The 69,399-nt window shown below is 61.5% G+C and overlaps 1 protein-coding gene across 3 annotated transcripts; it reads right to left on the bottom strand.

Annotated features, from left to right (window-relative positions):
- Positions 1 to 36,611: 36,611 nt before the first annotated feature.
- Positions 36,612 to 48,548, bottom strand: Rasd2 (RASD family member 2). 3 transcript variants are annotated; one of them, XM_078052852.1, is made up of 3 exons: positions 48,525 to 48,548; positions 41,948 to 42,227; positions 36,612 to 38,986 (listed from the first exon to the last, which is right to left on the bottom strand). In XM_078052852.1, exons 1-3 carry the CDS (start codon positions 48,525 to 48,527, stop codon positions 38,457 to 38,459), a joined length of 813 nt encoding a protein of 270 aa, XP_077908978.1. In that variant the 5' UTR covers positions 48,528 to 48,548; the 3' UTR covers positions 36,612 to 38,456. The 3 variants fall into 3 exon arrangements, with proteins under 3 accessions (XP_077908978.1, XP_077908979.1, XP_005322362.1); XM_078052853.1 differs by lacking the exon at positions 48,525 to 48,548 and adding an exon at positions 47,595 to 47,635; XM_005322305.4 differs by lacking the exon at positions 48,525 to 48,548 and adding an exon at positions 46,635 to 47,066.
- Between the last annotated feature and the right edge of the window lie 20,851 nt (positions 48,549 to 69,399).

Consider the following 69,399-nt stretch of genomic DNA (forward strand, 5'->3'; position numbering starts at 1 on the left):
ACCCGGGACTGTGAGCGAGAAAGGAAAGATGGAGACCGGGCAGAGAGGCACGCGGGTATCTGTCAGAGCTGACAAATCAAGGCCACCTCTCCCCAGACGGGGAGAGGCACTGCAGGCTGGGGGCTTGGACTTCTATGGGGCAGGCTCAGGGATCAGAGCCCGGTGGGTCCTGATGCGGGTGGTTAAGGGGGGGTTGGTATGAGGGGGTGGGGAGCCTTTCTCAGAAAGGCCCTCGGGGCAGGAATCGGAACTTTCTCTTAAGATGGCATCTGTCACTTAAGAAGGCCATCCAGATGCTAAGCAGGGACCTGACAAGGATGAAGAGCTAGCTCTCACCCTGCCTGAGGGACCCCTGGTGCAGGCCGTGGAGCCAGGAGGTGGGTGGGTTTTGAGAAGTGTGGGAGGCGGGAGCGACGGCAGGGCCTTCTGTTACTGTAACAAACACCCAAAATGATCAATTTACTAAGAGGAAAGGTTTGCTTTGGCTCCGGGTTTAGGAGGTTGCAGTCCATGTCCGACTGGGGGCACTGCTTCGGGCCTGTGGGGAGGAGGAGCATGCGGCAGGGAACGCCTGTCCACCTCAGGGCCGGAACCAAAGGGGAAAGAGGAGCTGGGCGTCCACAGTCCCCTTCAGGGGCACGGGCCCCAGGACCTGGAGATCTTCCCCCAGGACCAGCTCTTCCAGGGACACTGCCTCCCAGCCCACCAGGCTGAGGGCCAAGCCAGCAACGACAGGCCTTCAGGGGACCTGTTAGCATTTTGTCACAGCCATGAAATGCCCAACAAGAGCAACTTAGAGGAGGGAAGTTCTGGGTTCAGGGTTTCGAGGTTCGGCCCCCAGTGGGCCGACTCCATTGCTCTGGGCAGGTGGCAGAGCCTCCTGGGGAAGGGCCAGGCAGAGAAGGGCCGCTCCATCAAGGTGGCCCACCTCCTCCCGCCACGCCTGACCCCCTGCCATCGCCCCAGGTCCCAAGGAGGATGGACCAACTAGGTCACGGCGCTCGCCCCCTGGCCACTTCACCTCTGAGCAATGGAGCTTTCTGGGGACACCTTACATTCAAACCGTAGCAGGATTCTCCGGAGAAAGGCACCAACAGGACACACAGGAACACACACTTTTGTTTTTATTTTATTTATTTTTTATTTTTATTTTTTTTTAAGGAGAGAGAGAGAGAATTTTAATATTTATTTCTTAGTTCTCGGTGGACACAACATCTTTGTTTGTTTGTGGTGCTGAGGATCCAACCCGGGCCGCACACATGGCAGGCGAGCAGGCTACCACTTGAGCCACACACTTTTGTTTTTAAATGTGGTTGTTTTTTTTTCCAGAATTATCAGGGCTGTAGGAATGGGCTGCTTTTCACAGTATCCAGCTGCTGTCCTTCCAGGAATGGAAATCCTCAGCCCAGTTTATAATGATGGACTTTTCTGCTTATTTGTTTATTTATTTTGTACTGGGAATTGAACCCAAGGGCACTCACCCCCTGAGCCACGTCCCCAGCCCTTTTTATATTTTATTTGGAGATGGGTCTCGCTGAGTTGCTTAGGGCCTGGCTGAGTTGCTGGGGCTGGCCTTGAACTTGTGATCTTCCTGCCTCGGCCTCCAGAGCACCTGGGCCGCACCCGGCTGCTTCACTGGTTTTTACTCAGCATTTTCTGTTCTCGCTTTGTCTCCCCCTGGTGGCCAGAATGAGCAAAGTCCCCTGCTTGCTCATCTTGTCCCTAGCCCAAGGCCAGCTCTAGTCGCTGTGTTATCTGGGAGATGCTCTAGCGTACTTCGTTCATGGACATACCATGACCTTGGGGACTACGGGTGCTTTTTAAAATTATGGCTCGGAGGGCCCCCAGGACCCTGGTTCTGAACGTCTGACTCCTGCAGCGGAGCTCCGCGCCTGTGGAGCATGCCGGTGCCCAGGGGTCCTCATGTGAGGTGACCCTGTGAGTTTGTAAAGGTAAAATTTGTAAGCTGATTCTAAACTGCAAAGCCTGAGTTAAAGTGTAAAAGACCGGGCATTGCAAAGTTCCTAAACTGCAAGGCCTAAGTTAAAAAGTGAAAGACCAGGTAGTGTCAAAATTCCTCTGCTACCCCCAGAACCTGTAATCCCTGTAGCTGTTAGGACAATACCTGAACTGCCCAGTAAATATTTCCACTGTTTCCACTGGTTGTCTAATAACCTGGGACTCTGTGTAGTATGTCACGTAGTCCTAAAACCAATCAGTTTAAATGTGTACCCCACTTAGGAGTGACCAATCACTCCTGCCCAGACTGTTCCCGCCAATGAATGTGCTAATCACGTCTCAGAGTTGTTGTTCAGTTTTCCCGAGCCTCATGATGATTTGTTCTGATGGATGCAAAGCCCCCAGCCCTCTCCAAAAAGTGAATTTAAGCTCTGCTTGACCTCTGCTCTGGGCTCTGGGCTGCTCTCCCTTCCTGAGTGAGCCCCAGCACGCTGGTTCAATAAACTCCCTTTTGCCAATTGCATGAAGCCGGTCTCTTGTGTGGTCTCTTTCTCCGACGCTTCGCCGGACCCTTACAAGTTCACCACATATGGGGACACCACGTGTGGTCAATTCAGCCCCCTGTCATGTCACCTGCCGCCCTGAAGTCCCTGTGAGCCTGTGATGGGACTGTTGGGGTGGAGCTGGCAGAGGGCTGGAGAGGACGCAAGGCCAGCCAGGAGCTGGCGCCACCCGGGCCAGCCTCGGTGACAAACGTGATAAGCCCCGGATGACTCCCCGCAGCTCCTGACTTGGCGAACCTCGCTGAGCAGAGCTGGGATTGGTGACCTCAAAACCCGACAGGCCGCCCTGATAAGCCCGCCTCTCGCGCGTCGGCACCTTCCTGGCGATTTGGACGCCGCCTCGTTCTCATTCCGTTCTCTCCATCGCTGTCTCTCTCTCACATTCCTTTGGTGCCTCCCTGACAAGAGTCTCAGAAACTGACACAAACTGCAAGAGGCCACAAAACCTTCACCTCGGATCCGCATGAAGCCAGCCGCCTTCGTGTGACCACAGTTAACCCAAACGCGAACCCTCCCAACAGAAACAGAGTCCCAGCCCTGTGCGTGCACGTTCCAAAGATCCTGCCTTGGCTGAGGACCCCTCCACTCGCAGGAGGGTCTTGTTGGAAGCAGGTCTCCAGGGGCTAGTCAGGGGGCCTTTCCCGGGGGCCACAGGGCGGTGTGTGGAAAGCTGAGCTTTAATGATTTATCAAGTCAAAGCACTTGCAGGGTAGAAGGCCACCCTTCACCACCCAGGAATGCAGAGGTGATTCTGTCGGCCTTGCGGATTATGAAGGTGGATTATTAGGAGCTTAAGGTTTTCAGCACTGGGAACTTGGCCTGGAGCCGGCGGGATGGAGGGGAGGAGGGGCTGGGCCACCCGCATCCGCTGGGGCAGATTCACTTCTGTGTGTGCCGAGGCTGAGCCTGGGATTCCCTGAGAAATCAGCCATCAGGGTGAATCTGTTGGGAAGGATTTGCTTCAACTATGGGCCTGGTGAATCTTGGGGCTCAAATTGTCCCCTGGGGGGGGTGTGGGATACTCATGGGAGAGTTGTTGCAATGATGCGAATCGGATGCTTCATGGGGGAGGGGCAGCCAGGGATGAGGAGGGCACTGTGTACCCCACACCTTTCCTGTGCTCGGACTCGCTTATTCTGTTGACAGCCCTGGTGCTGATTTAATGTGTCAGCTTGGTCAGGCTCCAACCGTGTGGTCAAACACCAAAGTAGACATGGAGACCAAAGGTACAGAATAGGGGACCCAGAGATAGACCACATAAATGTGGTTATCAGCATACTACAGTGACACAGCCACATCAGCGTTTACAGCAGCTCAATTCACAATAGCTAGACTATGGAACCAACCGAGGTGTCCCTCAATAGATGAATGGATACAGAAAATGTGGTACATATACTCAATGGAATATTACTCAGCTTTAAAGAAGAGTGAAATCATGGAATTTACCAGTAAATGGTTGGAGTTGGAGACTATCATGCTAAGTGAAATAAGCCAATCCCACGAACCAAAGGCCGAATGTTTTCTCTAATATGTGGATGTTAATTCACAATAAGTTGGTGGGCACTAGGGAAGAATATCGTTACCTTAGATTAGGTAGAGGGAAGTGATGGGAGGGGAGGGGAGGGGATGTGGGGATAGGAAAGACAGTAGAATGAAACAGACATTATTACTGTATGGATATATGTGACTGCATAACCAATGTGGTTCTACAACATGTACACTCAGAAAAATGAGAAATCATATCCCATCTATGTATGTCAAAGTACATAAATGCATTCTACTGTCATGTATAACTAATTAAAACAAATAAAAAAAATTAACAGAAAAAAAAAACCCACCAGTCTGGTTGTTGTGAAGGTATTTTTTGATCATGATTAACCTTTACATCAAGAGATTTTGGGTAAAGCGGGTTACCTCCACCTAAGGGTGGGCCCAATCTAATCAGCTGAAGGGCTTAAGAGAAACGTCTGAGGTTTCCTGAGGAGGAAGGATTTGGGTTGCCCGAGCACCTGTGAACTCAAGACTGCAACAAGATCTCTTCTGGTTTTCCAGCCTGTGACCTGCCCGGCAGATTTCGGATTCACTAGCCCGCATCACTGTGTAAGCCGAACCCTTAAAATCCATCTCTTTCTAAACACCATGGTTATGCTTCTGTGTCCCTGGCCCTGCCCAACACAACCACATCCTACTTTACAGATGAAGCAGCAGCTGGGATCTGCACCCAGAGTCTCAGCCCGTCATGGTGAGCAGGGGGAAGTGTCAGGCCACCAGACGGGGTGGGGGGGTGGGGGTGGGGGGGTGGGGGGGTGGGGGTGTGGGGGGATGGGGGTGGGGGTGGGGGGTGGGGATGGGGGGGCAGTCCCACCCCGCGCCCTCAGGCACCATGAGCCAGAGCCCACTTCACCCATGGTGTTCCCAGGGCAGGACCCGCTAATCTGCCAGCTGACTCCCAGAGGCCAAAGGCCCCGCTAAGTGCCTGTGGGCTGGGCTGGCCAGGATCTCTAGCCTGGTGGCGGCCAAAGCCTCCCAGAGTGGCCGGCTCCAAGCCAGTCACCTCTCACCTCCAGGGCAGGGCGCAGAGGGCGACTGGGAGACTGCCCCTGCAGACCCGTCCTGCAGCCGATATCCCCGACACTTCTCAGCGCGGCTCCTCTCAAACTCACGCGGCTCTCAGCAGCTCCTCCTGGTCAGGGGCCGGCCACTTCCTTCACCACAGACTTGTGAACCGCTTACTGCCCCCGTCTGGATGGCCACGTGGTGAATCACCCCGAAGCGTGGAGGCCCGCGACACGGCAGTCCACACCCCTGGTCCCGTGGTCCCCATGGCTCTGGGCACACGGCTGGGTCCCATCTCAGGGCCCCGTCACCCCCCAGCTGCACGCAGCCCCTCCAGAGGTGGCTGTGCTCCCTCGTGACATGGAGAAAGGCTTCTGTGACCTCGATGCCCAAGGCCACTGCCTCCACGGGCCACCCTCTAGGCACAAGTCACACAGGGTGGCTGTGTCCGGGGCAGGAGAGCTGGGCCCCACTTATAGATGTGAGGAGAGTGGAGGGGCTGTGGGTCGTCCCGCTGGCCCTGGGTCACACAGAACAGCGGGAAACAGCGGCCTCTTCCCCTCCGGGATCCGCTCTCCCTGCCCCTGCTTCCTGCCTGGGCAGCTGACCCCCAGGGGCCACACCCACGGGCCTTCTGCCCTCAGGCTGCCGTGGGCAAGTACTCAGAACTGGGGAGGAATTCAGCCATCGTTTATCTTCCTACCCCAGCCTCTGCTGGGGGGCTGCCCAGTGTCCCCCACTCCAGGGAAGCCAGAGCTCCCGTGGGCTCCCGTGGGCTCCCGTGGGCCAGGCTAGCTCTGCTCCAAGCAGCTCCCTGTCCCCCTCCCCACAATGTCCCGGCCCTTGCACTTGGAGGTAGAAATGGCTCCCGCTACCCTAGGCCTTGATTCTGGGCATCCTGCCAGGACCTCCGTGCCTGGTCTTTGTGCCAGGACTTAGAGTGACAGGTGCTTAAAGGGAGGGATGTGCCAGAAGGGTGGGGCCTCGCCCTGGCTGGCGGGCAGCCATGACCAGAACCGCTCGCCAGACGGAGGAGGGCCGAGGAGGAGGGCCGCGGAGGGCCAGGGCCCACACAGGACTGAAGGGAGGGGTCCAGGACACTCTGGGAAGAGCAAATGGTTGGGCACTTGTCAGCGAGCCTCAGGCCACATTGCCTGAACTTTGTCACGTGAGGGATGAGAAAGAAAGTCATCGGTAGGATTTGATAGAAGGGCAGGGTGTCCCAGGGGGTGACCTTAGAATCATCATTGCCAGGTTCCTGACGGAGGAGGTGCTTAATGTCCGTGAGCCTCAGTTTTCAGCAAGATGGACACATCACCTCCTGGGCTGGTGAGGGCTGCATTAGGAAACTTCCAGACTCAAAATACCCCACAACACAACTAAGGTCGGCTTGGAGAGTAAGGAGCTTTAACGTGTCATAAGAGTCTGGAGTCGGGAGATGAATTCACAGCTCAGAGGGGCAGGCTCTAGGTCTGGTTCTCTAATCCGTCACCTTTAAGTTCAGCCTCACACAAAGACTCAGGGCAATGGGCACAATGTAGACAAGTTGGTTGCAGAATGTGAAGTGAGTGGCCTCAGGCCGTTTCCCTGAGGGCTCATTTCCCTCTGAAACTCCGCAAGCCAGTCCTCACTGTCTGCCTTCCTACCCACACTGCAGTCTTGTGAGCTCCCAGGAGAAGTGCCGTGAAGCTCTGCTCAGGACATCCCAAGGCCTCCCCATCCTGTGTCTCCAAACCTTTCCCACCTCCTCCCGCAGACCAGCGCCAAACCCTGTGAACCACCTGGTGGGGTTCATCCCGGGAGCCCACTCGTGGCACCCATTTCTGTGTTAGCTTCTGTTGCTGCGACAAAGAACAACTTAGAAAAGGACAAGCTCACTCTGGGCTCTTGGTTTCAGAGGTTCGGTTCACGACGGGCTAACTCCACGGCTCTCGGCTGGAGAGGAGGCAGACATGATGGAAGCCGAGGACAGCTGCGGAGGACAGCTGCTCGGCTACCGGGGGCCGGGAAGCAGGGGCAGGCGGAGAAGCCTGGGACAAGACATGATCCCCAGGACACACTCCCAGGGAACCCACCTGCCTACTATACCACCCCAAGGGGGTGCACCTGGTCAGTCTGCCATCGTGGGAAGGTGGCCCTGCAGGGTGGGCCCTGGCCAGCGGGCTCTGGGCGGGGGCTCACAGGGCCCCGGCTCTGCCTGTCTTCTCCATGGTCCTCTCTGTGTCTCTGTGTCATCTGTGAGTGTGTTGGCCCCAGGCAGGAGCTTGACACTGGGACCTGGCTCTTGCTTCTGTCCCTTGACCCCTCCCTCCCTCCCTCCCCAACCTATAGCCTCTGAGATCGTGAGCAGCTCAATATAAAAACCTTCGCTGGCCAGGGGCCACGGGGTTGAGGACGGTGGGCAGCACAGGTGGGGCCAGGCCTCGGGGCAGAGGGGACAGAGGGCCCAGGAGGCCGGTAAGGGACTCGGCTGGGACTCAGGAGGGCCGGGCCAGGTGGGTTCAGCGCCTGCCTTCCCGTCAGGGCCTGACTCTAAGCCAAGACGTGTGACTGCCCATTTGTAAAAATAGACCAGCCGCCACGGCAGCCGCCCGACACTGGGCCACCCTGGTCCCTGGCAAGAGAGCCCGGTGCTTGGCCACCCGTGCACGCAGGAACTGCAGCCCAGAGCAGGCACAGGGCCTGCCCAAGGTCACAGAGCTGGGGGACCCTGACTCCCAGCAGGCACCCTGCACAGCACCTTGGATCCCCATGGGCCCTGAGCCTGGACCGAAGGTGACCCAGCCCTGGCCTCTCTAGGCCAAAGCAGACCTACTTCGTGGCCGTCTCCACACTTCAGAGAGCTCCCGCAGGCTGGGTGGGGCCTGGGCTCTGCCGGGGAAGGTCCTTAACTGTAGCGGTAATGGCAGCCGCTCCCACGTGGGCCTGGGCTCTACACACAGCACCTCCTTCACCTTTACCAGAGCCCGTGAAGCAGGAGCTAGTATTGCCTCCATTTCAGAGGCTCAGAGAGGTTGACCAACTTGCCCAAAGTTGCAGAGCGTGGAGCTTGGCGAAGCCGGCAGTGCCGGCCAGGCTGTCTGACTCCAAGTGAACTAACAGATGAAAAGTGGGTGAAGTTGTCCCCCAGCACAGCAGGCAGCTGCTGCTGGCACTTGACTCACACAGTCCCCGAGTCCCATACCCTAGAATTCCACCACCAGGGGACCGTGGTGCTGGGAGCCTAGGCCTCCCGCTCCCAGAGAGAGACCTTGGGGAAGCCTGTCTCCCCAGGTGAACGGACCCCAGGGGGTCGGGTTGGGGGTCCAAGGCAGAGAGCAGTCGGGAGGGCACCTTTTCTTAGTCAAAGGTTCCAAGATCATTCCAAGCACTGCCTGGGGCTCTCCAGGGGGGTCTCCAGGGGGGCCCTCCAGGGGGGGTCTCCAGGGGGGCTCTCCAGGGGGGTCTCCAGGGGGTTCTCCAGGGGGCTCTCCAGGGGGCTCTCCAGGGGGGTCTCCAGGGGGGTTCTCCAGGGGGCTCTCCAGGGGGTCTCCAGGGGGGCTCTCCAGGGGGCTCTCCAGGGGGGTCTCCAGGGGGCTCTCCAGGGGGGTCTCCAGGGGTGTCTCCAGGGGGGCTCTCCAGGGGGGTTCTCCAGGGGGGCTCTCCAGGGGGTCTCCAGGGGGGCTCTCCAGGGGGGTCTCCAGGGGGGTCTCCAGGGGGCTCTCCAGGGGGGTCTCCAGGGGGGCTCTCCAGGGGGGGTCTCCAGGGGGGTCTCCAGGGGGCTCTCCAGGGGGGTCTGGGGGGGTCTCCAGGGGGCCCTCCAGGGGGGGGGTCTCCAGGGGGCCCTCCAAGGGGGGGTCTCCAAGGGGCCCTCCAGGGGGGTCTCCAGGGGGGCTCTCCAGGGGGCCCTCCAGGGGGCTCTCCAGGGGGCCCTTCAGGGGGCTCTCCAGGGGGCCCTCCAGGGGGGCCCTCCAGGGGGGTCTCCAGGGGGGCTCTCCAGGGGGGTCTGGGGGGGGTCTCCAGGGGCGTCTCCAGGGGGGTCTCCAGGGGGTCTCCAGGGGGCTCTCCAGGGGGGTCTCCAGGAGGCTCTCCAGGGGGGTCTCCAGGGGGGTCTCAAGGGGGGCTCTCCAGGGGGGTCTGGGGGGGTCTCCAGGGGCGTCTCCAGAGGAGTCTCCAGGGGGTCTCCAGGGGGCTCTCCAGGGGGGGTCTCCAGGGGGCTCTCCAGGGGGCTTTCCAGGGGGGTCTCCAAGGGGACTCTCCAGGGGACTCTCCAGGGGGGTCTCCATGGGGGCTCTCCAGGGGGCTCTCCAGGGGGGTCTCCAGGGGTCTCCAGGGGGACTCTCCAGCGGGGCTCTCCAGGGGGGGGTCTCCAGGGGTCTCCAGGGGGGTCTCCAGGGGGGCTCTCCAGGGGGGGGTCTCCAGGGGGGCTCTCCAGAGGGATCTCCAGGGGGCTCTCCAGGAGGGTCTCCAGGGGGGGTCTCCAGGGGTCTCCAGGGGGACTCTCCAGGGGGCTCTCCAGGGAGGCTCTCCAGGGGGGGCCCTCCAGGGGGGGCCCTCCAGGGGAGTCTCCAGGGGGGGTCTCCAGGGGGGTCTCCAGGGGGGTCTCCAGGGGGGTCTCCAGGGGGGCTCTCCAGGGGGGGTCTCCAGGGGGGCTCTCCAGGGGGCTCTCCAGGGGGGGTCTCCAGGGGGGTCTCCAGGGGGACTCTCCAGGGGGCTCTCCAGGGGGGGTCTCCAGGGGGGCTCTCCAGGGGGGTCTCCAGGGGGGGCTCTCCAGGGGGGTCTCCAGGGGGGCTCTCCAGGGGGCTCTCCAGGGGGCTCTTCAGGGGGCTCTCCAGGGAGGCTCTCCAGGGGGGGCCCTCCAGGGGCGTCTCCAGGGGGGGGTCTTCAGGGGGGGGGTCTCCAGGGGGGGCCCTCCAGGGGGGGTCTCCAGGGGGGTCTCCAGGGGGGCTCTCCAGGGGGGGTCTCCAGGGGGGCTCTCCAGGGGGATCTCCAGGGGGCTCTCCAGGGGGGTCTCCAGGGGGGTCTCCAGGGGTCTCCAGGGGGACTCTCCAGGGGGCTCTCCAGGGGGGTCTCCAGGGGGGTCTCCAGGGGGGCTCTCCAGGGGGGGTCTCCAGGGAGCTCTCCAGGGGCTCTCCAGGGGGGTCTGGGGGGGTCTCCAGGAGGGCCCTCCAGGGGGTGGGCAGTGCCTCCAAAGGGAGGGCATGAAGGTCCAGGCCGCCTCTCAAGGACGCACTGGCTGCCCTTGGACTGGGGACCTGGCATAGCCACTTGCTGTTGGCGATAACTGTGTCCCAGGAGGCAGGTGCTGCCAGAGAGGGACAGGTGGCAGAGGGGACGAGGTTGGTTCCAGGGCTCAGGCTGAGTCATCCTTCGGGGCCAGAAGCCGGGCGCACCCAGGGGGTGAGCAGGGCGGGGAGGGGCTGGCCTCTCCTCTCTGTGGCCCTGGGGGTCTGAGGCTGGCCAAGGCCTCCCATCCTGCAGGACCCTCGAGCAAAACTCCTCACTTCTCAGCCTCCTCCCATCCCGAACCCCGGCCCCAGGTCCCCAAGCTACCACCACCCTGGGATCCAGGCCTCAGTGGGCAGACGTCCCCCTGTCCCACCCACAGTTTCTGAGCCCAGCACCTCAGGCAAGTTACATCCTTCGACCCACCCAGGACCTGGACAAGGGCCCAGCGTGAGTCATCTTTCACAGGGTGGGGGTGGGGGATGAGCCACCACAGGAAGGGCAGACAAGATGACCCAGGGGGAGAAGAGAGCCTGGTGTCCTCCACCCTCAGGAAGAAGGCCACCAAGCCCAGCTGCCTGGCCCAGCAGCCTCTGTCAGAGATGAGACCTCCATTCGATGCTGTGTGGCCTCAGGCAAGTTATTTAACCTCTCTGGTGGTGGTTTCCTCTTCTAAGGAAAGAGAGATGACCAGCTCCCAGCCCTCAGCCCTTACCTCACAGGGTGGCTGTTCCACCTAATGGTCAACCTAATGATCTTCCTCGCCACAGAGGAAGGAGCCGCTGGGGAGAGGCAGGAGAGGCCGGAGAGGCCGGAGAGGCTGGTGGGTGAAGATGGGGGGCACCTAGAATAGGGTTCAACGCACCCGCACCCGAGGGTGTAGGACGTCTTGCTGTATCACCTGCTGGATGGGCGGAGTGGCAGGGCTGGGTGAGAGCGGGAGCCCTGCACCAGCCCTGGCTCTGCCCCCGTTAATTATCCTCCACTTGGGCCGCAGCCTCCAACTTTACAACCCGCCCCCTCCCCACCCAGCGCTGCCCGTTCTCCATTGCAGCCTCCAAATCAGCCTCGAAGCACCTGCCTCCCTTGGTCCTGACTGGTTCTTCTTCCCCTGAGGGAGCCGAGGCCAGTCTCTTAGGCCGGTGCTCACCTGTGTGACGCCTGCCTTCGCCTGCCCCGCCTCGCAGGCCCCTGGGTGGCCGCCTTGGGCTCAGGCCTGCGCTGGCCTCGCCGCGGGTCCTCAGTTCCCATCTTCACCCACGGCCTCCCTGGCCTCTCCAGCCTCTCCCCAGCGCCTCCTTCCTCTGCAGCGAGGGCCTCGATGGGCGCCGACCTGGACCGAGGCCCGGCCTGGAGTCCCCGCGCCCGGCTGAGCATGACTGGCCCTGGGCCTCAGTTTCCCAAACCACCAAACGACCCTAATGACCTGGGTCCTCGTGTCCCCCGGGACGGCGCTGCACCCTCACATCCGGGGCCTTGGGCGCGCTGAGGGCACCCCAGGACAGCCTCGAGGCCCCCGCGGACTCTGCGCCTGTGGCCACCCGCCCGGCCTCCACAGCCCCTCTGGCCTTCGCAGGAGAGTCAGGCTGTGCCTCCAAAACACCGCGGCAGGCGGCAGGCGGCACGGAGGTCAGGGCGTGGTCAAGGCTCAGATCTCGGTGGCTGTGTGCGGCCGGGGGAGGACCCACCCTAGCGGAAGACTCGGTTCCTCCTGTGTCCAAGGCAGTAAGGACACGGCCGCGTGAGGTCATGGAAAGGACCACCGCGAAGCTAAGATCCGGTGCCCAGAGCGCTTGTCGCCAGGCTTGTTTACCCTTGGAGCCGAGGCACTTTCACCATCCCCCACCATCCCCGTATTTTCAGATGAATTTGCATTGGCACAGAGAGGGTAAGGAACTTTCCCGAGGTCACACAGTGAGTGAGACAGGGAAAGCCTGCCTGAACCCGGGCCCCTCAGGCCTCACAGCCCTCACAGGGGCCTGCTCCGGGCATAGGCACTAGTGCCCACGCTCCCAGGAGCCCGTCTTGGGGGTCAGAGGGATTGGGGTTTTCCGCTGCTGCCCCCAGCCCTGCTCCTGCAGCTGTCTGGTCCTGGGGCCTCCCAGTCCTCCTGCCCAGCCCTCCCCCGGTGCCCAGCCCCCGCAGGCCTGCAGGGAGCTCAGCAATGGCTGGCGCCCAGCCCCGAGCCCCGGCTGGCACCCTGCAGCCACTTGGTTCCTGTGGAGCCACCGCACAGAAGCTGTCCCGCCCTCCGTCCGTCTGACACCCACAGCAGGGGACGGGCAGTGCTTTTGGCAGCGGGACAGAGGTGCCAGCTCTGGTGGCCCTGGCACCCAGGACGCTGCAGCTCCAGGACAGCCTGGGCAAGCCCGGGGCCAGGCTGTGGCCAGTCGCTTTCTGCCCAGAGAGCTGGCCGGGAGCCGCCCAGGCCGTGAGGCGCAGCCACGGGAGCCGGTGGCCCACAGTAGCTGGGTCCCCGCAGGGTGACGTCAGCGAGTGGCTGGCCTCACCGTGGGGCCTCCTCATCTGTAGAAAGGGCACGTGCCATGGCAGCTCCGAGGCGGCCGTGGGGCTCCGCTGACTCGGCCTGAGCGGGGACAGTGTGGAGCGGGACTCGGGGAAGGGAGCGTGCCGTGGGCAGCGTGTGTGGCCTTGGCCTCGCCTGCCCAGCGCTCCCAGGACGTATCAGCAAGTGTCGGGTCACTGTCACTGCACAGCTGCAGGCCGCCGTCCAGCTTAGTGTCCCATGGTGGCCAGCGCTGGCCCTCTGCGGCAGTCCTGCGGCTCTGGACGTGGCGGTGCCAGGGCATGCCCAGGGCTGAGCTGCAGCAGGGCCACCCCGTGCCCACAGCAGGCGCAGGCTAGCTGCTGGCAGAGGCCTCGGTGCCCGGCCGTGGGAACCTCCCGTGGCTTCCCCCAGCGGGGACCTGGGAGTCCCTCACAACCAGCCTCGCTCCCCTGCTGCCACCACAGGCTCTGCCCAGTGCCCGGAGGCCAGGATCTCAGGGGACCCTCTGGGAGGTCGGCTGTGCCTGCTGAGCTCAGGTGACTCAGATAAGGCTGGGGGTCCCCTGGGCTTCGTGGGGCATTAAGAGGGCGGGAGCAGACCCAGCGTGGTGTCCAAGGGGCCCTGGAAGGGGACAGGATTACATGAGGTCGTCCGGCGGAGCCCCGCGATTGAATCCTGGTGGCTTCATGGAGGGAGAGCCATGATGCAGACAGCCGTGTCCCCCCTCAGGACGGGTAAGCAAGAAGGCCATCGCCAGACGTGGCCGCTCCACCTCGGACATCTGCACCTGGGAGCCAGAATAAACCTCCTTTCTTCACAAAGTGGCCTGCTGGGTATTTCGTGACAGTCACACCAAGCGGACCAGTGCGGGCAGTAAGGAGATTGGGCGTGACCGGGTGTCGGGGCTGTGCCCGGGCCTTGGGTGTAAGATGAAGAGAAGCAGGAAACACCCGGGACGCGCCGGAACCAGGGGGCGACACGGCGGGCGTCACGGGGCGGCTCAGGGAGGGCTCTGCCAGGAGGAGGCCCAGGGCGGCCAGGGTGGGCGGGCGGGGAGGGGGCGTCCCAGCGGGAACAGTGTCCTCGAGGTCCCCCAGCTGGCCTCCCGGGGCCCCGCTCTGCTTCTCCCCTTTGCCTTAGTCTCCTTGTCACAGCGCAGGGTCCTGGGGCGCCAGCTCCCCGGGGCTGGGGGTGAAGGGGGCCCTGGGAGTGTGGCCAAGCGGCACCTGGCACCGAGGCGCAGGCCTGAGTGTCACTGGCTGAATTTGGCAGGGGTGGGGAGGCGTCAGACTGGCCGCGTGGCCACCAGGGGCCTTAGATGGGCTGGGGCTCGGTGGCCGCGCCCCTGGCTCCACAGCGCCACCCAGTGGCGGGGGTGGACTCACCAGCCAAGCGCTAGGGTGGAGCAGGCTGGGGATCTGGACCTGTGCAGGGTGTCAGGGAGGCACGCGGGACCTGGGAGGGACGCGCCAGGCGGGCAGAGGCCTGAGGGGCAGCTGGCAGCTCATGGCCCTCCAGACAGCAGAGACCTGGGGACACAGGGGACACAGGTCTTGACTGGGTTGGATAAGCACAAGACTGAGGCCCCTTCAGCATCCCTCCCTTAGAGCAGCTGTTATGGAGTACCTACTGTATGCAGGCGCCACACGCACGCACAGCATTCAAACCTCACAGTAACCTAACAAGGTTCGTATCAAATCTTCCATTTTTCCAAGACAATCTTGGGGTTTAGTAATTTGCCTAAAGTCACACAGTAGGAGGGGGTCCCAATTTCATCAAGTTAGCTAATCTAAAGTACTTATTCCAGTGGCTGGCACATAGTAGGCACTCAATGCATGCTAGGCACCTTTGGTTTGGTTTGGTTTTGGATTCAACCAGGGCTGCTTAACCACTGAGCCACATCCCCAGCCCCTTTTATTTTTTAATTTTGAGATAGGGTCTTGCTAAGTTGCTTAGGGCCTTGGAAAGTTGCTGAGGCTAGCCTCAAACTTGCAGTCCTCCTGCCTCAGCCTCCCAAGCTGTTGGGATTACAGGCAGGAACCACTGTGCCCAGCCACACCACTGTTTTTATCACCAACTAGATCCATCTGGTAGAGCCCTGGCCCTTTGGAGATCTTTCTTATCCTCCGTCTCACTTTCTATGGTCTAAAAATATTAAGTGGAAAATTCCAGAAATGAACAGGTTTCAAAATGCACATCATTCTGAAATTTCACTGCCCGGCTTTGTCCTGCTGAGGCTGCACATCATCCCTTTTCCAATGTATCCACACTGTATGCACTACCCTCTCTTCAGCCACTTAGTAAACATCTCAGTGACTAGGTTACCTCATGGTATTGCAGTGCCGTGCTCACGTAACCCTTATTTAACTCGATCATGCTCCCAAGCACAAGAGTAGACACACTGGCAACTTTATGACAGCACATTGTTATAATTGATCTACTTTATCATTAGATATCATTGTTAATCTCTTACTTTACCCAATTTGTAGGTTAAACTTTATCCTGGGGATGTAAACCTTAGAAGAAACAATCCACATGGCGTCAGGCACTCTCCACAGTTTCCAGCCTCCTGGGACCGATCCCTGCGGATGAGGAGGTGTGTCTGTGCCAGTCCACTTCTCTGGCTGGGCTCTGGTCGGCCCGTGGCTCCCAAGCACAGGTCCCGTCCTGCGCAGGCTCCGAGCTCACTGTCAGAGGTGGTTTGTTGAATGAATGAACAACACACGGAGCTCCTGAGAGGCAGGAGCTGTAATTGTCTCTCGGAGTCAGGGGATCTCTCCCGCCAAGTGTGTCCCTTAGGATCCCAGATTTCTCTGTGGAGGACCTCGCTCCTCACTGCAGCTGGGCTGTCTGCTGCCAGCCTCCTGGTCCCTCCTGGTAACTGGCCCGTCGTCCTCCTGCTGTCCCGGCCAAGGGCCTCACCTTCAGGCGGACTCCTCGGAGAGCTCACTAGCTCTGGCCTCCGAGAGCCTGGACGGGCCCGTGGTCCTCCGCTCTGGGCCTCGTTTTCTTCAACGCCCAAAGAGGAGGGCTTTTTGGCCACTTTTAGCTCAGTGTCGTTAGTGGGCTGCAAGGACCAGCTGAAGGCAGGTGGGACTTGGTCTGGGACTCTCCAGAGTCTTTGGGCCCCAGAGACTTTCTGGGGGGGGGGGGGACTGGCGTGTCTCCTCAAGGCCACTAGATGGCGCCAGCGGGTCACCCATCTCCCTGAGGCTGCCCGGGAATCCCAGCTCTGGGGTGAGCTGACCACGCCTCCCTCCTCCTGTTGCTCCAGGCCCCTGGCAGAGGCCGGCAAAGGTGAGAACGAGATTCCAAGCCAGGCCTTGCTCCTAGGGGGTGCCCTCTGCCTCTCTGGGTGAGCCCTGGGCGTGGTTGGGGACCTCTGTGACCTCCGTAAAGCGGGGTATCCAGAGTCTTCTGCAGAGGAGTCGGGGAGACTGAACCAGATGGGGCACAAGCACCCCTCTGCTGCCTCCTGGCACTGTGAGGCTCAGGGAGCGCCATCTGTCCCTAGGGTCACCAGTGACACGCCTCGAGGGCTCCTTGGGCAAGAGTCTTGGGCAGAGTGCCCAGAGCTCTGGTTTGCCTTTGACTGTTGTGTTGCTGTGTGGCCTTTGGCAAGTTACTTGCTGTCTCTGGTCCTCTGCTTGACCTCAACCAGCTTTGGAAGTCTGCGAGCGCCTTGGAGAAACAAAGTCTTGGGAGTCAAGCGGACTCGGGCGTGACCCCTGCTCATTTCTCTTCCGAGATGTGTGACCTGGGCCTCTCTGGCTTGGAGGGGTAATCACCAAGTTCTCTGTGTGATTTTGTGTTCTAAACCTGTCTTCTTGTTTCTCTGGTGAGTGCCTCGAGGGCCGTCGTGGGCTGGTGTCCGTGGCTGCCTCGTGAACTCCACCCTCAGCCTGGGCCCAGACCTCATGCTCAGAGCCGCAGGACCCCCCTCCTGTCCACGCTGTCCCCAGAATGCCCCCGGCCTTCTCGCCCGCAGCCCTGGCCTCCATCTCTCAGGATGGACAGGGCACCTGAGGACCAGAGAAGTTGGATCCCTGCCAAGGTCACACAGCCACTAAGTGCAGAAGCTGGGACCGAAACAGCCCCCCACAGTGGGGCAGCCGCCGAGAGACCCGTAGGGGACCCCAACGTCCTGACAGCCCAGTTGCCCGTGAGTGTTGGACCTCACTACTCTGCAGATGGGAGGGGCCGAACTTGAGCCTCTCCCTCCTGTCTGCCTGGGGCCTGGGGTCATCATGCACCTTGTTTATGGCACTGGGGACTGGGCCCGGGGGCTCGGACACTGAGTCCCGGCCCTGTACACATTTTAAGAATCCTGAGACAGGCTCTCGCCTGCTGGCCTGGAGCTTGCGGTCCCCCTGCCTTGGTTTCCTGAGTCGCTGGGATGACAGGCATGTGGCACGTGCTGTGCAGGTCCCTTTAAGAGGTTCTCAGGGAGGAGAGGGAGAACAGGCCACGTGTGGGAGTGACAGCCATATCCATCTTGGAAAGGCCAGGACGACCCGGCCAGCGGGCACCTCAGCCCAGCGAGCCTGATTTTGGACTCTGGGGCTTCAGAGCTGTGGATAACGAGTACACGCTTCTTTATTATTTATTTATTTATTTGATTGAACCCAGGGCCGGTGCTCCACACCCCAGCCCTTTTTATTTTTTTTTCAATTTGAAGACAGAACCTTGCTAAGTTGCTGAGGCTGGCCTCAAACCTGCCATCCTCCTGCCTCAGCCTCCCCATCCCTGGGATCCCAGGCCCGGCAAGCGCATGCTGTTTTAAGCTACCAAGTGTGTAGCCGGGGGCTGCCGCCGCCATGGGAAACTCAGACACGGTCAGGAAGCTCCTGGCCCCATCTTCCCAGTGCGCCCCCTCCCTCCTCCCGCTAGGACAGAAGGACAGTGGAGAGCGACTTCTAGGATCTCCCAGCTCCGCTAGCCCAGGCCAGACACAGACTGCCACCTGCCTCCATCTCGCAGGGGAGTCGGGGATGGGGGCATCTTCTGGGCAGGTCCCTGGGCTGCTCGGTCTGTTCTTGTGGCCTCTAGCGCTGGGCAGCTCGGTGAAGCTGTCCAGTGGGAACCCATTTTCCAGGTGAGGAAGCTGAGGCTGCACCCCCAGGCCCCAGCCGCCGGCTGCCTTCTTGGAAAGGCGCTCCCCTCCCCCTGGCTCCCCGTGTTTGTCCAGCAGACAGGGGCCAGCGGGGTCTGGGAAAGCCACGCCGGAGCCCAGTCCAGCTGCGGCAGGGGATGGGAGGGCAGCTCCTCAGTGACCTTCAGCCTGGGAAAACTCTGAGCCCTTCCTGTCCCCGCCCGGCGGCAGCCCCATCCCCACAGCTGTGACAAATTCCCCGGGGGCAGGGGGCGGGGGGCAGCGTCCAGTGGAGCTGGGAGGGGGAGGGGCCTAGGCTGGAGGGGTGGATCCCCGACCCCACTGGTCCCTGGGGTGATCCTGGATTACCGGAAGCCCGGGCTCTGGGCTTGTCTGAGGACGGCCTGCCCAGGCTTCCCGTGGCCCCGCGCGGCCTCCTGTGAGGGTCCACCCCCAGTGGCCTCCTTGACCACACAGCAGCCCTGCAAAGACAAGACCGCTGTCGTCCCAGTTCACAGGCCAAGAAACCGAGGCCCAGAGAGAAGAGAGGACTGGCCAAGGTCAAGGTCCTGCAGAGGCCACGCTGGACTCTGCTTACTACTCGCGAGCTCCCAGGGGAGACCCTGGACCTGAGTCCGGCACGTTCTAGTCCCAGCCGTGCTGGGGGTCATGGAGCCGACCCCTCCCTGAGCCCCCACTGGCTCATCTGAAAACCAGAAGACACCTGTGTCTGTCCCATGGGGCACCACACGGAGCCAATGAGCGAGCCCTGTGCCCAGCACTGGGTCATGCCCACTTACAACGTACACCAGGGAGCATGCTAGAACCCACAGGTGCAGGGCCTGGGGTGGCAACTTAAACAGGCTGTGCAGGAGTGCAGGAGTGGCCACCGGTGTCCCTGCGGAGGAGTCAGCCAGCAAGGTGGGCGCTGCCTGGCCTGCCCAGCACCTCCGAGGAGTGTACCCTGGGTCAGGGTTAGTGGCACTGCGGTGGCATGAGGAGGGGGTGGGGTGCTGCGGCCTGGGCGGACCTCAGCGCTTACTGGAGTGGAGTGGGGGTCGCTGCAGGGGGTCCTCACCGCCAACCAAACCCTCTAGCTTGAGTAGCCCCCCAGGCCCCGGAGAGGGAACACCCTCCGCACCCCCGGCCCTGCCCCCTCCCAATGCTCCGGAAACCCGAGAATCAGATGATGTAAGGTGGCACCCAGGGACCCTTGAGGTGACTGGCCGCTTCACAGAGGAGGACAGGGCTGGAGAGGGGGCTGGGGCAGGTCCTCCTGGTGGTGACCAGGACGTTTTGTTCTTCTGGGTCACATCCAGGGAGTTCCCAGGGGAGTGCTCTGGGTGGCCCTTTGCTAAAGGCCTCTCCAACAGAGGGTCCTTCTCCACTGTGCGGGGACACTAAGTGGCACAGGCACCCCCTGGACCCGGGCTCCCTCCAGGCTGCCCTCCCACCGGCTGCGCCAGCCTCCTCCGCTGTCCTCCCTCCCGCTCCGCCCAGCCTCCTGCCAGACGCAGTCACAGCGACACCTCGGACTCAGCCTGGGAACCAGAGCCTCCGCGGGTGGGCGACACCGATGCCACCAAGTGCAGAGCGCGTTTCCGCCTGCCCCTTGCCTAGGGTCCCCCCTTATTCTCCACAGTGAACTGTCTCCGACCGACAAACGAGAAGGACGGGGGACAACTTCCAATGGACAGTGGTCAGCTGCTTAACTTTAAGAGCAACTGTCCTTGTGCAAATGTGGACGCCAGGGCTCTGCGGCCACTGCCCGGCCTGTCCCATGCTGCTCTACCCAGCACTGCTGAGCGCCTGCCCCTTCCCTGGCCCCGGCCACCGTCCAGGGCGACTGTCCGCCACGCAGGTGGTGGTCTCAGTCGTGGGCCTGGGGTCGCAGCGGCGCTGTCGCCTGCCAGGACCCAGGCTCCTTCCCTCCTCAGGGAGACTCGCGCGGAGAGCACCCTGCGCCGCTCTGACCCGGCCTTGGCCTTGGAGGCTCCGCCCAGCGCAGACCCGCTCCCGACCCTCCACTCCGGACCCGTCTGGGGTGAGAGCGTGCCTCGTGGGCGTGGCCCTGGGGACCCCGCTTCTCATTGGCGTCAGGGACAAGCAGCGCCAGGAGCCAGGAGCAGGGGGGCCTTGGGAGGAAGAGTCACGTCCAAGTGGCCAGCCTGCCCCCGACCTGGCGCCTGGGTTTGCTCCTCTGGGCGACCCGTGGACGCCCCCAGCAGCCCTCCCCTCCCCCTTCCTGGCGGGACCCACAGGGTGGGACTGAGCCCCGGTTCCAGCGGGTCGGGGTGGGGGCTCAGGAGCGGGAGCCTGGACTCTACGGAGGTCTGTGCTGACCTTCCACCAAAGGGCCCTTCGCAGCCCGCAGCCCAGGACCTTGTCACCCACACGGTAAAGGTCAGGACTGGTGGAGGCTGCCAGGCGCGGCCCACGCCTTATCTCACTTATCACTCACTCCTCGGAGGTGCTGGGCAGGCCAGGCAGCGCCCACCTTGCTGGCTTACTCCTTCGCGGGGACACATGTGGCCACTCCCACAGGGCCTGCACAGCCTGTTTAAGTTGTTATCCCTCCGCAGATAGTGTCTGAGCTCAGGAATTCTGGAACCCCGATGTATTGGCTCAAATCCGAGCTTACTACTTCCAAAGCTGTGTGACCTTGGGCAGGTAACCAACCACTCTGTGTCTTGGTTTCTAAATCAGGGTAGCAATAGTACCTGCTTCTTGGGGTTCCATGGGGGACTGAACACAGTCACAGAAGACTGTCACCCAGAACCATGCCAGTCACTGAGTCATGCTCAATAAATGCCATCTCTGAAAGTTGGTGAGGAAATGGAGGCTCAGAGAGGTAAAGGAACTCGTCTGGGGTCCACCAGCCAGGAGATTCTAACCAGGTGCTCTGGCTTGGGAGCCCTTGTGTGGAACAGACGCAATGCTGCTCTAAAGGACGGTGACCTGGCTGCGCCCTCAGCCGATCTGGCACACAAAGGTCTGGATTCCACTGTGGTCTGAGCCAGAGGACGCGGAGGCTGCTCTGGCTGACCTCTGAGGTCCGCTGCCATTGCTGAGGCTGGAGGCTTCTCCCCGGGAGCCCCTGCGTGGGGCTGCTGACCCAGGCGCTGAGGTAGCCGCACGTGCCCAGGCAGGCCCCGGAACATGTGCAGAGCCCTGCCCCCGCCTCCCAGCGGGTGCGGCTCCCAGGGCTCCCTGCACAGCCCCTGGGGGAGGCGCCCCCGCAGGCTCTGCTCCCTGAGGTGCATGTGACAGGCGGGTGGCGTGGGAGGGAGGAGGAGCCCAGCTCAGGGCTGAGTGACAGCCTTCCCTCGCGAGGAGCTGGGCTGCGCCCCAGGCACCCGCGGCCTGGAAGGCGGACACAGAGGCTGGGCCACCCTCCGGCTCGGCCAGCCTGGGCCAGCTTCATCCCCGGGCCTCGCTCCGCTGGTCCATCCAGCGTCGACCACGACCCTGACCCTGGGGCCGCCTTGGCCTGTGGGAGGTCACACAGAAAGAGCACGCTGTGCCACCTCTGGCCTCGGGACACCCTTCGTTCCCGCCCAGCCTCCATCCCCTTGGAGGCCGGTGGGACTCGGGGCTGAGAAGGGAAGGGACACCCTTGGGCATCCTGGCAGGGCGGGAGTTGAGCAGCGTCGGGGGCTGGAGGCTGCACTGGGCAGGTGAAGGGACCCCAGGTTCCCGACATCGGGACCCCTGCTCGGGACAATGTGCCGGGTGACCCTGCAGGCGAAGTGGACAGCCCCTCACCCACGCCAGGCCTCGGCCTGCCCTTGATCCTGGGTCCCCTCCCGAGCCTGCTGCTGGCTGTAGCAGCTGCCCCTGGGTGAGGTCTCCACCCCCAGGGCCGACAGGCAAAGCTGAGGCCGTGGCTGAAGCAGGGCCCCCCCTCCTCCTCAGACCCGAGGGCACCTCCCGTGTGCCAGACCTGGTGCTGGGGATGCCCCTGGACCGACCGCGCCTTGCGGGTTCCGGAGGGGACGGGCAGGCGGAGCACCCAGCCCCCATCTGAAAACGTGAAATCCAAAATGCCCCAAAGTCTGAGGCCTCCTGAGCACCGACCGAGGTCGCCTGGCTTCGGCTTCGTGTGACCGTCGAGATGCAGATGCAGGTTGAGAGCGTGGTGTGGAGTCCCTTCAGGCTCCGTGTCCAAGGTGCATGTGCCACAAAAATGAACTGAAAGCCTAGATCTGGGTCCCCTCCCTGAGATGGCTCCTCATGTGTCTGCCAATGTCCAAAATCTGGAAAAGTCTGGAATCCCAGACACCTCCGGCCTCGAGCACTTGCAGTAGGGGGTCCTCGGGCTGTGACGGGGACCCGTGGACATTCCAAGGAAATGACGATGGCGTGACGGAGGGACCCGCGGGCCGAGGGGGGTCCTCTTCCAGGGTAAGCCCTTGAGCAGGGCCCTGAGAGCACTGAGGTGGAGCCCCAGGGACCCCAGCCAGGGCACCCGGGCAGGGGGCAGGGGGCAGACCTCTTGGCGCGTGCAAGAATCTGCAAGGACTGGGGAGTCCAGTGAGCCGGGAGGTGAGGCCAGACGAGGAAAGGTGGGGTGCGGGGAGGTGACACAGAACTTGGTGAGGAATCCTGGGAGCAGGAAAGAAGGAAGCTGGGCCCAGGTTTGCCTCGCTGAGTCCCCTGTCCCCGAGGACAGCAGGCACCTCACCTCAGCCACGGACAGAACACACCTGAGATTCCCAAGCAGAGAGTCACCTGGCCCAGCCCACTGAGTCCCCACCGCCCACGTGGTGGATGGAGAAGCTGAGGCTCAGAGAGGCGAAGCGACACCACCCCACGGACCCCCGAATCCCGGGGTGACTCCCACGCTGGCACACGGCAGCGCTTTTTCAAAATGATGTTTGTGAAACTTAGTCTCAATGATAGCCAAGACAGGACGCTGGGGATGCTCGGCTGCCCGCGAGCCAGATCAAAGGCCCCGCTGCTGCCAAGGCCCTTCTCGCGGGTGCAGTGAACACGCTTCAACCCCAGAAATCAGCCGGCCTCGCTCAGGGTCCGACACGAGTGGCTCTTTGCATCTGAGCCGAGGACGGCTTTGGGGTGTGCTGCTGATGGGGGCCTACTCACATCCAACCCCGAGTGGAATACCTTAGATTTCCAGGAAACAGGGCTGGGTCCTTTCCTCTCAGCGGCCGTGGCGGAGAAGGAACACCATTAACATTTACTAAAGAGAAGGGTCTTCCTGAGGTGACCCTCTGAATGCACGGGTAGGTGGACACACGTGGAGCCAGGAGGAGTAGGATTTTCAGGGGCGGGGCATCACAAGGAGAAAGGACTGCTGAAAAGTTAGCAGAAGAAATGTTTTGTACTCTATGAAATGCCCACTCCCCCTCCCAGAGTTGGTCCAGTCACATGAAAGCTAGAAGGATTAGTCAGTTTTCATCAGGTTGTGCTGCATAACAAGCATCCCCCGGTCTTTTTCTTGCCATTTCTTTGTTGCTGGTGTTGCACGTCAGCAGCAGGGTGAGCAGCTGCGGCAGCTCCTGTCCAGGCTGTGGTCAGGTCCAGGGCTGCCCAGGCGTTTCTCCTGCCAGGATCCAGCCTAAGGAGTGGCTCTTACCTTGTAGGGCCCATTCTCGTAGCAGAGAGCAGGGACGCGAGTAGGATGGGGTGCGTCTTACAGCCTTCCCTGGAGGCGGTCGCACAGCCTCTTAGGCCCACGTTTTGGGGAGAAATCAAGTCACATGGCCAAGCCCAACTTCCCGGCAGAGCTGGTGCCCAACGGTGCAGCTCACTACCGCGTAGGAGGACGGCGGGCCGAGTGGATTTTAAACCAGTCTCGCGAGACTCTGGGGATTTCCAGAGCCTCTCGGACCCCGGTGGGCCACAGTGAGTGGGCGGCAGGAAGTGCAAGAGGCCGGGCTCCACGACTCCCACCTTCGGCACCCCACCCCGCTCCGTCTGCTGGGTCCCCCGGAGTCTTCCTAAAGCTGCTGAGGAAACATGTTGCTTAAAAATAAACAAATCAATGACCTAATATCCCCCCGGGCCACACAGGGAGACCAAGGCCTCGGAAGGGAGATCAGGAAGTGGACGGGTGGCCGAGCCCCGAACGTGACCTGCAGGCGCCTCTCCCCAGGGCCGCCTGGGCCACAACGTGGGCAGCCCAGGAAAGACACGGATGATAGATTTTAAAGCCACAGAGAGTTGCCCTCCATCTCCACGGGGGATTGCCTCCCAGACCCCTCCCCACGGGTCCCCAAGTCCCCTGATGCTGCAGTGCCTTATATAACACGGTGCTGTATTTACAGAGGACCCACACAGTCTTCTCGCACACTCAGATCATCTCTAGATCACAGTTCATACAGCGGGACGCTGCACAGTACTTGTCACACTGTATCGTCTAGGGGATGGTCACAAGAAAAAATAACCTGTGCCTTCAGAGCAGATGCGCTTTTCCCCTAATAGCTCCCGTCTTCCTTGTAGGCAGGTGGAGAGTGTGTATACACAGAGTGTGACAGGGGCTAGGGAGAATTAAAAAACAGAGGGGAGGAATAAATAGTCCCAGAGAGGTTATTTGGGATGGAGCAGCTAAAAAGGCCTGTTTGAATAGGTGAGATTGAAGCAAAGACTTGGACAAAGCAAGAGAGAAAGCCACGTGTATATCTGGAAGCAGAGACAGTGGGGAAAGCAGGTGCAAAGGTCCTGAGGTTGCTGGAACCCGGTGAGTTGAAGGCACAGCACGGTGTGAGCCGGAGTGTCTAGGGGCCGGTTTGTGGCTGAGGAACTGGGGACGCCTGTGGAGGATCTGGGTTAGGGAGAAGATGATCTGCTTGGCATCCTGGGAGGAACCGAGGGCGGAGAGACTCAAGGAAGAGGCTCTTGCCTGTGCGCCGGCAGGTGGTGGGTGGCTCAGAGAGACTGGGCTGTTTTCAGCATTTGGCTGGAAGGATCCATCCCAGCACTGACTGCTTCACAGAAGGCGGACTCTCCGAGAAGGCAGGACAGTGGGCGTCCATCCCCAGGACACCCACCATCTGCAGCAGCAGGAGGAAGCGGGCGGCCAGTCCTCCGAGGGACTCTGGCTGGACTGCGGGGACATGAATGAGCCCAGGGCGGCCTCTCTGAGAACTCCTGGGGTGACAGTCGGGACCCGCAGTTCCACCACACCCAGGGCTGGCACAGGTGCCACAGAACTCCTCCCCCACACCTCCTGTCCCCCCAGTCGCCCTGTCCCCCTCTTCCTTTGGCAGATTGGACGAGGTCCTTGAAGGGTGGCCCTGTCCCCTGGTTGAACTCTACTGTCACCTCCCTCCCCAGGAAGCCTTCCCAGGTGTGGCCCTCAGCAGGACTGTGGCGCACCCCTGTTGTTGCACCGCAGGCCCCAACGGTCCTGGGGCCCCTCGCCTGCGCCCACCCAGGGCAGGGGCTGGGGCTGAGGCTGCGTCCGGGCCTTGGACCTCCCCCCGGGCTTGGGGTCCTTGGTGTTTCCGGGAGGGAAATCAAGGGCCCAGAGTGGGGTTCTGTTCTTGTGGAGGGAAAGAAAATGTCCAGGCGACCTCCTGCGGGTCCCTGGGGCTGGGCGCTGGGGAGGAGGGGGCCGAGGAAGAGCTGCCGGCCAGAGTGGGCCAACCCAGCTCTCAGGGAGTGTCCAGGCCAGGGTGACCAGCGGGGTCCGGTGCCAGCTCTTCTGTTTGATACCTGGGGACTGTGGCCTTGAGAGGAGGGGACACCCAGGCCCAGGCCCCCAGCTCGGCTGCTCCTGGGTTCCCGCTGCGGACCGCGAGGGCCAATGGCCCTTGTGGTTTTAAGGCGCTGTTTCAGGTCAGCTTGTTACGCAGCTGGGGACCCTTCAGCCCATCGGCTTCGACCTGCCAAGTGAGGCTTCCCAGGCCCTTGGCAGCCCCTCAGCATCACTCCGATCCCCAAAGACTGGAGACTCACCCTTGGGTTGGCTTCAGGAAAGGCTGGTCTCTTGAGAGTTTGGAGTTTGGAGGGAGGTGGTGGGGACACAGCGGGAGCCGTGGGAGGCACAGACATGGACACAGCCAGAAGAGGGGTTGAGAGGACCAGCCTTGGGCTGAAGGCTCGGTGGAGGCTGGCCTCTGTGGCCCACCCCTGACTCCCACCAGAACAGCCTCCACGGGATGCAGGCTCCTTATCTGTCCTAGGGTCGACCCACAGGGCCACGTGAGGGGGACAGTCTGCCCCCCACTGCAGCAGCTAGAAGGAGTTTCTAAATTGCAAATCTGATCCCGTCTCTCCTTCGCTTGAAACCGATTGGCGCCTGGTGCTGCTCAGATCAGGTGGAGTCCCCAGCCTGCGCGACACTGGGACCTGGCCCTGCCTGGCCGGCGCCTCCTTCACCCGGTGTTAACCACGCAGCCACCCTTGGGTTGCTCGAAGGTGCCAGGGCTGCCTCTCGCCTCGGGCCCTGTGGCTGGCACTGGCTCTTCCCGCCTCCCACCTGCTGGCCCCGCCTCCCACCTGCTGGCCCCGCCTCCCACCTGCTGGCTCCGCCTCCTTCCGCCTCAGCTGGCCTGGGCACCGCCCTCCTTGCTGCGGGTGCTCCTGGTGGTCCTCATCACCTCCTCCAGTTCCCGGGTGTTTGCAGGATAAATTGGGATGCACGCCCCCCAATTCACTCCGTCTCCAGGAGCTCTGGGGGCCTGGGGACTCGGGCCAGCCACACCTCACAGGGCCAAGGGTGGTGGCTCTCTGCGGGTCCTTAACTTTGGCCGAGCCTCCACCTGCCTCTAGGGTTTTCTACAGATCTGAGGCCTGAGCCTTGGCGGCCCACACCTGTCATCCCAGCCGCCCAGGAGGCCGAGGCAGGAGGATCGCAAGTTCAGACCAGGCGGCAGCTTCTCGGGACCCTTTCTCAGAATAAAACCACCAAGGGCTGGGGGTGTAAAGACCAATGGGCGGCTGCCAAGGGCTCCTTCTTGGAGGTCCCATCTATGATGCCTGGGGCCAGCCCTCCGCCCACGGGCACCCCAGAGACGCTCTCTCCAGCCCTCCCGGGGAGGGTGTGTGGGTGGCAGAGCGCCCCTGGGTTCACACCCAGTACCCCACCCCTCCCAATCGTTTTTGGTGCCTACCCAAAGAGGTCTTGGTAGAGGACAGGAGCGCTGGACATGGGAATGAGCCCACATTCTCCAGGCCAAGCCGGGACCGAGGGCCTGGCACAGCCTCCCACCCAGGGGCCACCTCATGTCTGGAACCGCGGGCTGGGAGCCAGGAGGGGAGCAGGGCCTGCTGGGGCCTGGCCCTGCGCTCAGCCCCTGTCACTGGCTGGTGGGATCCTTGGGACCATCTTAGAGGAGGGTGGTGTTAGCATCCCATCTCCCAGATGGGAAGACAGGGGCTTGGGGCCACCAGGTCTCTGGCACTGACCCAGCCACAGGCGGCAGAGCCAGGATCTGAGCCCCGGGTCCCGACTGTCTGTTGCCAGGGATGGTGGGGGGACTTGCTGATTGTCTTCGTTCTCATGACTGCTTTCTCGTCCTCAGAGACTGGACCCCAAACACCCGGGGGACACGGAGATTTGCTCCTGCACATCTGGGGTCTCATCCCTTTGCAAAAGGATGTCCTCCCAGCTACCAGCGGGCACCGCAGAGCCTCGGGATCACACAGGCTCAGCCGGACCCGCTCCGGGCTGGGCTTCTCGGACACCATAAGGCTCCCCTGGTGAAAGGGCCATTGTCAGCCCCAGGAAGAGGCAGGTTGCTATGGAAACCTCGGGACTCCACAGAAGCACAACCGGCTGCTGCAGGAGACCTCTCCAGGCTTCCTCGGGGCTCTGCCGAGGCTGCCGAGGGGCTCCAGCCCGGTGGGTCCCCCCAGCCACGATGCCGGGTGAACCCCAAGCTCAGCAGCATCTGGGGCATCCCTCCGCCCCCAGGCACCCACGAGATGCTCTTTCCAGCCCTCCGGGGGAGGTGCGTGGGCAGGGAGGCCCCGTGACTGACGTGTGGGGTTGAGTCTCTAATTAAAACCCGCCTCCCTCCAGTGCAGGCAGAGGAGGGAGTTCAGGTGTCAGCGGGGCTTTATCCTGAGTGTCTCTCCACGGGGACGTGTGCCCTCGTCTGACAGTGCGCAGAGACCTCTGTGTGCGTGTCCGTCACCTGTTCCCGAGCCCTCAGTCAGTGCAGACCGGGCCACCAGCCCACACGCTGGTGTGGCACTGACCTTCAATGATCAACAGACCCGTGGTCCTCCACCAAGGCACCCACGGCGCAGGGCCAGCTGTTCCAACACTTCCACATCTGTGCCTCACCTTGTCCAGTGACAGGGACGCTCTGAGGGGCACCTGGCCAGGGTGCTGGGCACAGGCTCTGCCCGTGCTTCTGACCTGCTGCCCGGGCCCAGGACGCATCGTCTCCCCTTTGCACAGATGGGGAAACCGAGGCTCAGACAGGAGAGGAAGCCTACTGGGGCCCCCGGTAGGAGGAGATCTGAGGCTTTGGAATGGGTCCCCTCTGGCCCACTGACCCCTCAGCTCCAGGTGGCTGAGAAAATGGAGGCCAATGGCACTGGGTGCCCCGAGGCAAAGAGAAAGGGGGACAGCTGGATGATGCCCTCCCAGGCCCCATCCCAGCCAGGCGAGTGGGCACAGTGCAGAAAGCCAACCTCAGCCTCACCGTGCCTTCTAAAAGTTCCAGAACTTTCCAGCCAAGGTGTAGTCACAGGCCTGGGAGCCCGTGGGAAAGATTCAGGTCCACACCAGGCCCACTGTGCCAGTCGGAACCGACTGTCCCGGGTGGTGGGCACGCAGTTCAGGTAGAGAAGCCCCAAGCCGGGGGAAGAAGCCACAGCGGGGGCGCGGCCCCCCCAGGAAAGTTCTCTGAACCCCCCGCCCCAGTTCACCTGCCCGATGGGCTAACTAACCCCACAGGCCCGAGCTGGAAGGACCAGAGACGGGAGCAAGTGGATGAGCACACACAGCCGGGGCCAGAGGCAGGTGCTCAGCTTCCCAGCGGGTGCTGCCTCCTGGCAGGGGCCGAGGTGGGTGCTACAGACGTGACGAGCCCCCAGAGGCTCCCCAGACTGGCTGCCAGGGACCTCATTTCCTATCTGTGAGAGTGGGGACTTGGTTTCCGTCCCCTGTCCTTATGATCCAAAAAACCACACAAGATGCCAAGGCAGGGACGTCCTCTGGATGGGAGGGAGGGGGTGATGCGTCTCCCCCCGACACTTGTTCCAGGCACAGTGTGTGCCAGCCTGGCCCGCCGCGCCTCTGCAGGTCTGCATGTGTGTGCGTGTGCGTGCATGTGTCCGTAGGTCTGCGTGCGCGCTCATGGCTCCGTGCACGTGTGATATTGTGTGTTGTGGGTTTGTGCTGGATGTTCGTGCCCGTGTGCACCCCCTGTGTGCATGTGTTCACGTGCGAGCATGGGTGTGACCACACACACACACTTATAGGACCCATGCTTGCATATGTGTCTGTGACATGTGTGTTCATGTGTGTGCAGTGCATGGGCTGTGTGTTTATGGTGCGTGCATGCGTGTGTGCATGTGTGGAACTTCAGGTGACTTAAAAGGTGCAACTGGGAGAAGAAGGGATTGAAAAGCCCAGGAAATCCTCGGCCCTCGGGGATTTAACAGGCGGCTTTGATGGGCTGTCGGCCGGGAGAATTGATCATTTTCCTGGGGCAAAAATGTCCGGGCGGCGCTGAGTGGGGAGCCCAACTGACCAGCCAGAGGTGAGCAGTGTCTTTCTGGAAAGCGGCCTCTAGAGAGTCCCCCGGGTGTGCCAACGATGGAAAGATGGGGTGACTGAGAATTGACTGGTCTTTAGTCAGAAAAAGGAGCCCGGGAGTGGGTTAAGAGCGCGTGGCCCTGGCTCAGGTCTGTGGCTCCAGGGGACCCTGTGACATGTGGCTGTCAGAGGAGAGCAGGGCAGCGGTGGCCTGGTGGCCCCGGTCTGTACCATGGCACACTGCATCCCGGCAGGCTTCTGGGAGCAAGGAACACAATGGTACGTGGAGGTGGCCTGAGTCACCAAGTGTCCAGGAGAGTAGCTTCCCTTTCCACTGCTCCCGTCCCCTTTTGAGGGCCAGAGTTGGCGGCAGAGACAGCACCCCTGATTCTTACGGGTCTCGTCTGATTTCTTGGACCTGCAGTAACTGTATCAGATAAAAAATGAGGGGATGTTGGTGGCAGTCAAAATCATAAATGCGTAAAAACTATTAATAAAAATATCGTAATGGCTCCTGTAAGTAAAACGGTGCTTATATTAAACGATGTGGTTCCCCACCGCCAGGAAGTGTCTCCTAGTAAAATTCTGCAAATCCCCAAGAGGCAGCTAAGCGGTCACCTCCCTGAGAGATCTTCCCAGCCCCTGTCAGCAAGGACTTGGGACCGCAGGGTGTGCCTGTCCCCGGCTGCCCCAGGATCTGGGAGAGCCCTGTCCCCCGGCCCCAGCACCCGGGCCCCCAGGCACAGCTCTGGAGATCAGTGTCACCGGCTTCTTCCTTTCAGACGTCCCTGTGAATGCCACCCTGCTCCGGGCCCCTGGAGAGCGCCTTTCTCAGTTTTGGATAAAAGTGATCTGGCCTTTGTTTAATTTCTTATAAAACAGTAGAAAGCTGCAACTGTTCTCTCTGGGGACCGGCTCCTGTCCCCAGCAGCAATGCCCTTGAAGCTTCCCGGGCTCCTGCCCGGCTCAGCGGCCGCCTGCTTCTTCTCAAAGCGTCTGGCTCTCCCTGGAAACCCCAGCCGCTGCCCTGGATCCGTCCTGGCCAGAGCTCGGAGTCGTCCCCAGTCCTCCCGTCCCGGGCTGGAGGGGGAGGGCATCCTGACAGCGAAGGCTCAGGACTCCCCTCCCCCCGTTTCACCCCCGCTGCTCTTCGTGCCCAGGGCCTAAGAGTCTCCTAAAGAGCCTGGGCCCTCCTGACCTCGGCTCCAGGTCTCCAGTGGCCTTGGCTCCTGAGCCTGGGTGACACCCGCCAGCAGCTCCAGGCAGCCTCTGACCCTGGGAAACTTGCATCCTCCTCGGCCTCCCTGCCTCCTCTGCCCCTTCTCGGCTCCTGCCGCCTGGCCCGCCGTCCTCCCCTGCGTCCACTTGGCCCCCACCCATGGGTCCTGGCTGCTCCTCTCACGACCCCCTCTCGTGGCTCGCGGAACCTGCAGGCCCAGGCCGCAGTCAGACTCCTCTCCTGAGCCTCCGACCCAGGCCTCGGCCTCCTGGAGGCAGCTGCCCTTGCAGGTCCTGTGGGTGCCCCCAACGCCACACCCCGGGAAGGTTCCCCCCACCTTTGCCCCCCCGCAGGGCTTCCAGCCAGCACCCTGTCCTGGGGCATCCCGGGCGCCCACCCTTCACTCCCACCTAGGGTGACGCCCACACCTGGAGGCCCAGTTCTCCTTTCCGCCCCTCGGCCACCCCCTCCTCCTGGCCAGGAGAGGCCGCCTCAGGCGTTGGCTCCACCAGGACCAGCGCGGGCCTCCCTCCTGCCCCTGCCCCACCCCCGCCCTGTGGACCGTGGCCGCCTCGCCTGCCTTCACCTTCCCAGGTAAGGAAGACCCACTGTGCGCCAGGCCCCATGCTCAGCTGGAGGATCGGGGCCTTCTGCAGTCCACACTGCAGCAGAAGATACCAAATGACATGAGTCCCGAAGCCCCGGGGTGACACCTGCTACCAGGAAGGAGGAATTCAGGGAAGGGGATGGTGGGGGGAGACCTGACGCAGAGAGGTCGGGGAGGTGTCTCTGAGTAGGTGACATCCGAGCAAAGACATGAATGAAGTCACAAGTGAACCCGCAGGTTCTCTGGAGACAGCACATTCCAGGAAGAGAGAAGAGCCGTGCAAACGCCCTGGGGCAGCTGGGATACAGTGCGTTTCAAGGAACAGCAGCTGTTCACCTTCTGTGCCCGAGCGGCTCTGAGTTCCCACAACCACTCGCTCACCTCTAACCCTCTGCACACTCCACCAGGAATCTACCCCCTGGTTCTCCTGGTCAGCCTTTCCTGAGGTCTCAGATTCAACTCCAGCACCCTGTCCTGCAGAGCCCAGTGCAGGACCTCGCCCACGCTGGCCGAGAGGCCCCAGAGTCCAAGACCCTCCTGTGCCCTGTGGCTCAGTGGGTCACATGTGACTGCTGGGGGCTCTTGTGGTGCTGAGTGGAGCAGGGGCTGTCTGATCTACTACTGTGACCTGAGACCCTGACGTGAGGAGGAGTTGGGGGCCTGTTCTGAGCCTCTCCTGCTACCCGACCGTCCACCCCAAGTGGCGTGGCCTCAAACGTGACTTCTTCCTGCTCCCGGCTCCGTGGCCACCACTCGGCTGTGATCCCTGTTCCACGGTGTCTGGAGGCTGCCCCTGGGGCTGGGGTCACCTGGAGGCCCCAGGTTCACCTGCCTGGCCTCCGCGCTGGGCACAGCTGGGACTGATGGAGCCCATGGTGGCCGTGAGCGGGGACCCGGCTTCTCGCAGGTCCGCAGCTGGGTTCTCAGAGGGAGTGCCCTGAAGGCCGGGGACACTCCAAGAGAACCTGGCCATGCCGCACACGTGGCCTTTCAGGACTGGGCCTGAGACGCCGGGGCAGCTCCCCAGCAGGCTCTGGGCAGAGGCAGTGAGCGGTCGGCCGTCCAGGGGAGGGACGTCAAAGGATTTGGTGATCGCCGTGACCAGCCTTTGCCCGGATCATGGACTCCCCGGGGGCTCCCTGGACACTCCCCGCTGGTCCCCAGGGTATTCCGGCATCATGGAGAAACCGAGGCACAGAGAGAGCCGTGTGTCCCCGGCTGCCCGACAAGAGCCTCATGGTCAGCACCGTGCTGGCCATGACAGGGTCACCGCCCGCCCCTAGCGGGGCCAGCAGCGTCTCACCAGCTGGCACCGATGACGTGCCAGGCACTGGGGTCACATGCTGAGTATTAGTTCATTTCCTCTTCAGCACTGGCCGATAGGTGACGGGAAGTTGAAACTGAGTCATAAGGAAGACAGAGAGGAGCCGGCCTGGGATGAGGCCAGCCAAGAGAGACCACTGCTGTCGGCACACAGCTTAAAAAGATGAAAAAAAAGTCCTCAGTCATAGAGCCAGATAATATTTTCAAAATAAAAATTAAAGTAAAAGAATCCAAAATACACAAGATGTCACCATTTTAAATAAAGATGAGGGCATCCTAGTCTAGACAACTCAAACTCTCCTGGACCTAGAGACCCGTGAGCCTAGCAGAAATGCTGTGGTCATGGGCTACTGAATTCTGGGGCTGTTTGTTACACAGCATCTCTGCAGCCATTGCTGACTGTTACAAAAGGGAATTTGCCTGAGGACCCTCAGCTGCCTCACCACCCTCAGTGCTGAGATTTGGACCCAGGCAGCCCATGATCAGGGTCCATATTATTAGCAGTTAAAATGCATTCTCTCTCTCGCAAGGGCATATTCCTGGGCACCTGGGTTGGCTCAATCGTCACACATTCCATTTCCAAGGGGAGGCCGGGGACCTCCATGAGTGCCATCTTCCAGGCCCTTTGATCTGGCAGACGACCCAGACCCTGGCCCCTTCATTTTGGCTGAGACTTTACCGAGGCTGATTCCAAAGCCAGGTGCCACGCCAGGAGCACAGCTCCCCCACGCTTGCAGCCCCCCTTTGTCAGAGACACAGGCGGGCAGGGTACAGTGCGTGGAGGGCAGCGTAGCGTGCGGAGAACGTCACCCTGTGGCTCCCGCCTTGAGGGCTTGGCTTGCGTCCCTGCAGTAAGGGGCTCTGGGGCCACATGTCTAATGGGGGACAGCCAGGCTGGGTCAGATGCTCAAGTCCAACGGAGCCCACGGTGACTTAGCCCCCGGAGTCGAGTGGGCAGGAGCGTAAATCTCGCTCTGCCCAGACGTGGGACCACAGGACAGGGGCTGGCACGGTGATGCCCTAGGCCCTGACCACGAGGGCATCAGGAGGGCCACACAGTCCGAGGGCATCGAGAGGGACAGAAGGGCTGAGCACCCCACAAAGAGCCACACAGGCCCCCACAGCCAAGAGACTCCTAGGGCGGCAGTGGCCTCTGCAGAGCTGCGGAGTCAGCCTCCATCCAGGTCCACGCCATCTTCAGCCGTCGCCTTGCCCTCCCTGCAGGGCACGGTCACTGGGCAGGAAGAACTTCCCCGCTCTGCTGGCCTCTTCCCCTGCGCCCCAGAGCACCCCAAGAATTGGGGGGAGGGAAACCGGAAGCCACTAGAGGGACCCAGGAGCCCCCTCCCCCGCTGGGTGGTCCAGTAGTCGTCAGCCGCAGAGGAAGCCCCCCATGAAGACCAGAATGCGGGGTCACGTGGGCCGAGGATGTTTGGTTGAGCTGGCATTTGTCACTGGGAGCGCCTGGGGGGTCCCTGTCACCGTGAGGGATGAGAGATGTGGGGGGTCCATGCTGCACTTAGGGACGGGCAACAGGAGCCCCTGAGCCATTGCAGGGGCCCGGGAGACGGGAGCTGCTCTCCGGTAGAGTCTGCTGCCCACAGCCTGGGTGAGGTCAGAAGGGACACGGTGGACACGGTGTCCTGGTGTCCTGACGCTGGACCCGCTGCCTCAGGGCAGGGTGGAGGCAGCAGCTGGCCAGCCAGGTCTGGCCACAGCGAAGTCACCCCAAGAGCAGGGGACCGCGTTTCTCAGTGTCACGCCACTCACCTGGGTCCTGGGGTCACGTGCAGAAGGGGTGAGACAATGGGAGGTGTGCCTCCCCTCCCTCTCTCCTGCTACCTATGCCAAGGTGACACATCCTGGAGACAGAGGAGCCCGAAGGTGGAAGAATCCTGGGTGCTGAATGACCAGGTGGAGCAGAGTGCCCAGGCCAGCCTCTCCCTCCCGAGAGCAGCCCCCCAGCAGGCTGGGTTATGAAAGCCCTGGAGACCGAACGTGCTTAGGAATCAGACATGGATCTAGCCCAGCTTTCTCCTGCTTATTTGCTGTGCAACCTTGGGCAAGTGACTCTACCTATCTGAGCCTCTGCTCCCTCCTATCTAAAAAGGATTTATAGTCCTTCCACGTAGCTTTGCCAAGAGAATCCAACGTCACAGGCCCAGCACAGTGTTTGGTGGATAGTGGGTCTTCAGCCAAGGTCAGCTCCTTTCCTTCCCCCATTCCTGGCACCTTTGAGGCCCAGAGGCCGGCAGGCACCCCCCGCCAAGCTGTGACGCAGACTCCAGTTTTTCTCTGGAGTGAGTGACAGGTTCAGGGAGGCGGAACACAACAAGCACTTGGAGTTCATGTTCTGGGCGATGCTGCCTTCCCAGGCTGGGACTGGGCTGATGGTGGACGGTCTCACGGGAGGGGAACTCTCCTGACGTCTGAGTCCACCCCCCCCCCCCCGCAGGGCCGAGAAGACCTGGCCAGGGAACTCTTTCTCCCTGTCCTCGGCCCAGTCCAGGGCCAGAGCTGTGGGCAGGAGCGGGGGGCAGGGTTGTTGTGAGGACCAGGATGTCGGTGGTGCGGCGGGAAGACCAGCTCCTTCTTGCAGAAGGTCAGGGCCACGGGAGGCCGTCCCTGTGCCTCTGGGCCAGCCGCCCCCTGCCCACGCGCCCTGCCCACGTCCCTTTCACAGACAAAGAACCAGAGGCCAGGGACTTATCTGCACGGAGGAGGCAGGGAGGCACCCGGAGGGCCTGCGGGGCACCAGCCCTTCCTGAGTCTCAGCTGCGACGGGGAGGGGACCACGGCCACAGTTCAGGCTACAAAAGGCAGGACCTAGAGCACATCCAAAGGACTTGCCTCCCACCCAGACCTTCCGTGGCTGCCGTGGGCCACGGAGGGAGCCGGGATCCAGGAGCAGCGGCCGTCCCTCCCCCAGCTCCCTGGCTGGCCTGGCCCGCCTGTCCTCAGCCTGACGCCTCTTGTTCTGTGTGTCCTGAGGGTCGTGACCCCTCCACTGGGTGGTGAGGCCCGTGGCCAGGGACTCGCCCTACTTCTCGGGAGTGTGTTCAGGGCTCGCGCCTGGTCCTGCTCGGTGGCGTCTGCTCATCACAGCACAGTGGTCTCTTTCCCGATGCAAAATCCTTTCCTCCCCCGCTCTGAGGTGAGACAGCCTCTGGTCCTGCACCTCCAATGGCCCCTTCAGCTGGGCCACTTTGGGCAAGATATTGAGGTCTCTGAACCTCAATCCTCACTGTGAGGAGTGGGTGTCTCGAGGAGCTGGATGGCAGAGGTGGCTTGGGAAGCCAGACACGCAGGTCACCCAGCCGGCACCCAGTGGCTGTCTCCACCCCCCACCCCCCACCCAAGGAGGACCCCTCTGGGCCAAGAGGCCCATTTGGTAGCATTTTGGGCCAGGACCTTCTCTCGGCCTCCACCTCCTGTCTCATGTCAGAGGCTCACTCTGTGTGTCCCAAGTCTATCGAGTGCTGTTCGGGAAGTTCCCCATCCTGGAGCGCGTGTGCGGACCTCCGGGGGTGACCGTGACTGAGGTGGGGCTGAGGAACTGTGTTGGGGGGGTCTGTGCGCCTCCATCTCAGGTGCTGGTGACAACACGTTTCCTTTCTTTTTGGAAACGCGCTCTTTCTGTGTTGTTAAGGGATCCTCCTTCCTCAGCCTCCTGGTAGCTGTGGGCCTCACTGGCCACCCCAGAGGACAAGACCATTCCATGCACACACACGCACATCCCACGCACAGGTGGGTTTTACTGTCCCCTCCCCAGTTTAAACTTGAAGACCACTCGGCGCCACACGCAGGGTGAGGCACCAGTAGGTGACCCGGGGAGGAAGGGGCTGGCGTCGGTGGGGTCAGGCCACCTCCTCTTTAAGCACAGGAAACGCAAGGCCACGGCTTCGTAACAAATCCACTTTAATTGATAGTGAACGCAGAGATCCGGGACAGTGGGGGTGACAGGGTGAGACCAGGCCCCACGCGCCTGTGGACAGGTGGGCGGTCTGCTCCGAGGGTTCTGACTGGGAGGGTGGACAGCCAGGAGACAGAGCGGGGGTAGAGCTGCTGCACTGATGGCGGGGGGGCAAGACGCAGGCGGGGGCCAGGTGTGCGGAGCCGGGGCCGGGGCGTCTGCATTCACCTGTGGGAACATGTCCACTCTGCCCACAGGGACCTCCTGGGGCAACAGGGGTCAGACGCCCCAGATCCCTGAAGAAGCATCGGGCGAGGGGCACACCACAGTGTGGGCAAAAGGCCCAGAGCTACCCTGCTCCTGCCACTTTGACTGGGTGACCTGGCATGGATGGGGCTTACCTTCCTGGGCCTCCAAAAGCTCACTCAGTGACTATTGTGGTTTCCTGTGACCTTAAACTTCAATATTTTTCAGGAGATTAGAACATAAACTGTATCCCTTGACAGCTGGGCCTGGTGGTGCCTGTCCATAATCCCAGTGACTCGGGAGGCTGAGGCAGGAGGATCTCAAGTTCAAAGCCAGCCTCAGCAACTTAGCGAGGCCCTAAGCAACTTAGTGAGACCCTTTCTCTTAAATAAAAAAATAAAAAGGGCTGGGGGGGGGCTGCTCAGTGGTTAGTGCCCTGGGGCTCCCAGTCAGACCTGTGGCCTGGGCACCAGGAGAGGCCCACAGGAGCCTTTCTCCTGCCTCCTCCCAGGCTCTGCTCTGACCTCAGCTGCCCCTCCTTTTGAGGCATGGAGGTGGACAGAGGCCAGAGCTGGGGATGTGAGCCCCTCACCCTCTCTGTTTCCTAGCACTCAGTAGGTGCTCAGTAAATGCTACAGGAATGAACAGAGTAGAGGGACAGCCCGCTCCCTGCGACAGAGCTCTGCCCTGATCTAGCTGGGAGGCAGGGCGGGCCTGGGCCACTGTCACCTTTCCCTCCTCCAGTCTCAGTGGCCGCCGTCTGCCCAGAGGCCTGCAAGGGAACGGCGCTCCCTTACAGGCCAATGGTTAGATGCAGACAAACCACGGGACCCTGTCGGGGAGCAAGAGAGGAAGGTGTCCCCAGAGGCGGCAGGGAATCTGAAGTTGGGGCCCCCGGGCAAGGACAGGTGGCGAGGCTTCCCTGTCTACCACTAACAGCACAAGCTGCAAAGGGAAGCCGCGGGGGGGGGGGGGGGGGGGGGGGGGGGGTGGGGGGCTGCAGCCCCGGAGGGCGTGGCCCATGTGGGCGTGACCTGGGAGGGCGTGGCCCGGGATGGCTGGTGGGTGTGGCCTAGGAGGGCATGGTGGGCGTGGCCTGGGAGGACGTGGCTTGGTGGGAGCGCCGCCCCCTCCCCCCCCACACTGGCTCCACAGGCAGCAGCAGGTGGGTGGACATGGCCGCCAGGGTCTCTCCGCCCGAGGCCGCTCCTGTCCAGCTGTCGGGCTCTCAGTCTGCAACTTGTCCTCGGAGGCTCCCGACCTCTAGCATCAGCTTGTCGGAAGACAACCCAGCGACTGGAAGGCTCCAACTCGGCCCGCATCGGTCCTGACAGCTCCTGGTTTGCCCCTGTCCCCAGGGATACTTCGGTCTTCCCACCGAGCAGCCGAAGTCCGGGGAAGCCATGGACAAGAGGACAAGAGGGAAGTGGCGAGGGCAGAATGCTCAGGGCCGGGCGCTTGGGGCCTCGGGCTGGTGCCAAAGGTCTTTGAACACAATGCTGCTGAGCTCTTGGGGACACCGCAGCGGGCGTCTGGGGTCACCTCCCTTAAGGCACTGCCCGTGCCCCTCCCCAGGGTCCCTCCCTCTCACTGGATGGTGCACTTGTCCCTCTCCCGGGCCTGGCCCTCCCGAAGGACCTTGGCCTTGATGTACTTGAGGTCGCTGTTGACGCTGGGGCGGCGGGCGAAGGGCGACACCATGCCGTAGGCGCCCGTGTCCTTGACACGGCGCATGCAGAAGGGCCGGGGGTGGAAGGCGTCGCCGTGCTGCACCGAGATCTTGCGGTGCAGCGCGGGGCTCATCTCGTGGGGCAGCTTGGCCATGCTGAAGAGCACATAGAACATCTCGTCGACGTTGGTGTTCTTCTTGGCCGACACCTCGAAGTAGGCACAGTTCTCGTCGCCCGACACCAGCAGCTCGGCCTCGGTGGCGGGCACCTGGCGGCACAGCTCGCTGTGGTCGTTCTTGTTGCCGCAGATGACCATGGGCAGCTCGGCCGCCTCCTTGGTCTTATTCTTCAGGCAGGACTTGACCTCCAGGATCTGCTTTTGGAGGCGCTTGACCTCGTCGAAGGACTCCCGGTTGTCCAGGCTGAAGACCAGGATGAAGACATCGCCTGCGGGAGAGAGCGAGGCGTCAGCACGCACTGCCCTCCCAGCCGCTCGCCAGCCGCTCCCCCGCAGCAGCTGCTGCCTACAACCCGGGAGAGTGAGGGAACCCCCGCGGCTCTGGGGTAGCTGCTGTTAATCTCCCCATCTGAATGCGACTGCAGGGCTGGGGGCAGGGGACCTGAGGACTTGAGGGGACTGTAGAGTGTTAGCAATTTCCAAGGATGCTCTCAGATTTCAGGAGAGTCGAGTCCTGCCTGTCCTGCTCGGTGCATGTCCCGGGGACACGCAGCAGGAGCTCAGCAAACACCCGTGGCCATAGTTAAGGTCCAGATGCTGGCACCAAGGGCCCCAGGTGCGCATGCTCCTCCTCTGCTTACACCTGGCCTGGTGTGGCCTGCGACTCTCCAGCTCAGTTTCTTGTCTGGACAGCCTACTGGGTTATCTTGAGAGTTCCTGGAGATGATGAATGCAGGTGGCACGCACTCAGCCTTCTCGAATGTCAGTGATGACAAGGACAGGCAGCTCTTTGAGCTCCCTGTTGGCTGCTCCCTAACTCCCCGCAGCACCTCCGTGAGGGAGATTTCATTACTTTCCTGTTACAGGTGAGCAAACCAAACTCACAAAGGGCAAGCAACCTGTCCAAGGTCACACAGCTTAAATGCCAAGCCAGGATTGCAACCCGATTCTGTCCTCGTCTGGCCCACGCCTGGCACACAGTAGGTGCTCCCTCTTGTTGAATAAATCATGAAATGAGCAGGTGAACGTTACCTCCAAGGCCCTTGCTTCCTCCATTACAGCTCTCAGCATCACTTAAAACAATGACTCTGAACAGTGACTGGAAGCGGGAAGGGGCGGCAAGCGTGTGGCCAGCACCTCCACGCTCCTGCCCAGGTCACAGTTCCTATGACGGTCACCAACTCATTCTCCAGGCTTCTTCTCACTTTCGCTTAGACTCAGAGTCCCTGTCTCACAGGCGAGGGAACAGGAGGTGGCCCTGGGACGTATCTTCGGGAGGAGATGGACAAGCCCAGCTTCTGGCAGAACCACCACCTTCTCCCTCTGGGCCCAGGGCCCACTGGTCCCCCATAATCGAGCATGTCAAGTTCAGAACAGCGTCTGGCTGCGGTGTGCTCTGAACAGGGGGATCAGGGGCATGGGACTCCATCCCAGCCGGGGCCTGCACTCAGTGCTGGCCGCAAGGCTGGCTGGGCCCAGGAGGGGCCTGTGAAGGACCTCGCTGTTTTGAATGGCACCAGCAAGGCAGCCCCAGCCCGCCCACCGCTTCTGCCCATCAGGCACATCTCAGCCCTGGAGGACGCGGCAGCCTGACATTTTTAAACTCGACACGGACCAAAAGCCCGGCCAGGCGGCAGCTGGAGAGAGAGCCGGCTTAATGGCTTCCAGAATTCCCTGCACACCAGCCCCAGGTCAGAAAACGAGGCACCGGCTGGAGAGGGAACAAAGCACCGCAGCAGATGTGCTCAGAGCGCCTGCGCCCGCACAGCGCAGACAGACCAGGGCGCTCGCGGCCGCAGGGACACGCATCTGAATGCCAATGTGCTCATAGAGGGCCTGGAGGAGTCACCCTAGACTGAAGGGGCAGCCACGGGGGGACGCAGCGGCCTGATGGGGACTGGGTCCTGGGCCCCGTCCTCTCTGTAGTGTGGGATGGAGGTGCGTCTGTGAAACTGGAAACTCACTTTGAAAACACACTCGGTCCTTCCCTGAGTCTCCCCGCACCTGCCCTGTGATACCCGTCCCAGAGCCCTCCCCAAGACTGGAAAAGCAGACACCAGTGACACCCGCTGGGCTGGAGGAGGCCCCTGTGCCTTCTTTCTATCCTCACGGTCACACAGGGGACTAAGGTCATGCCTGCATGAGGCTGAGACTCCAGAAGGCCACACATCTATCTGCCAATCAAGAGGCCGAGCCAGGATCTGAACCCAGGTCCACCCAGGGCCCCTGTCTACATGCTCCCTCTCTAGAATATGGGTGAGGTGGGGTCTGGGAGCAATCTAGGTCAGAGGATCAGCAAGGAGGCCTGGAGGAGGAAGCCACATGTCCGGGGCACTCACCTTGGGTCACCTATGAGCCTCCGTCCTGGTCAGGTGTGGAAAGAGGTGGGCAGGGCATGGCTCCCCGAGCAGCAGGCTCTCAGTTGTAATGCTATTTCAGTGCTACCTGGAGTCCTTGCTCACACCCTCCCCTCTGCCCAGCAGGGGAGGGACACGGTGGAACATGACAGTGTAACCGAATTGGGCACACTAGGAACATCGACTCAATTTTAAAGCCCAGCATTTATTGAGCATTAATGTCTGCTCACCCAGCACTTTACACGTGGTTAACTCATTTAATTCTCACGGGACCTTTGAGCCGGGTGTGCACGTGATCCCAGTTTCCAGAAGAGAAAACAGAGGCACAGGGAGTTAAAGTCACTTGCCCCACAGGCCAAAACCAGGAAGCAGTGGAACCAGGACTGGGCCCCAGGCTGCCTTTGGACCTGCCTCTCAGCTGCTTGATGTGTTGGCCAGGGGGACATCTGCAGGAGCTCCCCCTGCACCTCCGTCCCTTGGTGGTAAAGGAGAGCCCAGCCATACCAGCGCTGGCCACCTGGAGCAAGTCACTTAATCTCTCAGCCTTATTTCCCCCTGTGAGCGGAGGCAAGCGCTTGTCTGGAATTTAGCTGCGAGGATTAAATGAACGCCCTGCCCACGGCTCCCATGAGTGGTTGTTACTACAGGGTCCCTTCCTCTTGCCTGACCGCTGCCTGGGTCCTGCCCTGACCCCTGGAGAAGTGGCAAAGGCCTGAAAGGTCAGGAACCTGAGCCCAGATGTGGTCCCCAAGGCTCTGCCGGGTCTACTCCCTGAGTGGGGAGGTGGCAGCTTGACACAGCTCTGTCCCCTGGACAGGAAGATTCCCAGTCCAGGCGGCTCCCGGCATGGCGCTGCCCCACCCGCGGTCTCACCTGTGAGGATGGACAGCCTCCGCATGGCGGGGAAGGGGTGGTTGCCAGAGGTATCCAGGATGTCCAGCTGGTACATGTCGCCGCGGATGTTGTAGACCTTGCGGTGGAAGTCCTCGATGGTGGGGGTGTACTGGTCCTCGAAGCGGCCGTTGAGGAAGCGGGAGACGATGGAGCTCTTGCCCACCCTGGAGGCGCCCAGCACCACCATGCGGTAGGAGTTCTTGGCGGGCACGCTCAGCGTGCAGTTCCCACTGGACAAGGTCTTCATCATGGCTCGGGGCTGTGGCAAAGCGAGGGGCAGGCGTCAGGAGGCCAGGGCCCAGCCCTGCCCCCTGGTCGTGGGCCCAGGCCTCCCTCACCCGCGCCCCCGCCCGGGTCTCAGTTTTCTGTCTGCAAAATTGCACCCGCGCCACCTGCATCTGCGTCCTGGCGTTCTTTACCCCCGTCCAGCCGCTCGCCCACTCGGTCACCCTCTGTCCACGCAGCCCCTGTCTGAGGACAGCACAGGATGTGAAGCCCCACCTCCCCGCCAGCGGCAGTCTGCGGAGGGTTTGGCACAGGCCTGGACCTCAGAAAAGCTAAGCACAGTTGGAACCAGGCCTTCTGTCCCCGGCCTCTCCAGAGCCCCTGGTCCTGGGGCTTGATCCAGAGGGTCCTCGCATGCATCTAAGGGTGCTGTGGCCCAGAAGGAGGGAAAGGCTACGGGGAGGGGAGGACTCCCCTCGGGCCTGAGCTTGGTGTGCCCAAGGCGGCCCCCACCCCAGTGCCCCAGCCTCCTCGCCCACCCTCACTTCCAGCCTCCCCACCCGGGCCACCAGCCTCCTCTCTGCTTCCTGCCCGTTTCTCACCTCCCAGCCCAGGGAGTTCGCTTGCCTTGGGGAGACCCAGAGGCCCGGGTGGGGGAACGGCCCAGGGACAACTGGACCTTCCCCCACACCTCCCCGGGGCCACCCGAGCCTCTTGGCCTCATGGGAAAAGCTAAAACAGATCCAAACTGAACCCCAAGTGGAGACAAGCAAGCAGCCAGCCCCAGAGGCCCACCCGGCCCAGCCCACCTCCCTTGGCCCTCTCTTCCTCTGACAGCTCCACCAGAATTCCCCCAGGACCCCGGACCCCACCCTCTGCTTCACTAGTCCCTCCCCCAGTTACCCTCCCCCTCTCCCTGCAGGGCCCCCTTCAAATGCCTCCCGTCCCACAGGGCTCCCTCCCCTCTAGGGAGCTCTCCAATCCAGAACTGCCCAGGGCACTGACCTACTGGGGCAGCAACACCCTGGCCTCTGCAAGGCGGGGCGCCACCTGAGGCTCCCGGCTGGGTGGCCAGTGAGTGAGGGCCACATGCCAGAGAAAGGGCAGCTGTGCAGCTCCCTGCGCAAGGAAGGCGCCGCCTCACCTCAACAAAGGGCTCTGTGTGCTCAGCTGTGGCCGGCGCCCCTGGGTGCCCCGTCAGCAGCCCCAGCCTCACCCAGGAACCCCAAGGTAATCGCCATCATTTCCTGTCTATGAAAGGCCACCTGCCCCTGGCAATGGCGAGCCCTCCTGGGAGTGAGTCCCTGGCAGGTGTCCACACCTCGCAGCCGGGCCGAGAGCCCCTGAGCAGTGACCATCCTCAAGACACCTCGAGAAAGCTCTGTTTGATTCATTTATTTACTTTAGAGCCCTGGCTGGTGGCGTTCGTCAACTCCAGGGGTGCACACTCCCCTCACGGCCAACTCCCAGCTGCCAGCGACCTCAACACATGAACCGCAGAGATGCCCACAATAGGCGAGCTTGGCCCCGGCCCCCGGCCTGCAGCCACAATGACGGTCCACCAGCCGAGCCCAGGCTGTGCCAAGGACGGGGCTAAGTTTAGAGCCGTGATGACAGCTGACATTGATTTTGCATTCAGCACTGTCAGTGTTCTGAGGCTGCACACATAGTCACCAGCTCATCCTTTCGGTACCACCAGAAGGTGAGTGGCGAGAAAACAGAGGCACAGAGAGGTTAAGTCACTTGATCACACTTGTTCAGCCAGTGACCAGCAGAGGGGGACTGGACCCCAGGCACCGCCTCTCTCCCCCACTTTACAGATAAGGGCCCCGTGATCACAAGACTATGTGATGCACCCCCGGGTTAATGAGGGGCCTGGGCGGACAGGCCAAGCCCGGACCCCCACAGCCTCTCCCTCACACCAGTGCCTACGGCCATGACTAACCCCAGCCCATAAGGAAGGACCCCTGTGGTCTCCCCCCAAGCCCCGCCCCGGGGACCTCTCCCTCGCCCTGGACCCCAGCCTGGCTGGACGCTGAGGAGCTGGGGCAGGCAGCAGGACCCGCTCCGGCTCCGTGGAGCTGGCTGAGCTCCTCCAAGCAGAAGGGGAGGCCCCACCTCAGGAAGCCCCCTCCCCAAGTGCCCTGCAGGGAGCCTAACTCTGCTGGTGGTCACCTGGGTCTGGGCAGAAGAGAGGAAGGGGCCAGCAGCCCCAGGGACAGGTCCTGTCCATCACTGCCTTGGCCCAGCCTCAGCCCAGAGCCCTAGACGGGACAGCTCCAGATGGGACAGCCGGGCAGTGGGGGTGTCACCAAGGACTGAATGAACTGGAGCGTGAGAGGAGGCAGCAGGGGCCGGAGACAGAGGCGGGATGTGGGAAGGGGAGCCGGTCAGAGCGGCAGACAGGGGGGAAGGTAACCAGAGGCTTTCTTCCCTGGGAACCAGCGCCTTCACATGGCCCCAGCCACGTGGGGCGGTGATGCTCCAGGCACCTGGAGGCCAGGTGACAGGCCTCCCTCCGCCCCCACAGCCTCCCTCCGCCTCCCCAGGCGCGGGGGAGCGCTGCGGGGACCTGTGGCCGGCAGCCTCTGCCCTCAGCCAGGCAGACCCCACAGGGAGGAGCAGGCAGGGCTCAGAGTTTGGGGGCCTTTTGAGAGTCTGGTGTCCAACCTTGGAGGCCCAGAGACTGAACAGAACACCTGGATGTGGGCACTGACTGCTGAGTCCCCACAGGGCCATTCTGAGGGCAGCTGGGAGGCAGAATGTCCCTGGAACAGGAGCAGAGACGGGGTGCAGCTGACCAGCAGGCACCTCTCGCACCAGGCATGTGCCTAATTCCCACGACTTCACAACAGTCCAAGAGGAGGGCTCCCCTTGGGCCACTTGACTGATGGGGACACTGATGCTCAGAGAGGTTGAGTCACTTGCCCTGGGTCACACAGCAGATGACTGGCTGGGCTGGGCTGAGAGCAGGCTTTTAGGCTCCAAAGCCTGGGCGCTTGGCACTGTGAAAACGCACCCCTCGGCCAACAGCGGAGTCTTTTGCTAAGCGGAGTCTGACTCAGTGAAGCCTCAGTTGGCAACAGGCACAACAGACCCCAGGCACATTTTATCCTTATTCTCTCTGTCCCTCCAGGCAGCTGGGGGCAGTCACTACCCAGGACTCTCCTGCAAACTCTGCAAGTCAGCTCCCAGAGGGGCATCTTGGGTTCCCCTTCTGCCTTGCCTCTGTCCCCCAGGGCCTGCCTGGAAGACGGACAGGTCAGACAGGCAATGACAGCAGGATGAGTCTGGGTGTGCCCCTCCCCCGTGTGGTCCCCGGGGGGCTTGTCCCGTCCTGCCCACCACTGCTCCAGCCCCTCCATTAGGGTGCACCCCAGCCTCTGGACACACGTCAGTCACTGGCCTCCATGCCCTACCTCCAGGGTCCTGCGGACTTTGCAAAGCCAATCTCCCTGTCCTGGGCAGCTCTGGACGCAGAGAGCACACAGGCGAGAGCTCCCAGCAGACCAGCCCGGCCTCTCGCTGCCCACACCTGCCGCCCAGGTTGCACTGTTAAATGGGATGGTGCAGACACACCTAGCATGGACCAAGGTCCAGTGGGAGGTCAAGAGGCTGCTGCTGACCCTGGACGCAGCAGTCTTTGAGACATTTTCTCTTGGAAACGTGGGGCTACCTGGAGCAGCTAGGTCCGATGGAACTGGAGGTGCCGGCAGAGGACTAGCAGGGACCCCATCTTGTCCCTCTGATGCTAGGGGAGACCCGAATCAAGAGCCCCTGAGCTGGCCGTCCCTTCCCAGCCTGACCTCCCATCTTTCAGAGGTCCTGGCCAACATCCTCCATCCTCCTCCCAGGGCTGGAGGCAAAGAGGGAGGCGACAAGTCCCTAGAGCTCTGGGAGGGGTCCTGGAGCCAGCAAGTACAGGAAGCCCTTCCCGGGCTCACTCTTAGCAGCTCAGGGGACTGTATGAGCAAGGGGCCCAGGACCTTCCTTCCTCACGGGAGGTCCTTGCCAGGGCAGGGGAAGCCACCCACCCTTTTACCCCAGCTCCCCCTCCATCTAGGTATAAAGAGGCCGCAGCTCCGAGCAGGAGTGTTTGGGAAGGCAGCGCCCTCCGCCCTGAGCAAGAAGCTTCCCCGCTTAAACGGCCTATGATTCTCCATCTCTTACACGGAAGGCCCCTAGCACTAAACCCAACACATAGTAGAAGCTCAGTAAATCTCTTTCCTGGGATAAGTCAAAAGTCTAGCGCCCAGGTTGACACAGACGAGGTGCTCCCGTGTTTAATTCTCTCTCTAGACAGGCAAAGTTGCCAGATGGTGAGGGCACACACTAGGTGCAAAAGCCGCGTCAAGTTTCCCTGGCCTTGACGGCTTCTGGATCTTCTCAGCTGCCCCACTTCACCCAGCACCCCAGCTCTGGTGGGGTGTTTGTCTCCTACCTGGGAAGGGCGGGCCGCCGGGCCTCTGGAACGGCTCGGAGGGCTGCCTGGAAGCGCCTGGAGGTGCGGAGAACCGCCTGCCGCTCCAGCCGCCGAGCCTCCCAGCGTCCGCGGCGGCTCCCGGGTCACTGCGCAGGGATCCTCCTCTGCGTGGCTCGGGGCGCCGGGCTGGGCGCGGCCGGCCGAGGAGGCGAGCGGAGCCGGGGCCCCATGGATGGGCTCCGAGGGCTCAGCGGGGTCCGGGCACTGGGCGGGCTCCGGCTCGCCGTGGCCGGCCCTGCCGTGCCCTGACCCGGGGGCCTCCTGCTGAGCCAGGTGACCGGAGGCTTGGGGACGTCGGATCCGGGGTCCCGGCCTGGGGCTCCGGGGTTGGGGGAGGGATGAAGGGACGACTCCGGTCTTCAGGAGCGGCCCCCCGGAGACTCGGATCCCTCTGGGTGACTATGGGTGTGTGCGTGGGTGCGCGTCCCAGGCTGGCTAGCCCGCCTTGGTCGCCTACGCTACCTTCTCCTGCCCAGGGGGTCTCCCGGGTGGGGACAGAGGCGCTGCCGGCTCGCCGCGGCCTCCTCCTCAGCCCGCAGCCTGCAGCTCTGCCCGGCTCGAGCCCCGGCTCCCTTCTCCTTGCCAGGCGACGCCAGCCGCCGGAGGAGGAGCGGGGCGCTCGGCTCCGCGAGCGTGTGGGAGGAGGCCTTGAACGCCGCCCCAAGGTTCCGCGCTCCAAGTTAGCCGGAGCCGGCGCCGCCTCCCTGCTCGCCTCCTTTTCCCCCAGAGGAGGAGAACTTTCTGCGGGCTCGGCTCCTCGCTCCGCCCCTCTCCGGCTGGAGAACGCCCCCCTTTCCCCCTCAGAGCGAAGCTGCGGGTCCCTCCCCAGAGTGCTCGGAGCCCCAGCTCCCGATAGCGGCACCCGCGCCCTCTCCGGCCGGGCGAGCGTCACTAGTGGCCCGGCCGCGCGGCGCCCACCTGCCCAGCAGCCCGCGAGCGACGGGTCCAGCCGCCTGCGCCCGCGGGCCCCTCCTCTGCCAGCCCCGCCCCCGAGCCCCGCCCCCGAGCCCCGCCCCCGCCGCTCCGGCCAATGGGCAGAGGTCCGCCGGCCCGGCTCCGCCCCCGGCCCGCCCGCGCCCGCAGGGGCGCCGCAGTCGGCTGGTTCCGCGTGCCCAGGCGCGTGGGGCCGGGGCCGCGGGGACGGCCGAGGTTCTGGCGCGCGCACCGTGACCGGAAAGCGGCGCCGCACGAGCCTCGGAGGCTGACGTCTGCGCACGCACTCGCCCGCTGGCCTGCCCCGGCCGCAGGTGACCGGCTGGGTCCTCAGCGGACCGCGCCTAGGGGGCTCCGGGGCGCTCCCCCCCCCCGCCACGGAACCCCCAAGACCCTCCCAAATGACCCATCTGCCCGCCCCGAGCCGTTGCCTCTTTCTTGAGGTCGCAATGCCAGCTGCACCCCGTGGACTGGCACATGGGCCGCGCACGTGCAATCTCGGGGGCGGGGTGGGGGCGCCCAGGAGTCACCTTGACCTAGCGCGACTGAATGGGAAGTCTGCGCCTGTGCGGGTCTGAGAGCGCTGTACCCAGAGCCCTGCGGGGGACCCATGCGCCCCTGGGCAGCACCTCTCTCGCCATATCCCCCACCCTTCCCCCACCCCCGTGTTGGGGATCGAATCCAAGCCTCGTGATTAATAGGCAGGCACCCGACCACTGAGCTACCCCCAGCCCTCTCTTCACGGCCAAGGGTTTGCACGGGTCAGACGTCAGGGGATCTGACTGTGCCATATCTTGACACCACTTATTACTTAATATTTTCTTTAAATCCCAGATCCACTCTCCCCCACCCCCAACATATTTTTCAGAGACACGTTAATATCACTGCCTTAAATGGGAAACCAGTATGGCTTACCATAAATAGTCGGTACCGGTGGAATAAGCTCGGTGGAAACAAAGCACAGTTATTGGATTCTGGCTGGAATCTGTGCCCTGCCAAGGTCTGAGACGTGCCCTCAGTCAAAAGGGAGATGGGAAACGTTCCGGCCGTTCGCACCACGGAGATTTTCCCCTTCGTGTGTTCAGGAGGCTTCAAAGAGAATGTTCTCTGCGTTCCTCACTCTAAACCCTGAGCCTGGGGTGTCTGCCCATGTTAGCCCCACCTGGAGACCTGGCTCCCCACCTGGGGACCTGGCTCCCCCCTCATGACAGCAGTGAGACCTGGGAGCACCCACACTTCTGATCCTGGGCCAGTCCCAGGAAGTCTCTGGGCCTTGACTGGGTCAAGTATAAGAGGAACAAGATACTGCTGTGTCTACACAGTGACAAAACTGCCAAAATGACCTTGACTTTGAGCCTAGAAAGTTGCCTGTCCTCCTGTCCTGGCACCTTTCCAGCCGCTCCGGGGAGGCTGACCAGGGAAGATGGGGAGAGTGGAGGTGGGGCGGCTGGGTGTTCAGCGGGCCCACTACTGTGCTCCTCGACTGTTCGGCACCCAGTCTACATCTCAGAGGGGCTGCGGGGATGTGTCCAAGGTCACAGGTTGGCTAGAGGCCGGGTCCTGGCCTAGGGCTCTTCCATGTCCAGTCTTGGTCTTCTAGGAACTGGTTCTAGCCCCGGAGGGTTTGTGCTGAGCTGGACGCACACAGCCTCTGAGCCTTGAGCTGGCTGTGAACTTGGCGCAGGGAGGCAGGCCAGGAGGCACGCTTCACCTGGAAAGCTGGGGTCAAGAGGACTCAGGCCACTGGGCCAGCTCCCATCATGGGACTGTGGCAGGTGGCCAGCTGTGAACTGGCCCAAGAACCCATTACCGCTTCAGCTGAGTCCTCCTCTGAGCACACACTCCACTGGCCATGTCCCCATGGCGAGGGGAGCTGCACGTGGCACTGAGAGACCCTGGGAGAGCCCCTCTACCTCTGTCTGCTGCGCTCTCCCTCCAGCCACCCAGTGCAGTTAATAAGCAGATGCACAGAAGGGACCAGTGCCCAGGGAACCTTCTTGTGGCATCAGCACACTCACACGCGTGCCCATGTCCCCATCCTCTCCACTGTCAGGACCAATTTGCTGTAGCTGCCTGCCTCATTGGACTCTCTGTCCACCCCTCCTCCCACAGAAACCAGGACCACTTAAACCTTTTCCTAAAAATGCCATCCCCTGCTCAAGAACTTTCAATGGCTCCCCATTTCTTAAGGAATAAAATCTAAATTCCTTATGCTGGCCCACGAAGCCTCTAACCAGGATCTGATTCTCACGTGCCCTGCGCTAGCCTTCACTCTGGCTAAATCCAACTACTGCCAGGTCCTTAAAGAAGTGGGACTTGCCCTCCTCCGGGTTTGTGTACACCGTCCCCTACCTCGGGCACCCCGTTCTCTATCTCTACCTATTGGCACGACCTTCACCTTTCTCCCCACAGACTTTCTCCTAGCCTCTCTGACAGCAGGACCCCATGCTCCTCAGGGCTCCCGTGGCACCAAACCTGGCTCATTTCTTTGCCGTAGAGCGAGTGTCACCACAGCTGCCGGGTGGAACTGTTGCGGGGACGGAGACAGACTGTAAAGTGCCTCTCTAGCCCGTGTCCCCTCTTGCCTCACGTTCTGGACACGGTCCTCGTCGGCCTGGTTCACGTGAGCTCCCCGCGGCGGAGGGAGACTCAGCCTGATTCATCTTGCAGTCCCCACATCGTTAAGGGCGGCGTCCTGTGCCTCGTGCGTCTTTAATGGACACTTATTGAATCACGCTCAGAGCAGAGCTGCACACTGTCCCCTGGGAGACGAGGGGCAGGGGAGGGCAGAGCGGCGCGGGGGAGTCTGGCTGGGCCTCCCACAGCCCCCCGTGCTGCGAGGGAAACCGAGGCCGGGGGAGGCTGTAAAGCCAGGCAGCTAGTGAGGGGCTGCACTGGACGGAGGTCATTTTTTCCGCTCAGTGTCCTGTCCCCTCCCAGCTGCTTCTCCAGAACAGTGGCCCCTAACCCTGGCCCTCAGGGAGCTCTACAAAGAACCAAAGCCCAGGCTCGTGGCTCTGCGGTTGGGCCTGGGAGTCGCCGTGTTCCAAACTCGTCCGAGTGAGGCCGGAGCACGGCAGTGTGGCTTCCTAACACGCGGCCGCTGGGAATTAAAGAGGCAGAATCTCAGCCCCACTCTCCCCATGGAATCTGATGTCCAACTCAGGGACACGCCGAAGCGTGAGAAGCACTGGCCAGAGCCTGGGTGTGCAGTACCTGTGAGGTCCCATGCCTGACTTTCCTAGTTGGCAGACAAACGTGGTTTGTGGCTTGACCAAGACCAACATGTGCTGACCAGAGACGAGACCCGGAGCCCAGCTCTGACTCCGGGAACAGTGCTCCTTCCTGCTGGACAGTCATGAACTGCGTCCATGGCCTTGGCAGGCCTGGGCATCTGATTCAGCATTGAACTTGAGCGGAGGACAGTGGGTCACCAGCTGCGCAAGCCCAACCCGATTGAGGCACAGGACAGACACCTGTCCGTGTAGAAAACAGATGGCCAGAGTGGAATGGCAGTGCCTGGCCTTTCAGAACCTGGCCTGACATCGCTGGGGGCAGAATGGCAGGGAAGATGGGTGTCTCCAGGTCAGAGGTCAGCAGGAGCACATTCAAAACAGCTGCCACCCTGTACCCCTCCTCTCATTCGACCATTTCTGTCTTCGCTGCCTGCACAGGTATCCTCCTGCCCCAACTCTGCCCCATGAGACTCATGATCTAAACAAACCCCAACTCAATCAGGAGACTGAGTCTAATCCCAGCTAGACCAGAAGATTGCTGTGTGGCTCTTAATGAGCGGTTTAACCTCTCTGATCCTCTGATCCCAGCACTTTTCCTCCTTACCTCTTACGCTGCTGCCAGAAACACTGGCCTGTAAGCCCTTGAGTTTCCCAGGCTCGCTACACCTGCTGGCCCCTGCTGGAGCCAGTGCCTCTACCTGAGGGGCCTCGCACCTCTGGGATGCTGGTAGATGCCCAGTTTTCATTTTGCTGCCTCTGGGAAGCCTGCTGCCCCTCCTCCACACTCCCAAAGCTGAAGCTGCCCTGCAGAAGGCATCCCCTGCCACGGGTGCAGCCCTGTCTTGTCACTTGGGGCAGCAGGCTGAGTGGACAGGGCTCCGTCCTCCTCTTTAACTAGAACGTTGGGCCAGATGCTCCCTGAGGCCCCATCTGAGCCCTCGTGACTGAGCTGGGTGAGTCCCCCTCCAGGTGACTCAGGCACTTTCCAGACCATGTGTGTGGAAACTAGAGAAAGGTGCCTTCCCAGGAAGAGGCAGCCCCGCATCAGGGCTCACAGCCTGAGCTGAACACGAGCTGAATTTTCTGGGCTGAGTGCCCTTGAGCAGTAAGCAACCTGTACAACCAGACAGGGAAGCCCTTTGTGACCTCATCTCACCCTTGAAATAGACACGAGACAGTTTCGCAGGAAATGGTGAAAACCAAGAGGGTGTGACCACCTCACCTGCGTTCCACCAGGTTGGATCAAGATGAGCAGCAGCGGGACAAGCAGCAGCGGGACAAGCAGCAGCGGATCCAGAGGCTTGCGACCACATCAGGGCCATCCCCTGCTGCTGGGTGCAGTACCCCCACTTCCTGCAGACGTCGGGCTGGTCTTGGAAACCACATTCTACAGACCACCACCCAGTGTAGGGGGTGGGCATTGCGAGTCCGCTTGTAGATGAGGAAGGTGAGGCCAAGAGGGACCATGCAGTGGGACACCTGGGCCAGGTCTGCCTGCTGCTGCAGCCCCAGCCCCAGCTAGAGCTGCCGCGTAGCCCAGGGTCTCCAGGGGCCTCCTGGGAGGCAGGCAGGGCAGGGTTTGTTCCCATTTACAGGTGACAACCAAAGCTCAGAGATGTTCAGTGGTTGCCCAGCTCATGTGGCTAATAAGAGGTGGAGCCTGGTAGAAAAATATCTGGGTGTTAGAACAATTCATCCTTCCATTGTTGTCCTGAGGCCTGTCCTGATCACGCTAGAGCACCCGTTCTCATCCACCCATCCTTCCTCCACCCGTCACCACCACCACCATCATCACCATCACCACCATCACCACCACCATCACCATCATCACCACCATCACCACCACCATCACCACCATCATCACCATCTCCATCACCATCATCACCATCATCACCACCATCACCACCACCATCACCACCATCACCACCACCATCATCATCACCTCCATTACCACCATCACCACCACCACCATCACCATCATCACCACCACCACCACCACCAAAATCACCACCATCATCACCACCACAATCACCACCACCACCATCATCACCATCACCACCATCATCACCACGATTACCACCATCACCACCATCACCACCACCATCACCACCACCATCATCATCACCCCATCACCACCACCACCATCACCATCTCCACCATCACCACCATCATCACCATCTCCACCATCACCATCATCACCTCCATTACCACCATCATCATCACCACCACCATCACCACCACCATCACCACCATCACCACCACCATCACCATCTCCACCATCACCATCACCACCATCACCACCAAAATCACCACCATCATCATTACCACCACCATCATTACCATCACCAGCATCACCATCACCACTACCACCACCACCACCACCACCACCACCACCACCACCATCACCACCACCACCACCATCACCACCATCACCACCAAAATCACCACCATCATCATTACCACCACCATCATTACCATCACCATCATCACCATCACCACTACCACCACCACCACCACCACCACCACCATCACCACCATCACCACCATCACCACCACCATCACCATGATTACCACCACCACCACATCACCACCACCATCACCACCACCATCATCATCACCCCATCACCACCACCATCACCACCATCACCACCATCATCACCCCATCACCACCAAAATCACCACCATCATCACCACCAAAATCACCACCATCATCATTACCACCACCATCATCATCACCCCATCACCACCACCACCATCACCACCATCATCACCCCATCACCACCAAAATCACCACCATCACCACCACCACCATCACCATCATCACCACCACCATCACCACCACCACCACCACCACCATCACCATCATTACCTCCATTACCACCATCACCACCACCACCATCACCACCATCACCATCACCACCATCACCACCACCATCAGTACCACCACCACCATCATCACCACCACCACCACCACCATCATCACCACCACCATCATCATCACCCCATCACCACCACCACCATCACCATCACCACCATCACCACCACCATCAGTACCACCACCACCATCATCACCACCACCACCACCACCATCATCACCACCACCATCATCATCACCCCATCACCACCACCACCATCACCACCACCACCATCACCACCATCACCACCATCATCACCACCAAAATCACCACCATCATCATTACCATCACCATCACCACTACCACCACCACCACCACCATCACCACCATCACCTCCATCACCATCATCACCTCCATCACCACCACCATCACCTCCATCACCACCATCACCTCCACCACCACCATCACCACCACCATCACCTCCATCACCATCATCACCTCCATCACCACCATCACCACCACCATCACCTCCATCACCACCATCACCTCCATCACTATCATCACCTCCATCACCTCCATCACCTCCATCACTATCATCACCTCCATCACCACCACCACCACCACCATCACCACCATCACCTCCATCACCATCATCACCTCCATCACCACCACCATCACCTCCATCACCATCATCACCTCCATCACCATCATCACCACCACCATCACCTCCATCACCACCATCACCTCCATCACTATCATCACCTCCGTCACCTCCATCACCACCACCACCACCAAATCACCACCACTACATGGGGTCAGGTGGAGAAATAAGGCCAACACGATTTCCTTAACCTGGCCGCTCTGGACAGGACATGTCAGGTGCTCATCCCTCCTCTGTCACCTCTTGTTCTCCCAGCAGCCCTGGAGACACGCAGAGCAAACCAGCAGGGGAGAGAAGCTGAGGCTGGGGAGGGCTGATGGACATGGAGGAACCGAGGCCTTCAGCCGGATGTTACCCATCTGCCTGGGCCAGGCTCCAGCTGGGAGGCAGGTCACGTCCTAGACATGCACCTGTGTCCACTCAGTTGACCTCTTAGCAGTGCTACCAGGAGTCTCACTCTCCCCATTCTTCAGACAGGGAGACAGAAGTTCAGAGAGGTGAAGGAACCAGGCCAGGGTCACTCAGCAACCCTTGGTGGGGCTGGGCTCTTGGCTTGTCCATCAGACTCTGAGCCGTGCTCTCTGCCACAAGAAGCCACCTCCCGCACAGCTCCCTGGGTGTGATGACACCTGCTTCTGACCTGGGATCTTCCCTGGCCCCAGAAAGTGCCAAGGACCCGGGAGCTGGCACAGTCTCTGGGATTCTCATCAGGGAGCTGCTGCCCCAGAGCAGGCACCTGGGACCCCAACTCAAGAGACTGGAACCCCGACTCACCAAGGCGCCCCCACCCCGGCCTGCGCCTCCCCGTCTGGCTTCACTGCCACCCCCACTCCTTCCTTGGCCCTTGAGAGCCAGGAGTGGGGTGCAGGGCCCAAGCTTGGCCGTCCCTCGCTCATGGGTGGATCCTGGCTCTGGCCCTCCTCCCCGCCTGGTCTCTGGCTAGTTCTCCTGAGCCTCAGCGGTCTCCTCGGCCAACTGGGAACCACAGGAGCCATTCATTCCGTCGCTCAGCCAATCCACACACACAGAACACAACAGTACCTGGGGTGTGACCCTGCCCGGGGGCACACAGCCGGAAGGAGAGAGCCGGGACTGGAGGATGCGCCGGGGTTCGCCAGGCAGGGAAAGGCATTTTAAGCAGAGGGAACGGGACAGGCAAAGCCCTGGAGAGAAAGAGGAGTCGGAGTCCCGACGCCCGAGTGGCCAGAAAGCAGAGCAGCGCAGGGGCGGCGGGGCCGACGCCACGGTGGGCACTTGGAAAGTGACTTGTCCTTCCCTGACCCCAGAGCTGACCCTGCCCCAGGTGCAGCTGAGCACAGGAGCCCATCTCCCCTCCCGACGGGCGCCCGCGTGCGGTGGCTGCCACCTAAGGTGGTGGGCTCCGCATCTGGGAGTGCGGGGCGGGCAGGGGGCGCCAGCAGCCGCGGCTCTGCCAGAAATAGCGGCCGATGTTCCGGGAGCTGATGACTGTGGCCTGGCGCATTTTCTTTCCTTTTAGTGGCCTCCAGCTGACGGCTTGTTGAGGAAGAGGAAAGTGGCGGGGCCAGTGGAGGGGGCCGCCTGCCAGCCCCCGCCAGCCCCGGGCACCTGCTCCGGGCTCTGCCTCCACGGGGCTGGGCCTGCGGGGAGGCTGCGGGTGGCCTCTGGTTTCCTTCCAGGTCCGTGGTCCCGTCCACTCCCTCAGAGGTCTGTCTGTGGACAGGGTCCGCCGCCCTTCCTCCCTGGAGAGGGGGTTCATCTCCCCGCTGCAGCCCAGCAGCCTGGGGACCTGGCTGGGACCCACGGAGCACGGCGGGGGTGACGCTGGGGGCTCGAGACCTGGGCCCAAGAGGCCCCGCACTCAGGGTCCAGCTGCCACTGTGTGAGGAAGGCCAGACCCTCTGAAGGAGCAGGGGACCCATGGAGAGAAGGGCAGGCTGAGAACCGACTCGCCCTTCTAGAACCTTCCACCCCAGCTGAATGCAGTTGGTCCTGCTCAGCCGTGACCACGTGGAGCTGAGATCCACGGAGCCCTGGGGATCCCACCTCCCTTCCCCGGGTTTTGCGATGGTCTGCTACGGTTTGGATTTGGGTGTCCCCCAGAGGCCTGTGGGTCGGAGGCCTGGTCCCCGGGCTGGGGCTGCCGGGAAGAGGCGGAACCTCTGCAGGCTCCAAGACCCGGCAGGCCAGCCCCCGAGGGGACAGTGCACCTGGCCAGAGGCTCCCCTTCCTGGCTGGCCACTAGCCATTTGCTCCACCAGGCCTGGACTGGACACTCAAAACTGTGAGCTAAAGAAGCTTTTTCCCTTCATAAGAGACAGCGCTACCGTGACCAACCCGTCGTCGTCGCTGGTCCCGCAGTAGGTCACTGGCTTTGTTTCTGCCCGGCTACCTTCTGGTTTTGACCAGAGATGTGCAGAACCATCCAGAGCCACCCAGTACCAGAAAGGAGCCCTCTGTCCTCCCTCCCTTCCTCCAGGTGGCTACTGACTGGTATCAAATGTGCCTCGGAAGAGCACTTGTGTTCCCCTCTGCCCCTTGGCTCCTTCTCAGCTCGTCCCACCCCGACAAGTCCCGTGGTCCTGCTCGAGCCCCCGCTCTCCTGGGGTCCTGGCTCCTTGGTGGAGAAAACGTACAAGACCCCAGGCTCTGACTTTCTTCTAGAACAATCTTGGCAGACACTCTACACCTGGTCTTTGTGTGCCACCCCCTCTGTGACAGACAGCGGGCTGCAGCTGTCCCTGGAGGATTGTTCTTGCTCCTTTGGAACAGGGAGGCAGGGAGGCCACAGGGAGAACGTGGGGCTCTGTGGGAGGCTGGAGGGCTCACCGCCCTGCCTCCAGGCCCCCCCAGTGTGACCACCCACAGGGCTGCCGCCTCGGGAAGCCGCTCAGCCCACAAGGGGGCTCTGGACCCCAGACCCTGCGCCCCGCCTCCCTGGCAAACCTCCCCAGCCCAGCTCAGCGCGCACCCGGTCCTCCGGTACCTGCCTGTCAATGGGTGGGTGGGTGAGCAGCCAGCTCTTCCTCGGGCCAAGGGGACCCTCCTGTCCCTCAGCCTGGAGCCGGGCACAGCTCTGACCTTTCTGAGGCTGTATCACTTAGGATTAGAAGTAATTAACTGAAAGTCACAGAAACCCCAATGTAAAAGTGGATTAAACCAGAGAATTTATCTCACACCCAAGTAAATGAATTCTGGAGGTGAGGGGTTGGTGCTCTGTGGGGTCAGAGGCCCAAGCTTCTTCCGGCTTTGTGCTCCATGATCCCCAGGATGTGGACTCATCCTCCTGGTCCAAGATGGCTGCCCAAGTCCAGTCATCACTTCACAATCTAACAAGCAGAGGAAAGGACAAAAAGGGACACCCCCCTTCCTCTGGAAATTGGCCAGAACTGAGTCAGTGGGCTGTAAGGGAGGCTGGGAAGGGTGGCCTTTATTCTCAGTGACAACAGGACCTTGTTGAGCCCATTTTCTTATCTACAGAGAGGGATAATACAAGCCCTTGGCTTCTCTGTTGTGTCAATCAAATGCAAGAAAGGTGGGATTCTATAAACCAGGTGACCCTGTGGACCCTCAGTGCTACACCCGGACAGACTAGAGGGAGACAGTCTAGAGTCTAACTCTGCCCTGACTGACAGGCGTCCTGGGGAGGAGGCGCCCCTCTCCCTGCCCCTCCTTCGTCCCTTCCTCCTCCTCCTCCCTCCAGCCTGGCTTCCTCCACCACGTCCTGGTGCCACCTCTGGGCCAGGCCCTGGAAAACAGCAAAGGTCCAGAGACCCTACAAGAGAACCTGCTCTCCAAACCCAGGGTCTGCTGGGAAAATGGACCCCAAACAGGCGTGACCACAGGGCCCACCCGTGTGCTCATGGTGGTCTCTGCAAGCGCCCAGGGAGCATTGCAGAGGGAGGTTCACCCCGCCAGAAGGGGTAAGGCCCAAGGCCCCCAAAAATGGCCAGAGCTGTGGGCCAGGAATCGGGGCCTCAGTTCCAGTTCCAGCTCTGTCCCCACTGTGTGGCTGGGGCAAGCTGGGGTGTGCTGGGCCTGTGTCCCCATCTGTAAAGACAAATGGTCACGCTTTATGCTTTTCTTTTTTCTGTCATCTTTTTTTTTGGGGGGGGGTACCAGGATTGAACCCAGGGGAGCTACCTCCCTGAGCCCCAGCCCCACCCTTTTTGTTGCTTAGGGCCTCGCTCAGTTGCTGAGGCTGGCCTTGAACTTGGGATCCTCCTGCCTCGGTTTCCCTAGCCACTGGGACTCAGGCACATGGCACCCGTCTGGCTGCGGGATTCTGTGTGCTGTTCTTTGTCGTGGGCCGGCCCCGAGCTCCCCCTGAAGGCTGTAGACAAGAGAAGCTTGGCGCCAACCGTGAGGAGACGGTGCCACAGGAAAGCACCACGCCACCAACTCCACCCACAGGGCAGCGCTGACCCCCTGGTGTCCAGGCCTCGGACAGAACCTGAGCCTCCCACAGCAGCCTGGAGCCACGCGGTGCCGTCCAGCCTCCTCCAACACCAGCTCCGCAGCCTGTGGGCACTCCCAGAGCAGCCTAAGGTCGGGCGCAGCCGACGCCCGTGCAGAAGCCGCTGCGCCTGGAAACTGAGGGTGCAGCTGCCCCTGCAGCTGGGCCGGCCGTGGGGGCGCCACGCAGGAGGCGGCACTGAATGGGAAGAAGGTCCAGGGGCCCGGGGGTCCAGGTGGGAGACTCCGCCGGCCATCCCAGGCCAGGTCTGTGTATCCAACTCTCTGACCTTGGCCCAGTCCCTGAGCCTCCCGGGCCTCAGTTTCCCCACCTGTAAAATGGCCGCTGGGGGACTAGAGAGGGTGTGTGAAATGTCACCCACAGGCTGAGCAGCCGGCGCTTGGTCCCCTGCGGCTGTGTGTCCCAGTTAGTCCCCAGGAGGGAGCTCACCTCCTCCCTGCTGGGCCCTGGGATCCTGGAGCCTGCCACCCAAGTCCAGAACAGCCGCCTGGCCATCCTCGGGTCGGACCCACGCTTCTCCCCCAGCTCACCCCCAGGCCCCCAGATTGCGGCTGGCTTTTCTCTGGGGGCCTTGTGATTTCTTCCTGTGTCACAAGTGTGGAAACGCCTGGCTCCGGGCCATCTGGAAAGCAGGGCAGCTCCCATAAAGACCAGAGGAAGCGCACGCCTCCCGGAGGGCCATGTGGAGCCGGCTCTGCCACCTCCCTGCCACGGGGACCCACTGTGGCTCTGTCATTAAGGATCATAGGGGGGAGCTGGTGACAGGAAGCCTAGTGCCCGCCAGCAGCCCAGTTCTCAGCCCCGGGGGGCCCCTGTTGCTCCTGAGCGCCCTCCGTCCCTAGCGCTCCCCTAGTCCATGGTCCTCCCCACTGGGATCCTGACAGTCGGACAGGAGCCCCGCGGGGCCCAGAAGCTGGAGAAGAGTCGGGCAGAGAGTCGGGCAGGACAGCTGCTCCCTGCTCTCCCAGGCACAGGGGTGGGGGGCGGACAGGCCGGCTGCTCCACGGCTCCCTGGTGTGCTGACTGACTGTCACGGAGCCGCTCGGAACCTGGGTTTCCTCATCTGCAAAATGGGAATGATTTTGATACCCACTGTATACGTTTGTTAGTGCTTCACCTGGGGCCTGCTGAAAAGAAAAGGAAAAATAAAATAAAACACGGATCGTTGTCAGTCGGGAAACTGAGTGGCCTGGCGGAGCTGGGTAGGGCCTGGCCACGGGAGGCTTCACGCCAGGCACCTCAAACAGTGGGACGTGATCAGGAAACAGCGTTAGGTTCTGCTGCACGGGATGGGGGACCTGATCTTCACCCTCCCCAGCTGCTTCCTCCCCAGCTTCCTCTAAACCTTTAGCCAAATAACAGCGATTGTTAACCAGATTCTCCTTCAGTGAGCAACTTCAAAGCTGCCAGGAGGACGGGGCCGGTCGTGCCCCAAGCTCAGTGCCCGGGAGGCCCCTGTCTCCAAGCCACACCTCGCAGCGGGGTTAAGGGATCTGGCTTGTCCTGGCTCAGTCGGTAGCATGGTGACTCTTCTCTGGGCCACCTAATACCTGTCCCCTGTGCCTCTCGAGATGGCAGGGACGACACTGGGATCCGGGTGGGAGCAAGAGAAGGAGCAGAGCCAAGTGCCAAGCCTGGGCAGCTGCTCTCCCTGGAGACGGTGAACCACCCTCGCTGTTGGCAAATCCTGCTTTGGGTTTATGAAAACATCCCACCTCCCGTTTGCAAGCACGCGGCGCGCAGGTGCGTGTGTGTGCACACTCGGGGCCAGCGGGGGCTGCCAGGGTGGGGCGGGAGCTCTGCCTGGGAGTGCCAGAGGACGCTCCCCAGGACGGTGACCTGGTGGCCAGCCTAGAAGGAGACTCCCTGGGGTGGCCCTGGTACCCCTCGCAGTGGCAGCCCCGGGAGCCTGGGGCTCAGGCAGGCGGCACCTCCCACCTTCTCCCAGTTGGCTGGGGTGGGGCTGCCCTCCGTCCCCTGCCCTCTGCGTCCTGGTGGGAGGACGAGACGACAGGCAGGTGCACCCGAGTGAGTCCTAGCTAGTGAGCGTGGCCAGCGCTGCACCGGAGCAGGTGTCTGAGGCTGCTCAATAAGTCATGATGGACTCCCAGCACCCTCCCGCAGGACCGCGGTCTCCCAGATGCTATCTCCCCCCAGGAGCCAGGTGGCACGTAGGTGACCCTTCCTCGACAGATGGCAGACAGGGTGAGCCTTCCACCTGGCCAGGCTTGTGTTTCCCAAGCTGCAGCCCAGGCGGCCCGCGGGCGCAGGTCCCCAGCCAGGCTCAGGGAGGCAGGGGGCGCCCTGGGCCAGCAGGGTCTGCCTCCATCTGCCTCCCGTCCCAAGGAAGAAAGAACAAGTGAATGAAGCCTCGTGTCATTCACGCCATGCGAGCTGGGCCCTTCCAGCCCCTCCGCTTCCTGGGGTCTCCAGGGCAGACCCCCTGGGCCAGCCCGGGCCCTTGGCCGGCTCTTACTGCACCCCGTGAGTCTGAACGCCCTCGGGGAGCCGTCGGGACCCATTTCCAGAAGGCAGCCCGCTGACCGCCGGGCCCAGAGGGTGCACAGATCCCCGGGGCCCGAGTCTGGCCCGTCCCTGGCTTGGGCACAGACAGCAAGCTGACGCAGCGCTGCCTGCCCTCACCAGGCGACTTTAGAACTCAGCTGGTCCCCGGGAGGGGGTGGCCTCCTGTGTGACTCACACTGGATATCACATCTCGCACCTTCTCCGGCCAAAAGTATCAAAATCTGAGAGACCCAGATAAGGACGGAGCTGGGGATTGATGACTCCTGCGGGTTGGGCGCTCCTGGGGGGATGGGGCCCGAATCTTCCCAGAGACAGACAGACGGACAGACAGGGGGCAGGGAGACAAGGGGGCAGGCACGGGGGAGGGAAGAACTAGTCCAGGTGAGAAGCAGGGCTCCCTGCTCCACCAGGATCCAGAACCTGAGCTCTGGCCCCGCTGGTCACCAGGAGCAGCTGCAGAGAGCGAGCTCACTGTCACGGTGCGTCCCTCCACTCCGCCATCTCACCTCAACGAGCAGCCCAGGGCTGCAGGGAGTGGGACGGTCACTCAGGCTCCTCTGGAATCTCGGCCCCAACCCCACGGGCTCACCCCTCGGTGCCCGCTGGTGGACGGCCAGGTGTGGGGTGAGGAAAGCAAGCCTCCGGGGTCGGGAGCCCCCCTGAGCTCCTCCACTGCTCTGTGATGTTGGGTCTGGCGCTTGCTGTCTCTGGGCCTCTGCCACCCAGGCTGGGACCGGGGTCATGGCCCGCGTCCCTCAGAGGGGCGGTATGAACACGGAGCAGTGACCACAGGTGCTGGCTTCCGGGTGAGCAGGACTGGTGCTTTCAGGACAGGTGACCGTGGGCACGTCCCTGGTCTCCCCATCTGGATAACGGGATAGTAAGCACCTCTACTAGGATCGTGACAAAAATGACATGAACCAACCCAGGTACCTCTGGACCCAGGGAAGGTTGTGCTCCCGGCCACCACCAGCGTAGGATTCACTGCTCTAGGACGGAGACCCTCATCGTGATCCCTCAGTCAACCTTATTCCCCCCAGTTTACAGGTGAGGAAACCAAGGCACAGAGATGGGAGGCAACTACCCCAGGATCACACAGCTAGCTAGTGGCCAAGATGAGATTGGGCCCAGGCCATGGGCTCCCGACTCTGGGTCCCTACGCTGACCTCGCTGCCTCTCAACAAGGACACAGTAAAACTGAGCCATTGCTATTTAGTTCCCAGAAACACTGCGGATACTCAGCCCAGACTCACCGCCCCCACCCCCACCTCCTTCCTCCTGTAGAACTGAAATCTGTCCCCAGGAACTTCCTCCAATGTCCTCCCTGTGCCTTGCCACCGCCACTGTGCGATTGGAGATCAATGAGCTGATTTCCCGTGAACCTCTTCTCCAGGATAACCTTGTCCCATCACACCCCCCATCAACTGACCACCCACAAAGGGGCACACGCCACGTAAGGGGCTGGACACAGAATGGCTCTGGAGCCTAGTCTCTTGGTTCTCCCTCTAATGAGAGCAGGCCAGGGGTCCCGGTCCCACTCTGTCCACTCTCCGAGGGACATTCCCAGCTTTCTGTCCCCTCCAAACCCTGGAGCTGAGAAATCAGCACAGCACACTTGGAGCCTCCGGAGCTACCCCAGGAAGGGGACGAGATGGCAATTACTGTCCCCCTGTGACAGATGAGGCAACTGAGGCCCAGAGAGGGAATGTGACTTGCTCAAAGCACACAGCAAATCCTCAAGGAGCTGGCCTGAGCTCGGGGGCCTTCCATCCCCAGTTTCCATCAACTGACCATCTGGCTTCCGCCTCCTGACCCTCCAGTGCCGCTCTCCTTGGCCTTGGCGGGGGGCAGGGGGAGTTTTGCAGGGGAGGAGAAGGAGGGGCCGCTGGTTCCCCCCCACCCGGGTCTGCTGTGTTTGCCGGGGGAGGACACTGCCTGCCGCTTCTGGCCCCTGACCCGGTGGACTTGGGCTCCTGATGCCCACTGTCGGCCTGGAAAACACGGAAGCTAAAAAAAACACCCGAGAGTTAAAATTAGTTTTCCACCTTCTTCTGCCCCAGAAAGAGCTAACAAGTCACCTGGAAGGAAGATCTCCCCCCCCCCCCCCCCCCGGGGCCGAGGGGTGGCGGGGGGGAACAGGGAGAGGCTCCCAGGCTGTTGGCTGTCTTCCCCCCTCTCCCCCCACAGAGAAAGCGCAGCACTTTATTCCATTTCAACCTGAAATCCAGGAGGCGCGGTCCGCCACAGGCCGGTGCTAACGAGAGTGGAGCGGCCTCGCACGTGGCTCTGGGGCCGGAGTCCTGCAGGTCACGCTGCCTGACAGCGAAGGCCAGCTCCGGGGGACAGGGCAGGAGCAGAGGGCTGGCAGGAGGGCAGCGTCCCCGACTGGCCCTGTCTTCCCCGAGGACTTGGAGCCCCTCCCTCCCCGGTGGGGCCTCAGTCCCCTCATCTGTGAAGTGGGCTCCTGCTGCCCAACCGAGGGGGATCTGGAGCGGGGGAGAGGGACACGAGGGACGCCCTTGATAAGAGGCTGCAGCTGTGGGGATGTTGGGCAGGCGGGAGGTGGAGTCGTGGTCCCAGGCCACGACTCTGAGGTTGCTGTCACCAGGCGGATCTTGCAGTGGAGACCCCGAGGTGAGGCGTGGGCAGGTGGGCAGTGCTGGCACCGGAGGCTGAGTCCCTGGGGAGCAGAGCTTTGCACGCTGCCCGGCTGACGGCATTTTTAAACCACGCGGGACGGTGGTCAGGTGGCTCCAGGGCAGCAAGCCCGGCTCGGGGCTGCCCTCCCTGCCCACCTGGGGGGGCCATCTGCTCTCCAACCCCCTGCAGCAGGAGCGTCCCCAGTGCTCCCCCCACCCACACAGAACCGTCCCACGGGGCGCAGAGGGAGCAGGGGGAGGGCGGTTTCCATAGCAACCCTGGGCTTCCCATTCCCCGGGCATCAAATGCCAAACCAGGGCCCAGGGGTGCAGGCCCCTCTCATTGGACAAGCTTTCCCCTCCCCCGCGGCCATCTCTACCTTGCTGGGTCTCTTCAGAAGGGGGCTGCTGGGGGAGGGGTCTGGGGACACTTGGACCCATCAGGCTGGGAAACCTGACTTCATGAAGGCCAGTGTCCTGGCAGGGACTGTGGGACGCCTGCAGGGTCCCCAGCCAGGATGGAGAGAGGAGAGAAAGATGGGGGGACACAGTGCTGTCATGGCACACACACCACCCCGGGCCACCCCGTCCAGAAAGACTGACTGCCCGGGGCCCGGGGACGGTGCTGGCGCCCACCTGCTGTGTACCAGGTGTCTCCCCCAGTTCTTCATGTGGACAATGTCCCCAACAGCTATGAGATGAAGAAATTAAGGCACAGGAAGTAGGAAGGTCTCCCGAGGTGACCAGGTCACTGGCTGGTAGCCGAGGTGGACACCGCCCAGCGAGCTGGCTCGGGCTCCCTCCGTGAATAGGCAGAGACAGAAGTGAACTTGTGGCTTTGCTCCTGAAGGAGCAGGAGATGCTGGTGATCCGTGCAGACAGGAGGCACAAAGAGAAGCCATCAGAACAGTCCAGCGGGCCACAGGGGAGCAGCCAGTGAGAACCCTGCAGCAGGTGGCCCAAGGGCTTTGGGATACAGGCTGGACGTGCGTCTCGCAGCTATAGGCGTTTCTGTGCAGAGCCCTGGCCTTCGCTCTGGGGCCCTGCGTCCACCGAGTCTAGAGTAGCCTCCTCCCCCAATGAGTGCTTGTGGGAGTCGGGCAGAAGGGGGGGTGAGTGGACAAGGAGAACTGTCACCAGTGGCCAGGGTGGGAGAGAGGGGATGGAGGTCAGGAGTCTGAAGAGGAGGATCGCGGGGTCCAGGCCAGCCTTGGAACTTAGTGAGGCCCTGTCTCAAAATAAAAAGGCCTGGGGTGCAGGTCGGGGTAGGGCACCCCGGGATCAATGCCCAGAACCGCAAAAGAAAATGAGGTGGCCCCTGTCACGCACAGGCTGACGCAGCGCAGCCTTTGGGGGCCCCTCCTGCAGCCCTCCGTGGTTTTTAAAGGGGCAGAAACGGGCTGTGGACCACCCAGGCCCAGGAACAGAGGGACCGTGCTGGGGACGACTGAGGGGAGCCTGGGGAGAGGATCCCTGAACGTGCTGGAGGCCGCCTGGGTCTGCTCTGGAAGGTGAAGGTCGAGATGGGATTAAGCCCTTTTTAGGAACTTTCCTGACCAGACTCTGTACCCGGGATACAGTCCCCACGCCCAGCCCGGGCACGGGGTGGGGCGGTGGGGGGGCGGGCTCAGAGCAGGGTTTCAGTGGAAAAGGAGGTGCTGACCTCTCCTCAATTTGGCGCCAAACAAGGACAATTCCATGGAAGCAAGAGCTGTCCTGGCTGGTCCCCAGAGCACCCCATCTGCCCCTCCTCTGCATTCGACCCTCCCCCACCCGGATGTCCTTCCTGAAGGCTCACCCCTTCACCTGACTTGAGTCACCCAAGGGCACCTTTAGGAAAGGCCTTCCTCTGCCCATCCTCCCGCCCACAGCGTCCCCACACTCCCCGATCCCCTGACCCTGCTGTTTTCCTCACAACCTTGGTCATTGCTATCTATCTATTTATTTATTGGGGATTGAAGCCAGGGAAACTCAACCACCGAGAGCCACCTCCCCAGCCCTTTTTTTGGGGGGGGGGGGACAGGATCTTGTTGAGTTGCTCAGGGATTCACTAAGTTGCTGAGACTGGCCTTGAACTTTTGATCCTCCGGCCTCGGCCTCCTGGGCTGCTGGGCTGCTGGGATTACAGGCTCCCACTCACCCAGCCCAGTGCTCTGTGATTGGCACCTCTCCCTGCCCTTCCCTTGCCCCGGGAGGTTACTGCCCAGATGACACTGGGGTTGGTCTTCCCCCCCGGTGGACGGTGGACGTGCTGGACCTTGGAGGCCGGAATGAAGGAGCCGCGGGGAGGGCCTGCTGTTTTAATCCTGGTGGGAAAGAGACCTTAAACCAGGGTTGTGACTGCTATGAGGGCCACGTGGCCCCCGGCCGGCTGCTTCAGCCTCACTTTCCAGAAAGGCCAGTTCCAGGCCGCCGCAGAGACTGGGGGGCGGGACGGCGGCGATCTGCACCTGCGCCAGCCCCGGCCACTCCGATGACCCAGGCCGGGAGCCGAACGGGAGGGTCACACCTGCAGGCAGCCTGCGTCCTTCCAGGGACCGCCGAGGCTGCTTTCTTCCGGGGCTCTGGAGCCCCTTTTCAATGATGGCCTGGAAGTCGTCTTGGGCATCAGAATGTCGCCCGGACCCCAGACCCAACCGAACCCTGCGGACCTCGCGAGACAGCGCGGCGCTGCTCGGAGACCTCCCGAAGGGTCGTTCTGAGTAAGAACTTTAGAATCAAATATTATAAAACTGCACCAGGAACAGGTGCAAGTAGCCCTTGGGAAAGGAAAATAGATGTTGGTGGCTTTGTCATTTGTGCAGGTGACAGCAGGCAGCCCCAAGGCGGGCAGAGCCGTGGTGCTCAGCTCTAGGGGCGGAGACAGACGGTGCCAGCCACTCCACCCGCCACACACTTGACACTCGAGCCCCACCCCCAGGGCGACTCTGTGTGAAGAAGCTTTCCTCTTACCGGTGGGGAGCAGGGACTACTGACATTTAGAAGCAGCTGTACCAAAAGGCCTGACCCACAGGACAGACCCACACAGTGGGCACCTGTGCCCGGGTGCCACAGCCCCCTCCTCCCCAGCAGTCCAAGCAAGTCCAGCCATCTTCCCTGTCCCCACCTGTGCAGTGAACACGTCACCACACTACGCTGGTGACAGGAGCCCTGGACCAATGTTTTCGTGCTACCTGGTCTCCAAAGGCACATCCACCCTTACACCTGATCAGAGATGGCACGAGACCTGGTGATGGAGAAAGGAGGGGATGGCAGGTCCCGTGGGTGGCGGCTGGGGGGCAGCTTCGAGAGGACTCCTGCCAGACCGTGGGTGTCAGAGTTCCCAGGTCTGCTCTGCTGCAGAGCTATCACCTGAGCAAGGTGCAGCTTCTGCTGCCCCCAGGCATGGAGCAAGGGACTGGGCTTGAGACTACAGAGAACCTCTGCCGGCTCTGCAGGAGGAAGGGACCGGGCAGAGACAGCCTCAGAGCCATCGAAGCACAGAGAGTGTGTGACCTGGGGCAAGTTCCCGATGCTCACAACTTAACCGACTGGGCCAAGTGTAAAAGGGAAATATGAAGCAGAGTGCAGTAGCACACACCTGTAATCCCAGCAACTGGGAGGCTCAGGCAGGAGGATTGCAAGTTTGAGACCAGTCTCAGCAACTTAATGAGACCCTGTCTCAAAAGAAAAAATAAAAAGGGCTGGGGATGCAGCTCAGTGGTAGCACACCCCTGGGTTCAATCTCGGGTACAAAAATTTAAATTAAAAAAAGGGGGGAAGGTGAGTAGCACCTATTTTATGGGGTCATTACCTTGTGGGGGCCCCGCAGCTGGCTTTATAAGTGCTGGCCGCTATGATAACACAAGGACACCAGAGTCTGGCCCTGCTGTTACTAATTCGAGGTGGAGGAGACCCGTGGAGATTCCCTGATTTGGGCAGGGTTGCATGTGTCTCCCAGGGAGCCCAGGGTGGTGGTGTTGAGGTGGAGGGATCTTTAAGGGGTGGAGCCTGGTGAGAGGTCTTTAGGCCACCACTGGAAGAAGTTAACCTAGTTCTAGATCCTGTTCAGTTCTGGCCAGAGCGCAGCTGGTCTGAATCAAGGCTATCCACGCCATCCCAGGGCTTGGGCCCTCCTGCATGTGGCCATTTCCGTTCCCATTGTCTGTCTTACTGAGATGCAGCCAAGGGGGCCCTCAGCAGACGCCCAACAGAGGGAGCCACTCAACTATGGACTTCAACCTCCAAAGCTACCATCTTATAAAAGTACCCAACTCTGGCATTTAGTTATAGCAACAGAAAATGGTCTCATTCAGAGAGGAACGCAAGCCTTGGTAAATGCAGGGGTAGCTAGTACCCTCGGGCTTCTCCGCCTCCATCCCTGGAGAAGCACCCCCCCATGCCAGCACACGCAGGAGACTCCAGGCGAGAGCACGTAGTGGCGGCCCAGCTGTCTTGGAGCAGAGGAAGATTCTTCCAGCTCCAGAGGCCTCTTCCACCTCAGCTGAACAGAGAGCTGGGGAGCTGCATTCACGACCATGAAGAGGGGAGAGTCAGTCTCCACCCCCCCCCACCCCCCCGCGCCATGCTCATCACGTGAGAACAAATGGTCTTAAAGACCACTGAGCTGGGTCTGGGGCTCAACATTCTTCAGGTTTCCTGCAAACCTCAAGGCAGAGGGAAGGAAAGGGCCAATGGGGGTGAGGGTGCCTGGCATGTTTTGAGCACCTACTATGTCCAGACCATGAGATAGGTATCTCCTAAACACACGCACACACAATCTCATATAACCCCTGCAGCAACCTCCAGCAAGTGAAGAAGAACCTCAGGAAACTCAGAAGTTTATTACACCCAGTTCTCAGGTGTAGATTCCCATGCCAAAGGTCATACGAGAGGAAACAGGAGACCCCTGATGCTAGTCTAGCGAAGTCTGACGCCAAGCCCAGGCTTTTCCCCTTCGTGAGGCTGTTTCCCAGAGCCCATGGAAACACAGCAGTAAGCAGCAATGAGAATCCTGAAAAGCCATGCTCATGAGAGCCCACCTTCATCAGGCATGGGGAGCAGCTATGAGAACCAGAGATCCAACTTTAGTAGTTTCAACCCCAAAGGGACTGGTGTGTCCTCTCCATTTTCAGAGATTTCAGATCCTCAAGCTTTTTTGCTCTGCCATCCTCCGTATTTGTCTTCCTTCCATGTATGTTATGTCATGGTTCTGGATAGTTGCTGGGGCTCCAGCCATCACATCCAGGAGGGAGAAGAAAAGGATCAAAATGAGCTTGTGCTATACTTTTCTTAGAGAGACTTCCAAGCAGTACCACCGAAAAACTTGAATTTACATCACTGGCCACCCCAACTTATCTGGGAAAGATTACTTTGAATTGAGTATATTGATCTCCAGAATGAAACTGATGCTGTTACCAAGGAAGAAAGAGAACAGA

The sequence above is a fragment of the Ictidomys tridecemlineatus genome, chromosome 6 (genome assembly GCF_052094955.1).
Source record: "Ictidomys tridecemlineatus isolate mIctTri1 chromosome 6, mIctTri1.hap1, whole genome shotgun sequence".
Lineage (NCBI taxonomy): Eukaryota > Metazoa > Chordata > Mammalia > Rodentia > Sciuridae > Ictidomys > Ictidomys tridecemlineatus.

Excerpts from the sequence above, each read along its gene's own strand:
- Rasd2 (XM_078052852.1), bottom strand. Across the intron at positions 38,987-41,947 it reads GAGGCTGTCCATCCTCACAG|GCGATGTCTTCATCCTGGTC; the intron begins GTGAGACCGCGG and ends TCTCTCCCGCAG.